Source organism: Rutidosis leptorrhynchoides, chromosome 2, assembly GCF_046630445.1.
Source record: "Rutidosis leptorrhynchoides isolate AG116_Rl617_1_P2 chromosome 2, CSIRO_AGI_Rlap_v1, whole genome shotgun sequence".
Taxonomy (NCBI): Eukaryota; Viridiplantae; Streptophyta; class Magnoliopsida; order Asterales; family Asteraceae; genus Rutidosis; species Rutidosis leptorrhynchoides.
This window is the reverse complement of record NC_092334.1, coordinates 326322630-326394718: the sequence shown is the minus strand read 5'-3', so window position 1 is coordinate 326394718 and position 72089 is coordinate 326322630. Positions and strand designations below refer to the sequence as shown.

General features: G+C 32.3%; 2 protein-coding genes across 10 annotated transcripts; both read left to right on the top strand.

The window, feature by feature from the left end:
- Positions 1-13574: 13574 nt before the first annotated feature.
- LOC139894433 (protein trichome birefringence-like 19) lies at positions 13575-67074 on the top strand. Of its 9 annotated transcripts, none has more exons than XM_071877723.1 (4): positions 17014-19157; positions 19247-19426; positions 19613-19833; positions 19963-20614. In XM_071877723.1, exons 1-4 carry the CDS (start codon positions 18464-18466, stop codon positions 20566-20568), a joined length of 1701 nt encoding a protein of 566 aa, XP_071733824.1. In that variant the 5' UTR covers positions 17014-18463; the 3' UTR covers positions 20569-20614. The 9 variants fall into 9 exon arrangements, 6 of the variants coding, with proteins under 6 accessions (XP_071733825.1, XP_071733828.1, XP_071733827.1 ...); XM_071877725.1 differs by having other exon boundaries at positions 18729-18808; positions 18879-19157; positions 19247-19833; XM_071877726.1 differs by lacking the exon at positions 17014-19157 and adding an exon at positions 14043-14147 and having other exon boundaries at positions 19247-19833.
- Positions 39231-40476, top strand: LOC139894434 (uncharacterized). Its single transcript, XM_071877728.1, has 2 exons — positions 39231-39698; positions 39828-40476. The coding sequence occupies exons 1-2, from the start codon at positions 39630-39632 to the stop codon at positions 40431-40433; spliced, it is 675 nt and encodes a 224-aa protein (XP_071733829.1). The 5' UTR covers positions 39231-39629; the 3' UTR covers positions 40434-40476.
- Positions 67075-72089: the final 5015 nt, after the last annotated feature.

Below are 72089 nucleotides of genomic sequence, written 5' to 3'. Positions count from 1 at the left end.
TTGTAAACTAAACTTTGTAAGTTTTGTACGTTTCAAATGAATGCGACATAATTTTGGTCAAACGTGTCTCATATAGGGACTACGACCACGTAACGGGACCTAAGTTAACGGCGCCGTCAATGACGATTTTGTCGGGTCGTTACAGATGGTATCAGAGCGTTGGTTTTAGGGAACTAGGATATGCATTAGTGTGTCTGACAGAGTCGTTAGGACGCATTAGTGAATCTAGACTACAACCGGATAGTTAATCATTGCATTCTGACTTGCATTTGCTATAGATAGCACTTACTTGACTACTTGTGCATTATACTTGAATCATTCTTAGGTGAACCTCTTAATGGTACCAAGTTTTCATCATACGAATCCGTACTCTGCCACTTTCTAGTAACACACGTAAATTCAAGATTCATACACGTAAGAATGACGACGACTTCATTAGTCACACTTGTTCGGGAACTCTGTCTCCCAGATTGTTATTCACCACTGTTTCAACTTACTATCGGTGTCACACCGGTGTTCCTTACTATCTACCATATCGTGTTACTACCATCACTACTCCAGGTGAGTATCGTCATCAATACTTAACACTACGGTTGTGTACTATTTGATATCATGATTCGTTACACTTCTCGCACTGAAATACATTATCGTTTGACTTAAACCGCATTGACGTGAACCATCATTTATACACTTCCCTCGGGGAACGCTTCTTTAGAGTTGCCAAATTCTTGCGATTAAATACGAGTCACGTTGGTGATGTCGCTATGCTTTGTTCATTTTAAAACTTCACGATTACACGAACCTGAATCTATGGAGTGATGTGGGGATGGAGGTATGAGTTAGCGTAATATAACGACACTCGATCAATGTGGTTATATTATGGTAAGTCATACCAAAGTTCTAATGACACGTGATGGTGGTTGGACTCGATCAACCTAATCACCACCATGTGCCATGTACATGACTTCATCTTTCTTGATAGGTATTCGAAAACTCCGAGAATATTGATAACAACCATACCAAGGACACACCTTCGATTATTGTCGAACCATATTTATGCTTCCGAATGAATGACAAATTCTTTCGACTCCAAACATATGTTACACGTGTGTACTATCTCGTTTTCTTATAGTTTTTATAGACGAACTACAAAATGCTTGGTATGCTCACATCGAGGCGAAAACTTCTCTCGCCTTACACTCGTACTTCCGTTTAAGGAAATATTTTATCTAAATTCTCAATGGAGAGAGAGACTCTTCACGTTATACCAGTATTCGTCACGAGGGTGAATAGTCCTAAGGAACGTTTTTCAGAACCCGATAAGAAACATGCTCTAACGAACGTTTTCGGAAACCGATAAATCTTCCGCGGCGCGAAATTCTTGAGAAACAGAAACTTGTTCCAACAAACATTTTCAAGTCCTAACAAACTTTTTTCAAACATACCTTAATGAAATGTACATCGTTTCGGATCGAGATCCTCGTTTCGCTTCTAAATTTCGGAGTGCCTTACAAAAAGCCTCGGGACCACGTTTAGACATGAGTACAACACACCAATCACAAACCGACGGACCAAACAAACATACGATTCAAACCTTGGAAACCATAATACGAGTTGTGTTATCAACTTCAAATTTACTTTAGAAAAGTTTTTGCCTTTAACTAAATTCTCTTACGACAAGGGTTATCATTCAAGTCTTAACTTCACACCTTTTGAAAACTTATGTGACCGGAAACGTCATTCTCCTTTTGTAGAACCAAGTAAATGATAATCAAGTCATCGGGCCCGAACTCATTCATGAAGTAACCGTTAAGATCGTTTCAATCCGAGAAAGGCTCGAGACGGCCCGTAGTCGCCAAAGGAGCTATGCCAATGTTAGATGTAAAACTTTCGAATTCCATGTGGGAAACCACGTAACGTTAAAAGTCGCACCTTGAAAAGGTGTAGTCCGTTTCAGAAACATAGAAAGCTAAATCTACGATATTTTTAATCCTTTTGAAATCTTGGGGCGTGTTGTGCCCGTTGCTTACCGTTTCAAACTTCCGACTCAAACAAATTCCGTTCATCCTACATTCTGCGTATCAAACTTAAAGGCGTGTCTTGCGAAACAAGAACTTGTTATCCTCTTCGATGAACTTACTATCAACGATAAACGTCGCTCCCTAGGAGGACCGGTTGAAACTATAAATCGTGAAACCAAACTTTAAACCAACGTCAAATCCCGATTGTCAAAGTTCGTTGAAATGCCCAAGGAAGTACCTTCACATATCCGTAGAATTTGCAACGCAAGATCTCGAGGGAGAAACAACAACTACTACTTCCAACTAAATTTCGGGACGAAATTTCTTTTAAGGTGTAGGTAATGTAACATCCCGCCTTTTTCCGTTAAATTTATTTTTAACACCGTATTTTTTTTAAATAATACCTTTCGTTATTTAAATTCGTAGTTTCCGTCGACTAACGTTCATAATAATTCCGTCATTTAATTATAACATCACTAGTTTACTCGAGCGTTTTTAAAATATTCGTTTGGTTAATTCCCGTACCCGCTTTGAAACTTGAGGGACCGAACTTGCCAAGGGATCAAACTAGTTGACTAGGTCAACTAGTCAATCCCACCACCACCACTCATTATCCACCACTTTCTTTTTCCATTTTCTTAACACTTTCACCATTTTCTCTCAAATCCTCTCAACAAAGATCATCATCCAAATCTGAATCAAGAAGCAAACATCAAAACAAATTACATATTCGTGATCCTCTCTTCATCCTCTACATTTTGGTACCAATTTCATCTCGTTTGGGTAACATTTCTAAAACACTAAATTTCTCTAAATTCGTTATATATTCTTGAAATGGTGTTAGTTAGTGTCTATGGCTCGTGTATAACATGAATATATGTTTTGTTTACTCGATTTGTTGTTTTGAGTAACTAGTTTGAACATTTGAAATGGGTTTGCTTAATCTTGCATTTTGGAAGATTAAATGTTGTTTGATTGTTAAAGTTCATGTTTTAATTGTGTTACTAGTATCACTAGCTTCGTTTTGATGCGTAGGTTGATTAAGAAAACTTCAAACACATGATTATTGATTTTTGTGAATTTTGGTTAGGGTTTGATAGACTTTGAAATGAACTTCTGATGCGTTGAATGCTTGTTAATATTGTTAGTAAGTGTTTAGATGCAATGTATGCTTAATTACCTTCGAAACGGCATATCGTATGTGTAAATTGGATTCTCGAATCATAAAATACGTTTTACGAACTTGAAACTTTGAAAATAAACCTTTCTTGATCAATTGATGAGTTTTCGGTTATTGTAATTGATGTTTTTGCTTGGTGAAAGGTAGATAATTTTATTCCTTGTCAAAAGACCTTTCCAATGATATAAGATGCGTATTCTAAGTGTTTACGGTTTGCGTTTTGTGCTAAATTGAATTTTGGATCAAGACTTGAACTTTTGAAACTGACCAGGTGCCAGGCCACGCCTAATGTCGCGGCGCGACACCTCTGGCCGCGGCGCGGCAATAGCCGTGTTTGGGTTCTGACCTACTTTGTCAAATTTCGAAAAATGTTTGCTATGCTACGCACCTCTGATTCACATGTAACTTGTTCTAACATGCTTATATATGAATAAAAACCTCAGAAAAATAGTTCGGGACCCGACCCGACCCCGTTGACTTTTTCGTTGACTTTGACCAAGTTTGACTTTTAGTCAAACTTAACAAAACACTTATACAATCGTTCTAATCTTATTTTATACTTGATTCTTGCATGAAACTTGACAACGTGATTCACATGCTATATAATCGAGTCGTAATGAGCCATAGGACTAATTGAACACATTTCGCCCGACCTTGTGTTGTAATCGGTTAATTGATACAACTTACTTGTTTAGGTCAAGGCTAAGCAACATTCATGCACACGTTTACTTTGTGAAGTACATTTATACTCGTGCACTCGAGGTGAGATCATAGTCCCATCTTTCAAACAACTTTTATGCTTTAAACTATGGGATGAGAAACATATACGTATCATACTTTTACACTTTGAACACAAGTACGAAAACGAACATTCCACGTACGGGTTTGAACAAAAAGCCTCAATTCAATTATCATTAGTTATACTTGCAGGGTGTAAACGTGAACTTATATTATGTGATCACATGGGCTTGACGAGCCTCATTCGGACGGTTCGCTACCGTTAGCGGATGAAATATATTTTCGGGTCTAGTGTATGTTCTAACACTACGCAAAGGGTGCAAAACAGTTAAGTTTGATAATTGGGTGCCCGGGATACAAACAACAACTTTGGAATGCAAATGATTTTGATAATCATCTTATACTAAATCTTGTGGTTCAAATACAACGTTTACTAAAACACCTATGATTTCACCAACGTTTTTCGTTGACAGTTTTCTATATGTTTCTCAGGTTCATACTTGGGTATTTGATACATGCTTCCGCGTACACTCATACTTGCTTGGAGTCAAGCATACATGCATACACTCTGATTTCTTGCTTGGGGTCAAGCATACATACATACATACGCTAGTGATAGCACCTTTGGATTCAAACATATCGTTTACAAACTTACGCTATTTATAGCAACCGTGATTTTAAACTAATTATGTCGCAAGTTATCTCATTTATAATTTATACTTTTGCAAACTTAAAATTGTTGTCGAACGGTTTTGTAAACTAAACTTTGTAAGTTTTGTACGTTTCAAATGAATGCGACATAATTTTGGTCAAACGTGTCTCATATAGGGACTACGACCACGTAACGGGACCTAAGTTAACGGCGCCGTCAATGACGATTTTGTCGGGTCGTTACAGTATCTCTTCCGAACACGAGTCCCGAAAACGGGCGCCAAACGCGCCCGCCGAAAACCGGCGCCGAAAACGCGAGCCGAAATGGGGTACCGAAAATGCGCGCCGGAAATACGCGCCAAAATCGCGCCCCGAAAACGCGCGCCGAAAACGCGCCCCGAAAACACGCCCCGAAATCGCGCGCCGAAACGCGCGCCGAAATCGCGCTCCAAAACCGCGCGCCGAAACTGCGCGCTGAAACGCGCGCCGAAAAGGGGGGCCGGAAAGACCATTCGGATTCCATTCTCGAGAACTACACGAAAACAGAAAATCTAACTCTAACAGAAATACATATTACCCCTAAAAGATTCGAATCTTCCCACACTTAGTTAGATGTGGTGTCGAAATTGTGATTAACTTCATCGAAAACGCGCCCCGAAAATGGGCCCCGAAATCGCGCGACGGAAACGAGCGACTGAAACGCGCGACGAAAACGCGCGCCGAAAACTTTGATCGAAAATGGTGTACGATTTACAAGCTAGAATTGTTTTACCAACAACATCAACAGGACCGTAGCATCATCAACACAGTTAGTGCCGTCAGTATCGTCAGAATCAACAGCACCTGTAACATCACAAACTCTGTCAGTTCAGGAATCATTGCGGACATCATTATGAATCAACAACAAATATATTGTATCAACGAGTTATGAAGTATTAACTCATTTCCAATCGAAAGATTTATATGTATATTTTATATGTATGAATTTTTAAACCATAATAAATCTTCCCGTACTAAGCTATTATGTGTGAATCTTAACTACTCAGTTAATTCATATTACAAATATGCAATGATGTACGTCCTTCGTCCGCAACTTAACCATCGTTAATTACAATCTCTATCTCAATTCAATAAAAATCCAATTCATAATAAATCAAGTGTATTATTCGAATATATGTTTGATTTTACACTTTCATCATCGATGTACTCGAAACTTTTCAAATAACATCATTCGTACCTTGCGAAGTTCACAAGAATTTCACGAAAAGCAACAAATAACAAAGTAATGATTCATAATTTCAATATTATTGAAAAAATACTTATGCAATTTATAAAGTTTTAGGGATTACTCAATTCTAGTTCCAACCATAAAACAAATGAGTTTAATTTAATATTAACTCATTAAATCTATATTACATCTAAAGAAAATATACACATATATTTTCATAAAGACTGTAATAAACTTCTTTTGTACAAAATATTAATTGTGAAAATTTTTTTAACGGGTAGGTAATACCCGAGAGATATATAAATTCACAATTAATATATTACATTTTTCGAAACTGATTCAGCAATCATCAACTATACTCCCTACTTTCACAACAATATCCATTCTTTCATATAAATCAAAACAATCATACTCATTCAAATTCAATTACATATTCTGATTTTGAAATCGCATAATTCAATTCGAAATATAACCAGTATCATCACTCTTAGATTCCTATATCTTTCAAAGCTATACTTTGACTTCAAAACTGTGTTAGAACATCATATGTATTAACGATTACAATATGTGCTCAAACCTTTCGAAATTCCTGAAGACACTTCAACTAAGGAACAATCGAGATGATGATCCAACCACATGTTACCCACAGTTATACACCTGGAAAACTCTCAAAACCCAAGTCATAGTTCAACACGTATCCGTGTTAGACCCTATGGCATTTACTAGCTAAAATAACTTTGTAATTCCGTTTCAAAATAGACAGTTTTCTCACAGCTCCAGCAAGTCAACTTCAACTTCTCAATCAAAACAGTCTTATTATAACCTCGATAGATACGTTGCCCTTTCGTCAACGTTACCGGGGAATCGTCTATATTCACCACATTAGCAATAAACTTACCAACAACTTCACTGATCTTTGACTTTCCAAAAAAAAAAAATCATTATAATTATCGAAACCCTATCATATACTCATTCGTACCTTATAACAAGAATTACCATACCAATTATTGAGAATCAGCAATCAGTATTTTGAAACCTCGCAGCATGTCTACATCAACAATTACATATACACACAACGTCTACCTCCAAGACTTATATTCTTTGAATGAGAAATTTATGAAAAACACCCTAAACTGCGAACCAGTTCTCGAAATTTTGAAAAATGCTGATGAAGAAACAAAACTGTAAACGACCTTAACAGTAAAAAGTTGGATGATAAAGGATAGTATATTGCAAAGCTCAGAAAAAGAGAAGCTGAAAAACGGATTGAGCAAAGTATGAAGGAGGCTGTGGACAAATCACAAAGGCTGAACCTGCCTTCAAAGAATCCAAATGATTCAGTACTTGCTGAAGTCATTAACGAATACCTTGCTCCTGACTCTAAACCCCTGCGGACAATATCCTTCATCATCCTCTGATATTAGACATTCTAAGATATCATCGTATCTTTCATTATAAATATCATCCATACTTCTGAAGATATTTTTATAATTATTCTTATTTGAAATCATTTACCTCTTCGCGCTATCTGTATTATATCATAAAAGAAACTATTTTAGTTTCTAAATTATGAAACATTCGAGTTTAAAATAGGAATATTCTTGAAGAAGTGTTGGGAGCTGAAGCATGAGTTAGTATAATATAATGACACCTGATCAACGTGATTATATTACAGTAATTCATGCTGAGTTTCTAAATGGAACATGATGATTCACAGATCATAACGTCATCATGTGCTATGTTACACGACTCTTGTATTCTCTTTGATCTCTAAATATCAAGAAAATATTTCTTGATGATTCGGTCTTTTCCGAAGTATTCTGGTAATTTGACAAGTCAAGATCGTGCCATAACAATTTCCTTCCTAGAACATTAACAATGTTCATTCCGAAATTTATATCTGCGAATTCTGGACCATTACAAACGGTGCTTAATCGCAAGAAGAAGAAACGAAAGGACAAAGCTTCGAACTAGAAATGGGAGTATAAATCATAGCAAATAGAAGAGAGCATTAACTGTGGATGACAATGATTATAGAAGAAGCAAGGACTTTGAAATATAAGGGAAGATATAAAACCCAACAACAACCCAGAAATCACAAACCGTATATATCAATGCAGATAGCAATATAAAGACATGGGAGAACTAAAAACACTATAAAACCAAGAGTATAGTAGAAGTAAATAGATTCTTCCGGAGGCAGATGAAAAAGAAGAGCGACAGATATGAAAGTGAGGAGTATATCAAGAATCAGCACTGGATGAAGCATATTGACAAATACTTTAAAATATGAGTTGAGAAGGTGTGAGTTGTAAGAAAACAAATGAGGTGGATTTATAGTGAAATATCCGACAGAGAAATCAAAATGGATTATCGCATTAATTCGAAGAGGAGCATAATTTTCTTAATCGCCGAATAATCAAATCCAATATAGATTACAAAGATTTTCTTTTCGGAGATCAATCGTGATGACGTCAAAAGATACGACGAATCACTATTATCTTATTTCATTCATTTACGATAACTTCACTCACACGCTTCGAGTAATCGAATTATTTTATCCATTCTTCTTGAACATGATAAAACTCTATAATCATTATAATAACATTCTCATGACGACCTCTATCAAATTTCGGGGACGAAATTTCTTTAACGGGTAGGTACTGTGACGACCCGGAAATTTCCGACCAAATTTAAACTTTAATCTTTATATTATTCCGACACGATAAGCAAAGTTTGTTAAGTTAAATCTCAAGAATTTTAAACTGTGTTCATACATTCATTATAACCTCGACCAAATTCCGACGATTCACGAACCGTTATATATAAATAGATATGTATATGTATATGTATATATATATATATATATATATATATATATATATATATTATAACTTGAGAATATTAATAAAGTATTCAACGTATAATACTTTACACGAACGTAATTGTTTCAATATGATTTTTCGACGAAATTAAAAAAAATATATTAAATGATTGAATTATCAGAAACATCGAATTATTATTACAAGTCTCTGTTGAGAGGTCCACTATGATTTGAGAAAATCTATTCCTCATAACGATATTCAGAATAATTTGTAAAGCTATTTATAAATAAAAACAAAAAGTGTCATTTACGAAAGTTAGACAAAAGTTAGTGGAGAATTGGTTTCCATATTATTCTATTAATCTATTTTCAAAAGTACAAAGACGTTTTCAGTTTAAAAAGAACTTTATTATTAAAACGTATATAACTTTTATAAATATCTAGAATCACTTTTGACAACTCATTACTTAACCAGTATAATAAATAAAACGATATTTATATTTTATTTCATTAAATATATATAATGATTTAAATTAATATTATATATATTTATACGCGTATTATACATACATAGTTTTTATACTTTTACTATACTTTAACTTTACCTTTTCTTTACTTTTACTTTACTTTAACTTTAATAATTTACTTTAATAATTTATACTTTAATAATTCACTTTAATAATTCATACTTTAATAATTCACTTTAATAATTCATACTTTAATAATTCACTTTAATAATACATACTTTAATAATTCACTTTAATAATTCATACTTTAATAATTCACTTTAATAATTCAAAAATCTATTATAAATAGAATTCAATAGGTTTCATAATTTCATAAAAACTTGAAAATATATTTCTCTAAACTCTCTCAATCGATTTATACTATATATATATATATATATATATATATATATATATATATATATATATATATATATATATATATATGTTTGCTCTGTATTATTTCAAGATATTATTAGTATACATAAAATATTACGACGGAGTACTGTCCGAGTGATTTCAAAATAGTTTTTTTGAATGAGTCGAAGCTAAGGAAATTATGGGTTATAGCTATGGAGGTGATGGGTATGGTTCATGGGTATGCTCGTGAGGTCAATCTAGTGTTTATCATCTCCATTGCGTCTACGTACTTTCCTGCAATATTGAATCTCAATATTGATACGTTCGTGAATCCGAGGCCAACCTTGCACTTGTTAAATGACGTTATATGTATTTTTACTACGAAATACAGTATTGTGAGTTTCATTTTCCCTTTTTACTCTTTACGTTTTTGAGCTGAGAATACATGCAAATGCTTTATTAACTGTTTTACAATATTTATATGCGTGAGTTTCATTTGCTCCCTTTTATATATATTTTTGGGACTGAGAATACATGCGCTGTTTTTATAAATGTTTTACGAAATAGGCACAAGTACTAAAACTAACTCTACGTGGGTTTAAACCAGAAATATACCCTTAGCTTGGTAACATTAAACTACTTGTCTATGTACGGTAGGCGCGAATTCTAAAGATAGATCTATTGGGTCTGACAAACCCCATCCTGACTATGGGATGCTTTAGTACTTCGAGGTTATTTTAAACACACCTGATCTGGTGTACTTCAGAGGGTAAAACATGAACGTTAAGGCTTGTTACCGGGTGCCTACAACTTATAGAATATTTTTATACACTTGCGAGTGTACATATATTTATAAACGGAAATCTTGTGGTCTATTAATATATTAAAATGATAGTTATGATAAACCTATGAACTCACCAACCTTTTGGTTGACACTTTAAAGCATGTTTATTCTCAGGTATTAAAGAAATCTTCCGCTGTGCATTAGCTCATTTTAAGAATATTACTTGGAGTCATTCATGGCATATTTTGAAAGACGTTGCATTCGAGTCATTGAGTTCATCAAGATTATTATTAAGCCAATTATAGTTGGATGTATTATGAAATGGTGTGCATGCCGTCAACTTTCGTTGTAAAGAAAGTTTGTCTTTTAAAAACGAATGCAATGTTTGTAAAATGTATCATATAGAGGTCAAATACCTCGCGATGTAATCAACTATTGTGAATCGTTTATAATGTATATGAACGGGTCCTTTCATGGTACCTTTTAGCCGCTAGACGAAAAATAGTACCAACATCATCTATATAGAATACAAATAAGCAGTGTTGTAAAAAACCCGATTAATCGCCGATTAATCATTTTTAGGAGCAATCCGTTTTGATTTCCAAAAATCCGTTTAATTAAACGGTCAACGTCAATTGATGGATCAAAATCGAATTTGGTATTCAAAATCAGTCAAAGTCAAAAATGGTTAACATTTTAACATTAATTTAAACTATAATTTTATAGTTTTCAAGCAAAATGAACAGTTTTAGACAATTATGTTAAAAATTATCTTTATATTTATGGTTTTTTTATAGTTACACATATAATTCTTAAAATTTAATATTTAAATGTATACAGTACAATCTGATTAATCTCCGACTAATCCCCGAATTACCGATTAATCCTTTCAAAGTCCCGACCGATTAATCTCCGAATAGCGAATTTTGCAACCTTGCAAATAAGTATGCTAAATATTTGTCATTTGTCATCCTATTTATAATATGAATACAAATAAGAACTTATCATCATTATGTTTATTGACAAATATGTGTTTTTTTTGTTTTATCGATCATAAATTACCTAATAATTTAGAATATACCTTTTTTGCTCACAAATAGCAGGATCAGAAGGTCCAGGCTTCATCAATGAATATACCATCCAAAATTCCTAGTGTTGCAATTGTATAATTGTAAGCAGTAAAGCTCAGAAAAAATTAAATTTCATATGAAGCCGTAACATAATTTCGAAAAAAAATTCCAAGCGCCACACCACTCGCCACATAAAATAGAAAAACCTATAGGGTCTCACTTGAAGTCGTAACAAAGGGGAACAATCGTCATAAACAACCTTAAGAGAAGGCGAGAAGAAAGGGAAACCCTAATAACGCGACGACGTAGGAACAATATGGCGGAAACCATGAGCAAATCGATAAGGAATCGTAAAAATCGTCAAGGGATGCAGAGTATCTGGGCCGTGATGGAATAGGAAGGTGAAGGCAGGTTAGGTAATAATATCATATGGAGCGAAAAGGCCAAAATATCCCTGAGTGCCAACGTAAAATGACAAACCTATCCAAAGGAAAAATGAAAAAAGGAAATAAGAACCGCCATTGAGAATCGAACTCTGAATTGCTTGGTTAAGAGTCAAAGCGGTTAAGCATTTGAAGCAACACAACTATACTAATTTAAAGGCCATTGTATCTTATATCTTATATATCCACTAAAACAGAGATTGATTAAACCATTAAAAAATTGGGAAAATGGTACCAAAATGCATTGAACTTTCATCAAAATCCTATTGTATGCATTCAACTTTCAAAAGTCCTATTGTATGCATTCAACTTTATATTTTCTCCTATTGTATGCATTTAACCTGTTATAACAGGTTACCTTCTAGGTCACCTTCTAAATATTTACATCTTTAGTCCCTCATATTTGTAAATTCTAATTTCATTAGTCCTTCTGTTAAACCAAACATTTATATCTTCATACATTCATCATCTTCATCTTTTCTAAATTATATATTAATTATATATCCATAAATAAGTGTGTAATATTGATCATTTTGTTGTAGTGCATCAACTTGTCCAATAAAACATGTATATAAATCCAAATTGACGTTGCTTTGCATCATTTCGGTAACTAGGGCTTCCAGCTTTTCTTGATTTTTTAGGTTCATGTAGAGCGTCATCCTTACGTTATACGGAAGTGCGTGGCTAGCGTAGTCTTTCTTTTTCATTTCAACTAATAAAGACTCTGCCTTTGCAACCATTCTAGCATGAACGTAAGCATATAAGAGGGCCTCGTATACACGTTTGTCCATGTTCGAAGAAAATGGGTCAGATGTGTTGAGTTAAAAGAAAGGTTGCAAAACTCGCCACTCGGAGAATACTTGGACAGGACTTTGGAAGGAGTGATCGGTAACTCGGGATTGGCATGTTCTAAGAAAGGAGTAATCTGGTTAAAATTTTCAACTAAAAAGGAAATCTCCAGTGATGCTCGAATGGGTTGCAAGTCACCTAAAACTAAGAAACTCGTAATTTAATTTCTTTACTTAAAGAAGGTTAAATTATATGGTAATCATATTAGTACATTCTTCATTTACGAGTATAATATATGTAGTCCAAAAAAAGTTAGAGAAAGACCAACCCAGTTTGCCAAACCAAAGTAAGAAGCTGAATCACACATATAATTTGTAACTTATTTGTGCATATGTATGTATATCCATGTATGTATAACTGTATATGTATACAAGTCTTTTAGTATATATATTATGTGTATAACTTTATATGTATATGAGTTATTTTTATAACATAGCCTACTTTTTTCCTTTAAGGGTACAAACCAAAGCCAATATTACACACTTATTTATGGATATATAATTTAGACAAAATGAAGATGATGAATGTATGAAGATATAAATGTTTTGTTTAACAGAAGGACTAATGAAATTATGATTTACAAATATGAGGGACTAAAGATGTAAATATTTAGAAGGTGACCTAGAAGGTAACCTGTTATAACAGGTTGAATGCATACAATAGGAGAAAATATAAAGTTGAATGCATACAATAGGACTTTTAAAAGTTGAATGCATATTTTGATAAAAGTTCAATGTATTTTAGTGTCATTATCCCTAAAAAAAATTTGTGTCAATAGTAAATGTTAGTGTTTAAATAATATAATATAATATATAATATAATATAATTATAATATCATTGTTACAAGAATAATATTAATTGATATGATTATTTTATATAAAAAGCTCAAGCAAGCAAAATAAAGCAAGTCACCACCTTTGTTTTGAGATTTGTACCCATCTTCTCTAACCATCTCTCTTTTTCTCCCAATGAAGGTGACTGAGCTTACAAATGGGAAGAACAACCTCCATCAAGGTAATCAAGGTACAACCCTTAGAAGCACATCCAAAACCATAATACTTGTAACTTTAACACTCATTATTCTCACAGTTGTACCCCTTTATTACCCTTTACGCAAATATCCATCCACAAATGTTGCTGGTTCCACAAGTGACACCACAATGTCACCTGTGTACCACCCTCAAGATGAAGTCATTACTATAAATGATAATCATCATAAATGTGATGTGTTCTCGGGTGAGTGGATCCCTAATCCGGATGCTCCATATTATGATAATATGACATGTTGGGCTATCCATGAACATCAAAACTGTCAAAAATATGGACGACCCGATTCGGATTTCATGAAGTGGAGATGGAAACCCGATGGGTGTGATCTACCCATTTTTAACCCGTATCAGTTTTTGGAAATTGTTAGAGATAAATCTTTAGCTTTTGTGGGAGATTCTGTGGGAAGAAACCAAATGCAATCCTTGATATGCATGCTATCTAGAGTAAGTAATTCTTCTCCTATCATTCATTTTATTTAATAATTTATTATAGTTTATTAACAATTACCATTATTTAATTTAATAATTTGATGACTCCAATTATACTCAAGATTTTGATGATTAGATTAACGTTTGGAAATTAAAGATTTTGTTATATCTTTCAACCTATAGTTTTGATATATATTTTTGTTTGATAAATAGTTTTTAATTTAATGATCAATTGAAAACAAAATAACTAGTAACACATTATTTTTAATTGTTGTAACAAGTTGGATATATTCTAATATTGTTACGCTATCACGTATTTTCTTATTATTCCCCGATTTCTAATTAGTTAGTTTAAAAATCATATTACCAATTTAACATTAATATTTGTGAAAAACATGCAGTATAAAGTCCGAAAGTTTGAGGCATCATTTTATTCCATTGTTTCTTCTTTTAATTGTGTGTATTTGATATTTGAATAATTGTGGTACTATTTAATTCAATTCAATTCAATTATGTTAAAAGTAAATACAAAATAGATAAAATTACAAATAGAAAATGGACAAATCAGAAAACATGAACCATAGATAGTTTAATACTATATAATCATCGAGTTTAGATGCCTAACTTATGAGGAAATTATGGCACATGGTGTGGTCCACTTGCTTAGGTGGATATATATGATCTTCATTTCTTAAGATCTTATCATCAATTGTCATCCCCAAGTTTCCTACTGATCATTTGACATTCAAATAAGAGATAAAGTTTTGTCAAGACTATTTATAACGATCTATATATCACGTTACGGGTTGATTATGTGGCAAGAGCGACGCCCAAAATATTGGGTAGTGGTGATGTGAGTTTGGACGTGGGATGCGCAAACGTGAGAAAGTTACGAAAAATTTTACGAGTGTGACTTTTCTCTGATTGTATAAAATCATTTTATTATTATTATTATTATTATTATTATTATTATTAATTTAACTTTTTTTTCTTCTTTTTACTCTAATCTTAATTATATTTTATCACATTATCACAAAACTTTCAAATAACACTCAAACTCACACAATTACTACTTCACATTTTCATCCACACTGATATATAATAAATAAAAAATCCACACACACCACAATTACAAATGGTCTAATTTATCATTCCTGACATATATTTTCTTTTGGAAAGGCAATATATAAATAACAACCATCAAATGTACAGGACGGGGCATAGATCAAAACCCCAGGATTTGACTCAAATACATGAAGCTTGCGAGAAAAAAAGACTTAATAGGATGCTAAGGTAGTAGCCTAACAAGTCAATACACGAACAATATTTAAAGGAAACTTTGAGGATTATGGAACCAATTGTGCCAATCAATCTTTTTCGATTTGCATCTCTTCGCGATCCAATCGTAAGAAGCAACTTGAATCTCACTTAGAGCAACCGGGGCGCTCCAACATTTATTCTTAAAAGCCTTTTGATTACGATTCCTCCAAATGAGATATGCACTCGACCACTTAACCGCTTACCAGATTTTCTTACCAATATCCGAAGATGGTTTAGGGGATGATAAGTCAAAGATATCCCCAATACATGAGACACTCGACTGATTAAAACCCCACCATCCCAAAACTTTTAACCACACGTCCCAAGCATGAACACAATAAACAAGAGAGTGGTCAACCGATTTGACGTCGTTGTCACAAAGAGGACATCTAACGGTGTGAAGATCCACCCCCCGTTTATCGAGTTCCGTTAGGACGGGAAGTCGTTTCTTTCTAGCTCGCCACGCAAAGACCTCGATCTTTTTTGGAATGAAATTGTTTAGCAAGAAACGATTCGTACCCGTTGTGATGTTTGCTACGTTTAAAGCATCCGCAAGAATTTTTGTCTCGAAAACACCATGATTGCTCGACGCCCATTTCCATGAATCACTGTTTTCCGGCTGTAGGATAACCGAACCTATAAGAGTGTTGATGTAGTCTAAATCGCCAAGTAACCTTCCGGATAATTCTCTCAACCATTGCCATGTTGCAACACAAGATGACCCGCTGACTCTGATCCGATCACCAACAGCAACAACTTGGTTTGAATCAAGTCTAACATATATTACTTCATTTGTCTCAAGTTAATAATCTTCTTTTGATTTCTCGAAAGTTTTATTTCTTAATTTTGACTTTAAATACTTTTTAGTGTTATATAGTATTTGATGAAATTTATATAAATAAATTAAGTTTTATATTTGATTTCATTTGATATAACTTATATTAAATATTACATAACACTACAAGAAAATGAGTTTTAGTGACGAAGGCTGTTGGTCACTAAAAATACTAAATTGGTCACTAAATCAAGTCAATGACCAAAATAGGTTGGTCATTTCTCGTTACTATAGATCCGTCACAAAATATTTTTAGAGATCAAAATACCAAAATTGGTTACTATAGTGACCATTTGTTTGGTTACTAATATCGTTTAGTGACCGAAATTTAGTGACCATTTTTTAATGATAACTAAATAGTATTATTAGTGACCAAATATTGATTCGTCACTAAAAGAACGTCACAAATGAGCTTTTTTCTTATAGTGTGTAAGATAAAAAGTTAAAAAGTCAAAGTTAATAAATTAGGAATTTGAAAAGTAAAAACATTGCTATTAATTTAGGATGGAGTAAGTAATATATTAAGATGCATTTGATAAATTTAAATTTTTCTTAAATATCAGAATTTGTAATTAATGCATTTATATAAATGTTAAATATTAGATTCAATTAATTAATAATTATATTAAATATAAATTCTGTGAATAACATATAATGAAACTCAGAGTTAATTACCTATAGACTACACTATTGGGCATATGTTAGCATAATCATAGTAATAGCTATTCAAGTTACACAAATTCTTTTCTTTTCTTTTATTTTCTATTTTAATTTTATAACTTATGTGATGCCCCGTCCTAATCCATCTGGACGAATACATTACAATTGATTACATCGCGAGGTACTTGACCTCTATATGATACATTTTACAAACATTGCATTCGTTTTTAAAAGATAAACTTTCTTTACATCGAAAGTTGACAGCATGCATACCATTTCATAATATATTCAACTATAATTGACTTAATAATAATCTGGATGAACTCAACGACTCGAATGCAATGTCTTTTGAAATATGTCATGAATGACTCCAAGTAATATCTCTAACATGAGCAAATGCACAGCGGAAGATTTCTTTAATACATAAGAATAAACATGCTTTAAAGTGTCAACCAAAAGGTTGGTGAGTTCATTAGTTTATCATAATCAATCATTTCCATCATTTTAATAGACCACAAGATTTTTGTTAACACCTATTTCCTTATGAGGTAAGGCTTAGTATGTCAACAAGAGACCAGAAGTGATCTAGCTTTTAGGAGGGCGGAGTATTGCCGATTGATTTTTACCCTCGGGAAATAATCCCTGCAGACCCGGTACACAAGTGTAAGAACTTGTGGGGTGGCTTAATCAATCTGTCGTCCGCAGAGCGTATAAGTGCTAGCTGGATGACTTCTAGTGAGAGAAAGTAGAGAGAGAAAGAGAGAAGTGAAGTCTCAGCTCTCAAAGTTGTCAGAATGTCTGAACTGTGTAAAATGACGACCTAAGGGGTCTATTTATAGTGTTAGATCCACCAGATTGCTCAGGGACACGTGTCAGATGATGATAAGTTCTGTTACTCGCGGTCCGAAATTTATGCTGAAAGTGCCGTTCTCCGGCGAGGGCTTACACGCTAGGCGGCCTTCAGGGCTTACGCATGACGGAGCAGCCTGTACAGCGGAGAACGCTGGACGGATAATTCCACAAAACTGTTGTTTCCAGCCTTCCTGATGCAATTTTTATGCAACCATTATGCCTTTTATGTGTGTATACGATAGGATACACCATTAAGTCCCCCCAGTTTAAGGACTTAAGCATTTGAAAAATGATTAAGTTGTTAAACTTTTGATAACGCATGCCAACCAAAATCTTCACATTTCACCTTTTCCTTTCGCATTGGGAATCACACCACAGGCATTAAATGATAGGCGAATTTTACTGAAAACATGATGATTGCTAAAATATCGCACGCGCCTCTTAGCTGTAAAAGGACTCTTCGATGTACTCACCTTTTTATCTTGTCCTTACACGTGTGTGGCTGAAAACAAAACCTCCAATTCACCATTAACTACAGCTGTTATATCTTCTTACTTTTAACCATCATAAACCCTAGCCGATAATTCGCGTTTACAACTTCCTTCTACAGTATTCATCTTCTTCCATTAATACCTTCTTTATTTTCTGTTTCATTAGAACATTAATGGCAGCCATAAAGGATGTTGCAGCTATTCCTAGCAGAGTAAATGAGAGATATTTAAGAGAGCTACTGCAACATTTCCCTAGATTAGCTGGTGTTGAACCAGTGATTCCTGCAATTAATGCCATAGCCTGTTCACCGCCCCCTGACAAAGTTGCCATTTATGGCCATTCAATCTTCAGATTTTGCTTACGTTTACCATTTACACCCTTCTTCTTAGAAGTTTGCAGATTTTTCGGTGTTGCTGTTGGTCAATTCGAACCAGCATCAATTCGAAAGATCTTGATTTTTGAAATGTATTGTCACGCAAGGAAAATTGAGCCATCAATTCGAATATTTTGTCATCTGGTACGCATAGCACGCCATGAAAATGGTTGGTTTACATTCAATAAAGTTCATGGGTTTCTGAAACCTGCAGTTGATCATCCTGGCGATAACTGGTATGCTTCATTTATTTTCATAAATGAAGATGTAATTGATAAACAATACTCAGCTACTCGAGTATGGCGCAAATATTCGCATAACATTTCTGTTACCTTTCCAAAACTCGTCACCAAAGAAAATCTTTTGTTTAAGAAGATTAAAGCTGAACAAATTAATGATATTAAATATGGGGAACACATGCTTTCGCTGACATCCATAAGCCAAGATTGGGATATCTCTCAAGGTTGTGCTTGTATTCTTGCTGGGAAAAAGAGTAAGCATTTACTTTTGCTATATATGCTTAAATAAAATGTTCTTCTGTATCTATCCATTTAATCACTGTGACGTTTTAACTTTTTGCAGAAATTACTCCGCTTACCGCTATGCGATCATCATGTTATTCACAGCTTACTTTTAGCACTGAGAAAATTATTGATGATACCCCCAAAACAGATGAAGTGAGGGAGGAGGAAGATGAAGAAGAAGAAGAAGAAGAAGACATAGGTATGAATCGGATTGCCTCTAGAGAACGTCGTACCTCGGGTAATGAAAATGACAACACTGAATTATGCAAAATTCCATACCAAAACCTGTACTTGTTTTCTTACATACCCAGTACTGGTGGATTTTATAATCCAAACCCTTCCTTATATTTTATGCCACCTTTGAAATGTTGTGAAGCATATTGGAACTCTTTTATAAGTAACAATTTTCCTTTATCTCCAACAGCTAGTGCATCACATCAAGACACTATCTTAGCAACTCTTCCGCCTTCCGCCAAGAGGAGAAGAACTGGTCAAATTCCTTCGTCATCTGCTCAACAGGGAGCTGGCCCTAGTTCTTCTCAACAACAAATTATGCTTCTCAATCTTGACACAAACATGCTCTCTTCTCTTTTAAAAGGACCACCACATTCGTATGAAGATTTCATGACTTTTCTGAATGCCATGGTGTGTCCTTCACTAGCGCAATTTTTTAGCAACTTATCTGATGCAGATGCCAAGAAAGTTAAGGCACAAAGCATTATTCTGAACATTGCTTCTGGTTTGAATGACCTTCAACGCCTATCTGATTTGCAGAACAGTGAAGTCACTACAAATAAGGAGCTATCTGCTGAAAAAGAGAAAGTAACCAAGGCTGAACGAATAGCCACAGAGATGAAGAGGGAATACGAGACAATGAAGAGGCATTATGAAAATTGCAACAGTCAGAGGGCGGAATATAAGGAGCAAGTTAAAGTACTATCTTTCAGAGAAACACGGCATCTGAGCAAAATTGATGAACTAGTGAAGGAGAAAGAAAAATTAGTTGAGGAAAATAACATATTGAAGGAACAGCTTAAAGCCAAAGAGGAGAATGAAAAACGAATGATAACTGGCATTCCTGCACTTGTAGAGCGTGTCTTTAACTGTCAGGCACTATCTCACAAAATCCGTGAGTTTGTCCACCTTGCAAAATCTGCTGAACGGTTAAATTTTTTCAACTTTATGAAGAAAAAACTACCAGAACTTCCAAATCCTCTTCCTGAGGTAATCACATCAAAAATTAATGAAAATGCTATTTTAGAAGCTGATGAAGCCGGTGCCTCAATAGAAAATATAAAGTTTTCTGATCTTGAAAATCTGTGTAAAAGGCCGGATGTAACAATAGATGATGTATTGAATTACACTCCACAGAATGAATAAAACATTATGTTTTTATACATCTGCTTTTACATAACGCTTAATATTGCATTTAGTTATGTATATTAGAAAGATATGATGTAACTTAGTAAGATTATTGCACTGAACAATGTTCAAGATACTGAGATTGTACGTTGCAATCATTATAGTTATGAATATTAAAAACATATCCTCCGCCATACGCCTTCCGTCATGAAATTCATGAGGAAAAGTTATGAATTATTTTCGCCTTTAGATATTTTGCTGGACACTATGATCCGTTTTCTGTTTTGTTTTGTATTTTGTGTATATGTGTCATTACATTTTTTGTAGATTCGTTTCATCGCTTCGATGTTTTAGTGAGTTCTACATGTCTCACTATCGATAAAACCATTTTGAGTATGATTGTACTTCTACCACCGAAAGGCTCTCTTTCTTTCTGCGGGTAGGGATGACACACAGCTATGTGACACCTGGGCTAAAAAATCCTTGGCCGGATAAAATTTGAAAAATATTGCCATAAGAATAATTGCTATTATTCATATTTTTTAAAGAAATTTTTACATTTATGACTATATCTCATGCATTTGACAGTTGATCAAGCTGTCCATGCATATAGTGCTACGCATAAAATTTCTTTAAATTCATTGCATTCCAAGCTCTTTCATATTGCTCGCCGGAAGGCGCAGCAAGCATGTAGGATCCGTTCTGATTTACTTTCGTGACCTTATAAGGTCCTTCCCATTTTGGGGCTAGCTTTCCAAATTTGATTTGCCTGCTTGCTTCATTATCACGTAGTACGAAATCACCTACTTCAAATTGCACATGCTGCACTTTCTTGTTATAATATTTTGCCATTTTATGTTTGTGATCCGCTTGCCGGATGGCGGCCATTAACCTTCTTTCCTCCAATAAATTGAGATTCTCTCGTAACGCCTCAGAATTAACCTCAATATCAAATGCCATAATGCGTTTCATTGGCACACATATCTCAGCCGGTATCACTGCCTCTGTTCCATACACCAGACTGAAAGGTGTTTCCCCCGTGCTCCGCTTTGGCATCGTCCGGTGTGCCCACAATACATTTGGCAATTCATCCACCTATCCAGTTTGACTTAGACCTAATCGTGCCTTAATGCCAGCAACAATTTCCTTGTTGGTAACCTCCACTTGTCCGTTCGCTTGAGGATGAGCAACAGATGTAAAATTTTGTTTGATACCCAGCTCTTCACACCAACTCCGAAATGGATTTTCTGCAAATTGCTTGCCGTTATCGCTAACTATTTCATTTGGCACACCATAACGGCATATAATATCATGCCAAACAAATTTCTTGACATTTTCTCCTGTGATTTTTGCTAAATCCTTTGCTTCAACCCATTTCGTGAAAAAATCGATTGCTACCACCAAGAACTTAGCATTACCAGTGCTCCTATTGAATGGCCCCACAATGTCAATAGCCCATTTACAGAACGGCCAAGCGGATGATACTGGTATCAAGTCATACTTTGGAAGACGCTGAATTGTTCCATGCATCTGACAATTCTCACATGTTTTGATGATTTCTGCAACATCCCGATAAAGTGAAGGCCAAAAATACCCTTGTCGCATGATCCGTGACGCCACAGTACGGAAACCGGAATGTTGCGAACAGACTCCTTCATGCATTTCTTTGACCACCTTTAACGCATCATCATCGGTTAGACACCTTAACAACGGACCATTGTATGATTTTCGATAAAGGACGCCACTAACTATTTCATACATTGGTGCAATCACTCTTATTCTTCTTGCTTCCGCCTTATCAACAGGTAACCATCCGTCATGCAAATATCTCAAATACGGAGTCATCCAAGTTTCCTTAGCTTCTTCAACTATTGCAATAATTGGTTTTCCATGTATTGATTTCTCCTTAAGTTCTTCAACCAACACTCGTTTGTGCAAATGATCAAATGTTAACGTGGCTAACTTGCTCAAAACATCAGCTTTTTTGTTCTTATTTTGAGGGATTTGCACGACTTCAAGGTTATCAAATTTCTTTGAAATTGCTTCCACCAACTTTACATATTGCCTCATGGATGCATCCCTTGCATCGAATGTTCCATTAACCTGCTGGGCAACAATTTAAGAATCAACATACGCTCGTAAATTTGTTATGCCCATTTCAACCGCTATGCGGAGGCCGGAGAGTAACGCCTCATACTCTGCTTCATTGTTTGAAGCATAAAAACAGAATTTCAGTGCATAAGTATATTCTTCACCGTCTGGACTTGTTAAAACTAGCCCTGCACCTGTTCCCTCTTCACTGGATGCCCCATCAGTGTGTAACTCCCACTCATGCTGTGATGGTGCCATTTTGTTGTCATACTCTACTTTTTCATTTGTCTCCAAGAGGAAATCTGCCAAAATTTGCCCTTTAACTGCATTTCGAGGAGCAAAATTGATTTCATACTCCCCCAACTCGATGGCCCATTTCGCTAAACGGCCAAATGATTCTGGGCGCCGGAGCATTTGCTTCAATGGTTGATCTATCAACACTAAGATGGGATGACCTTGAAAATATCTTCGTTGACGTCGTGCAGTATGCACAAGGGCATAAACCATTCGGTGAAGTGGTGGATAATTTGTTTCACTATGCTGCAACACCTTGCTAACAAAATATATGGGCATTTGCACGCCGCTCCGTTCTGCGATTAGAACAGAACTTATTGCTTCCTTTGAGACAGCTAAGTATAAAATTAGGGTTTCCCCCTCTTTTGGTGCTGTTAACATAGGTAATGTTTTTAACAACTGCTTGATCTCTTGGAATGCATTTTCGACTTCCACCGTCCACATAAAATCTTTTTTATTCAAACAGCCCTTTAACACCTTCATGAATGGAAGTGACTTTTCAGCTGCTCTGGACAAGAATCTTGTTAATGCTTGTGATGACCCGGAAATTTCTGACCAAATTTAAACTTAATCTTTGTATGATTAACATTTCCGATACGATAAGCAAAGTCTGTAAAACTGAATCTCAAAATTTTTGAACTATTTTTATATATTTAAATACCCTTCGGTTGTTTTCGACGATTCGCGAACAATTATATGTAAATAGATACATATATACAATAACTTAAAAAGGTAACAATGTATTAATTATTTGATACCGTACATTAAACTTATTGGTTTAAATATCTATTTGAATATATATGATAAGTTGAAATATTTATTATTAAAATTTATTTATAAATAACTTTCAATGTGTATTTAAAAACTGATTTATGTATATTAAAAAGATATATACATATATATAATTTCAAGTTATTTAGTAAACGATAGTAACATTCATTTATTGATTCGATTGATATTTAGATAAGTTAACTAAAGCGTTTAAGATGAACCAGTAAAACACTAATTTGCTGCAGTATTTTCAAATTGCTACAGTACCCAAAATGCTACAGTGTTTTCAAAAATCACTATTTGCTACAGTGAATTGCTACAGTAACTTTGCTACAGTAAAACACTATTTAAAATGAAAATGTATACATGTATATGTATATATAACGAGGCGATAATTTATAGAAGTAAATAACCAAAACACTCGAAAGTTTAAGATATACTTTGAGTGATATAATTTAGGGATAATTTAAGGCTATATTTTGACAAAGGTACGTGTCCCAAAATGTAAATTACAAGTCTTCTCAGCGTATGAAGGGACACTCGAAAAATCGGAACCGGGACATAAGTCGCGTGATGACGTACGACTTATCGGAACAAAATTTACAAATCAACTGTGCACGTGAATTTAATATAATATATAATTAATTATATAAATTAAATATATTATATTAATATAATAATATGTCGACGAACTAGTGTACAAAACATATGTGAGCTGGAAATTGGTCCCATGCGATCGCATGGGAATTACCCATCAAAGTCATGCGATCGCATGGCTATGGGGGACAGGCCACATCTATAAATTCGAGCGTTTCTCTAATTTTTTTTTTTTATTCATTCTTCCTCCGTATTATTAGTTATATTTATATTTATTATTATTATTATTATTATTATTATTATTATTATTATTATTATTATTATTATTATTATTATTATTATTATTATTATTATTATTATTAAGATTAATAATATTATTAATCTTATTATTATTAGTAGTATTATACATAAAATACTACGACGAGATTATGAGCGTGTCACTTTCAAAATGAGTTTTCGAGCGGGATAAAGCTAAGGAAATTATGGGTTATTGCCAAGGAGGTTATGGGTAATGTTTGGGGGTCTATTTGTGAATCAAACCTAGTGTTTATCATCTCCGTTACGTCTACGTACTTTCCTACAATATTGAATCTCAATATTGATACGTTGAGATCTACGGTTATTTGGTAATCCGAGTTTCGGTCACATTTTGGTGAACGACTATATATGCTGCTAAGGTGAGTTTCATAAGATCCCTTTTACTCTCTACATTTTTGGACTGAGAATACATGCAAATGCTTTATTAACCGATATACAATATTTATATGTGTGAGTTTCATTGCTCCCTTTTTAATTGCTTTTGCAATATATATTTTTGGGCTGAGAATACATGCAATTTATTTTAAACGCAATGGATACAAGTACATACTTAATTCTACACTGAGTTTGAACCGAAAATCCCTTAGCTTTGGTAACTAGTAGCTGCCAGTACATAGGATATGGACTGGTGGGCGCGAATAACAGTATATGGATCCATAGGGCTTGACATCCCCGTCCGAGCTAGAGCGCTAGCCTTTTAACGGATGTGTGTTATTTGAGTTTAGGACACGTTGGTTTGCGTGTATTAAAACGAATGGGGTATTTATCATTATAACGTTAAAGCTTAGTTACCAGGGTGCTCTGTTACGTAGAATCTATTGACAAACTTTTGATAAATGTTTCTGGATGAAACAACTGAAATCTTGTGATCCACTTTTATATACAGATTATGCAAAACACGAAAACTATGAACTCACCAACCTTTGTGTTGACACTTGTTAGCATGTTTATTCTCAGGTTTCCTAGAAGTCTTCCGCTGTTTGCTTATATGTTAGACAAGCTATGTGCATGGAGTCGTACATGGCATATTTTTCAAGGAAACGTTGCATTCACCAAATCATCACCATGTATCTTATTTTGACTGCATTGTCAACAGAAGTACTATTGTAAACTATTATTTACAGTGATTGTCTATATGTAGAAATCATCAGATGTCGAAAACCTTTGATTTAAATATTCATTTATGGTATGCCTTTTCAAAAGAATGCAATGTTTACAAAACGTATCATATAGAGGTCAAATACCTCGCAATGAAATCGATGAATGATGTGTTCGTCCATATGGATTTGGAGCGATCGTCACAATGCTGCTAGACATCCATGTAACCGTTGAACATCCTTCTTGCTAGTTGGTGACTTCATATCTTCAATTGCTTGAATTTTCTTAGGATTACCTTTAATTCCACGTTCTGTGACAATATGACCTAAGAATTTTCCCTCTTCCACACCAAACGTGCACTTCTTGGGATTTAATTTCATGTTAATTTTTCGCAGAGATGCAAAAGTTTCCTGTATATCTCGTAACATCTTTTCTTCAGTATGACTTTTGATGACAATGTCATCAACGTAAGCTTCTAAGTTTCGCCCAATTTGATCCTTAAACGCCATATCAATAAGTCATTGATATGTTGTTCCTGCATTCTTCAAACCAAAAGGCATTTTCATATAACAGAATATGCCTTCCGTCGTGTGAAAAGCCGTTTTGTCTTCATCCTTTAAAGCCATCGGGATTTGATGATATCCCTTAGCTGCATCTAGAAAACATTTGAATCGATATCCTGCTAATGATTCAACCTTCCAATCAATTTCAGGTAAAGGATAATTATCCTTTGGACATGCTTTATTGATATCCGTGAAATCCACACACATCCGCCATGAATTATCCGGTTTCCTAACCATAACTGGATTGGCTACCCATGTCTGATATTTGACCTCTCGCAAGATCCCAGCATCTACCAAACTTCGTACCTCATCACGAAGGAACTTGCTTCTTTCTGGCGCCATGCCACGCTTTTTCTGACAAACAGGATGTACATTGGGGTTCACATTTAGCCTATGCTCTGCAATTTCCCTTGGAACACCGGTCATATCAGACGGCTGCCATGCAAAAATGTCTAAATTTGTTGTCAAAATATTGTATAATTTTTCTCTACATTCAGTGGACAACGTATGCCCAATTATGATTTTCTGATCTGAAAATTTAAGATTTGGTGAAATTGACCCATCATCGTGTATGATTGGCTTAATTACTGCCTTTATTACTTGGGCACACTCAATTGACTTCTGCCGTTCTGCATATAACGTTGCCACTCCGCCTGGTGTTGGAAACTTCATCATACCATGTACGGTTGATGTTACAGCTCCAAACGTCATTAAAGCAGTTCTTCCCAAAATTATGTTGTACTGTGAATTTGCTTTAACTACCAAGAACTCAATGTTGGCTGTACGTCTTAGGGGTGGCTTGCCCAAGGTTACTTCAAGCAAAATACTTCCCTCAGACCACGATGGCTCACTTGTAAAATGTAACGACCCGAAAATTTCTGACCAAATTTAAACCTAAATCTTTATATGTTTCCGACACGATAAGCAAAAACCCTAATATTGAGTCTAGAAGGTTTGAAATCTATATTTGGATAATCAGTTACCTTGTTGACCATGCCTGACGATTCACGATCGAATTATAATTTTAAAAAAACCTAAAATTCTTTATAAGTTATATATGATAGTATTTCCTAAAACGTTTTCCAGAATTAGGATATTAAAACATTTTGTAAAAGTAACTTGTTTAGATATATAAACTAGGAGAACTTAATTAACGCTTTATATTAATATCAAATTTTGCAAATATATACATACATATTATTTTAAATGTAAATGTTATGTGTTATAATGTTTTTTTTTTTATAATTAAACAACTACAAATTTATAACTTCTACACATAATTATTTAAATGAATATTGTAAAATAAGTAATAGAAATTTATAATATTCCGTAATTAGGTAATAGTATTAATTCGATGTATCAATACTAATATTATTATTATTATTATTCTTTTTTTTTATAGTATTATTAATATTATTAAGATATTTATTGATAAAGTATTATTAGTATTATTATTAAGATATTAATATTAGTATTGTTATTAATTGTATTATTATTAAAATAAAATAAATAATATATATATAGAAACAGATCTGTCGTAATCAGATTATTTATTTTTTTGTTTTAATCCTTGTGGATCGAATATAGTGTCGGCCAGAATTTCGCTATAAAACAACTGGGCAAATCATCTTTACTCACAATTATCAATTGAATCTGCAAGTTGTTGAGTGAATTAAACAGAGGGATTAGAAACTGATACAGGCGAGCAAGCATATATTTTTATATTTTTATTTCTATCTGTATAATCCTTTTTGGGCCTTAATTCGAAAACGAGTTTTTTTTTTAAAATCTAAAATTGCAGAAGCGACTTAAATCATGTCATGAATGTTTCCTCCAATTTTCAGATTTCAATTCGTAAAATCAGAATCGAATTTAAGGAGTTAAACTTTTAATCTAAAAAGTCAACGAATGTTCTTCAACCAAATTCGAAGTTGCTGTTGTGATTCAAGTGAAATTGAAGGTTCCGAGAGTTTATAGGAAAGATTGTTAACCTTTTTCATTTAGATGTCGTGGTCTAAAACTATATGGAATTAAAAATCAAAATTTGAGTTCGAAGGTGTTCATCGTGTACCAGTTTCGGCCTGTGTTATAATCTGATAATCAAAGACACCAATTACTGATTGTTTTTATTCCACTCTCACATCATAAATCAAACCTTAGATTAGTCATTTACCATTTGTCTGGTATGTTTACGATTATGGTAAGAGAAGAAGAAGGAGATGATAGGAGCTGTGATTTTGAAATAAAACAAATTAAAATGGTTATAGAAACAGAAAGACAGAATAGCTGAATGGTCGAGTGTTGGTTCGAGTTTAAGAGAGGTCGTGGGTTCGAGTCCCGTCTCGAGCAATTCAATTATTTTTAATACTAAAAAGGTATAATTTAGAATCATTATCATTTCTATTATCATTACTATTTTTTTTATTATTTTATTATTATTATTATTATTAACAATATAAATGTTATTATTATCATAATTGTTAAAACTATCATTTTTTTTTTAGTGAAATTATTATTAACATAATTATTATTGTTATTATTATTATTATTATTATTATTGTTATTATTATTATTATTATTATTATTGTTATTATTATTATTATTATTATTATTATTATTATTATTATTTGTATTATGAACTTAGTCATTTTAATACAATAAGTATTATCATTATTATTATTATTATGGTTATGATTAAGATTATTGTTATTATTAACATTGCTATTATCCTATATGCTAATAGCCACTTCAATTTTTGTAGTTTCAATACATTTGAGTTGTAGTTTTTTGTTTGCGTTCAGACTGCATTCGGCCCCTCATCTTTGCCTCAATTTACACAACGACCCCTCAAATTTACATTTCTTCGGGGGTAAAAAGTGTAAATATACAATCTTATTAAAATAAAGAAAAAACTAACTCCACCCATTTTTTTAGCGGGTCCTATCTTTTCGCTCGGTGCGAGTTAAATTTTTCCGAACCCACCGTTCAACTCAAAAAAAACTTACGAACACAACGGGACTAACTATACGTGAAACGGACACTTCAAAAAAAAACGCTCAATATCTCGGACTATATTCAATACACATACACACACCTATAACACACTCCGTTAACTATGAATACGCAACCCAAAGGCCCCGCAGCATCGCGCGGGCTCATTTTCTAGTTATTATTATTACTATTATTTATTTTAAAATAAATAAAAGTATTTTTATTAAAACCTTAGAATTACTAATAGCATTAATATAGATATTACCATTACTACTATGGTTATGAATATTAAAATTTTTATTATTTTCATTAGTATTAATATCATTTTATAATTATTGAAATTATTATTGATATTACAAAAATAAGTATCGTTATAAATATTAATCATTTTAACTACATACATAAACTAAATATATATACATATATATAATATAAAAATTTGTTCAAATTCGAGTACATGTTTTAATATATATACAAATGATATAGGTTCGTGAATCCAAGGTCAACCTTACGTGTTCAGTGATGTTATATGTATTTTTACTACAAAATACATTAGGTGAGTATATTGTCCCACTTTTAAACTCTAAATATTTCGGGATGAGAATACATGCGCTGTTTTAATAAATGATTTACGTTATGGACACAAGTAACAGAAAAATATATTCTACGTTGAGTTGTACCACTGGCATACTTCCCTGTAGCTTGGTAACTAATATTTACAGCGGTATTGTAAACGCGAATCCTGTTGATAGATCTATCGGGCCTGACAACCCCAACCGGACTGGACGACCAGTATTCAACGGTTGCACAGTACTTCGTTTCGTGACTATACTTGGTACAGTGTAGTAAGATTTCATAATAAAGGGAGTATGCGACGTGATTAAATGTTAAGTATGGTTACCAAGTGCTCAACCACTTAGAATATTTTTATTAAAATGTTTACATATGAAATCTTGTGGTCCATAGTTATAACGCTGCTAGCAACAAACCTATATATCTCACCAACTTTATGTTGACCTTTTAAAGCATATTATTCTCAGGTACGAATTAGGTCTTCCGCTGTGCATTAGCTCATGTTAAGGATATTACTTGGAGTCGATCATCGCAATGGAACCAAATGTTGAAGACTTCGTCCGGGAGGATAAGGTCGAGGTCCTCACAGGTGGTATCAGAGCGTTGGTCTTAGTGAACCAGGCCTTGCGTTAGTGTGTCTAACTGGTAGTTGTTAGGATACATTAGTGAGTCTGGACTTTGACCGTGTCTTCCTGTCAAAAGTTTGCTTATCATTTCTAGTTGGAAACCATCTGCTTATCATCCTTAGGAAATTACCTGCTCATCAATCTTAAGTCTAGACACGTCTTATTGCATTTAGTGCATTGATAGTGTATAGACTAGAATTCACATCTTAGCATATCTGATAATTCACATCTTAGCGCATCGGTAGACTTGCCTGATATATGCCGTAGGTTCCTTGGTTGTCTACGAAATCTTTGGTGTTATGGATATTCTATATAGCTAGAATATCATCTGATATCCGAAAATCATTTCACATCGACGATCCCTTCCATTTACCAAACTGCTCGTTTGGCGATGAACCTGAAAGCACTTACCGGCGAACTTGTTCGAGGAACCATTTACCCTCTTATTTCTAGGATATCCCGTCACGATTATATAATATCATATATTTCGAATCTTACTCACTCGCTCGTCCCAACCGCCAATCAACCCGGCATAATGGAAGTTAACAAACTACGCGCTCGTGTGACGGCTTTGGAGAACATGGTGCGAAGGTTGCAAACACCGGCAGCAGCACCAGCAGCATAATCCATACCACCATCATCAACGCCGATAGTACCCTTATCACCCCTATACCACAACCGCGCCGTAACTCTCAACATCACAATCTGTACCTCGAATATCAACATCACACGCCTCAATATTACCATCTGTATTTCGAGCATGGTCTTCGTTCTACATATTGTTCTACATCGATTAATTTCGTTCTACGTATTGTTCTACCTCATTTTACCTTAGTCCGACATGGCAATTATGTAATCTCTAAAGTTTTAGAGATCATGTAATCAAGTGCTAACAATAAATCAAATGAGTATAAAATCTTATTGACTCATTAAATCCATAATTACATCTGAAGAAAATATATATGCAAGTATATTTTCATAAAGATCGTAATTAAAAAAAAAATTCTTTCGTACAAACTGTTAATGATGAAAATATTTTAACGGGTGGGTAGTACCCAAGGAATATTTAAAATTCAAATTAACAAGTTACACTGTACTTTCTTCGAATCTGAATCAACGGTCATTTATTATCCTACTTACAACCACCGATATTCATATCCGCTCACCCCGAAATAACCATTTTCATTCAAATTTCATATTCGAATTTTGACCTATCGGAATCCAACAAGTGGCATAAAGAAGAAAACATTGGACAAAATAAAATTTGTTAGAAACAGACGAATTAACTAAATTGAAATATTGTTAGGAATCCACGCTAACTGTTCCTAGCTAACTGTTCCCGGCTAACATTTAATTTATCGTAATTTACATTCTCGCAATTTTAATTTCTGCACTGTACATACTGTCGGGACACGTATGCAAGGTTTTGACTTATCATATCGACCCATCTATATATATATTTCGGAACAACCGCAGACACTCTATATGTGAAGGTGGGAGTTGGCTATACAGGGTTGGAGTTGATTCCAAAATATATATATGGTTTGAGTTGTGATCGACACTGAGACCGGTACACGGGTCACGATACGTATTAATTAATTCGAATATTATATATATTTAATTTATATATGAATTCATTGGAGTATTGGACAATCGGACTATTGGATTGCTAACTTTGGACAATTAAAATGAATTAAAATATCGATTATAACATATGAAACTAAACAATTCTTCAAGTTTGCCACTTGATTCTATCTTAAACCTCATTCGTATCTTGACGATTACAATTCGTATTCAAATCTTTCATGATTCTTGAAAACACCTCGATCGGAAGGATGAACCGCCGCACCTCGTCTACGGAAGAAAGATTTATGCAAACAGTTATGCACCTGAAAATTTTCGAACTCGAAGTTATAGTTAAAACGTATCCGCATCGAATTCCTTATCATTCATTAGCAAAAACAATCACGCGATTCCTTTTCAATTAACTAATTTTGTCACAGCTCCACTTCGATATCTCAGCAAGACTACTCTCATTACAATCTCGATATATATATACGTTGTTCTTTCGCCATCGTTACCGGAGAACCTTTTATATCCCACCATATTACCATCAGCGTTTAATCATCTAAAAATACAATTCTCCTTAAACCATCTTGGTTTGATAACCAATGACCCAGATCCGATAACTTTGAAAATACTGACGAAGCAGCACGTTGTAGATGGTCTTAATGACCAAAAGTTGATGATAAAAGAAGGAAGTGATAGGAACGCTCGATAGAAAATTTGGTACTGAAAACCGGATTGATCAAACCGTGAAGGAGACTCTGAACAAGTTACAAGGACTAAACTTGTACATAAAGAATTATGACGATTCTGTAGCAAACACCTTGCTTCTGAATCTAAACCCTTACGGGTCAATCTTCATCATCATCCTTCGACATTAGAAATTCCAAGATATTATCATATCTTTCATTATAAATATCCTCAATATTTCTAAAGATATTTTTGCCACTATCCTTATCTGAAATCATTTATCTCTCTGTAATATCTGCGTTACAATATAAAGGAGACTGTGTTAGTTTCTAAAATTCTGAAACCTTCGAGATTAAAATATGAATGTTTTGAAGTAGTGTTGGGAACTGATGCATGAATTAGTATAATATAATGAAACTTGATCAACTTCATTATATTACAGTAAGTCATGTTAAGTTTCTAATGGAATGTGATGATTCACAGTACCGTCATCATGTGCCATGTTACACGGCTCTTACATTCTATCCAATCTCCAAACATATCAAGAACATATCATCTTGATAGTTCTATCTTTCTGGATGTTCTGGTAATTTGACAAATCAAAATCGTTCCATCACCATTTCCTTCTAAAAGCATTAGCTATGTTCATTCTGAATTTCATACCTACGAATTCCGGACCATTGCTCTCTCGACTCGAAGTCGGGAAGAGAAAAACGGAAGCATGAAGCTTTGAAAAATAATGAAGAATATAAAGCCCGATAATAACCACGAAACTACAAATCGTGTATATCGATGCATATGGCAAGATAAAGACACGGGAGAGTTAGAAACACTATAAACACAAGAGTATAGTAGAAGTAAATAGATTCTTCTGGTGGTAGATGAAAAAGAAGAATGACAGATGTGAAAATTTAAAAGTATATCAAGGGCCAGAATGGGATGGAGCATATTGACGAATGTTTAAAAGTATGGAGTGAGGGGGAAATAATAGAAGGTGTGAGCTGTGGAAATAAAGAAACAAAGGGAGTGGATTTATAGTGAAATATCCGACAGAGAAATCAAAACAGATTGGCATATTAAATCAAAGAAGATCATAATTTCAATATTCACCGAAGAATCAAATCTTTTAGATATCCAAGATTTTCTTTAAATCCCTTAAATTCCGGAAATCAATAGTAGCTATGCCATCAGTTAAAACAATTTCATATTTACCCATTTCACTCTTTTGTGATAGCTTCACTCGTACGCTTCACATGATCGAATCGTTTTATCCATATCTTCCAATAATGATAAAACTCTATTATTACCTCATATTCGTCATGAAGACATTCCTATTGTTATTTATGACAACCTCTACCAAATTTCGGGGACGAAATTTCTTTAACGGGTTGGTACTGTAATGACCCGGAAATTTCTGACCAAATTTAAACCTAAATCTTTATATGTTTCCGACACGATAAGCAAAAACCCTAATATTGAGTCTAGAAGGTTTGAAATCTATATTTGGATAATCAGTTACCTTGTTGACCATGCCTGACGATTCACGATCGAATTATAATTTTAAAAAAACCTAAAATTCTTTATAAGTTATATATGATAGTATTTCCTAAAACGTTTTCCAGAATTAGGATATTAAAACATTTTGTAAAAGTAACTTGTTTAGATATATAAACTAGGAGAACTTAATTAACGCTTTATATTAATATCAAATTTTGCAAATATATACATACATATTATTTTAAATGTAAATGTTATGTGTTATAATGTTTTTTTTTTATAATTAAACAACTACAAATTTATAACTTCTACACATAATTATTTAAATGAATATTGTAAAATAAGTAATAGAAATTTATAATATTCCGTAATTAGGTAATAGTATTAATTCGATGTATCAATACTAATATTATTATTATTATTATTATTCTTTTTTATAGTATTATTAATATTATTAAGATATTTATTGATAAAGTATTATTAGTATTATTATTAAGATATTAATATTAGTATTGTTATTAATTGTATTATTATTAAAATAAAATAAATAATATATATATAGAAACAGATCTGTCGTAATCAGATTATTTATTTTTTTGTTTTAATCCTTGTGGATCGAATATAGTGTCGGCCAGAATTTTGCTATAAAACAACTGGGCAAATCATCTTTACTCACAATTATCAATTGAATCTGCAAGTTGTTGAGTGAATTAAACAGAGGGATTAGAAACTGATACAGGCGAGCAAGCATATATTTTTATATTTTTATTTCTATCTGTATAATCCTTTTTGGGCCTTAATTCGAAAACGAGTTTTTTTTTTTAAAATCTAAAATTGCAGAAGCGACTTAAATCATGTCATGAATGTTTCCTCCAATTTTCAGATTTCAATTCGTAAAATCAGAATCGAATTTAAGGAGTTAAACTTTTAATCTAAAAAGTCAACGAATGTTCTTCAACCAAATTCGAAGTTGCTGTTGTGATTCAAGTGAAATTGAAGGTTCCGAGAGTTTATAGGAAAGATTGTTAACCTTTTTCATTTAGATGTCGTGGTCTAAAACTATATGGAATTAAAAATCAAAATTTGAGTTCGAAGGTGTTCATCGTGTACCAGTTTCGGCCTGTGTTATAATCTGATAATCAAAGACACCAATTACTGATTGTTTTTATTCCACTCTCACATCATAAATCAAACCTTAGATTAGTCGTTTACCATTTGTCTGGTATGTTTACGATTATGGTAAGAGAAGAAGAAGGAGATGATAGGAGCTGTGATTTTGAAATAAAACAAATTAAAATGGTTATAGAAACAGAAAGACAGAATAGCTGAATGGTCGAGTGTTGGTTCGAGTTTAAGAGAGGTCGTGGGTTCGAGTCCCGTCTCGAGCAATTCAATTATTTTTAATACTAAAAAGGTATAATTTAGAATCATTATCATTTCTATTATCATTACTATTTTTTTTATTATTTTATTATTATTATTATTAACAATATAAATGTTATTATTATCATAATTGTTAAAACTATCAATTTTTTTTTTTTTTAGTGAAATTATTATTAACATAATTATTATTGTTATTATTATTATTCTTATTATTGTTATTATTATTATTATTATTATTATTATTATTATTGTTATTATTATTATTATTATTATTATGATTATTATTATTATTTGTATTATGAACTTAGTCATTTTAATACAATAAGTATTATCATTATTATTATTATTATGGTTATGATTAAGATTATTGTTATTATTAACATTGCTATTATTATTATTACTATTATTTATTTTAAAATAAATAAAAGTATTTTTATTAAAACCTTAGAATTACTAATAGCATTAATATAGATATTACCATTACTACTATGGTTATGAATATTAAAATTTTTATTATTTTCATTAGTATTAATATCATTTTATAATTATTGAAATTATTATTGATATTACAAAAATAAGTATCGTTATAAATATTAATCATTTTAACTACATACATAAACTAAATATATATATATATATATATATATAATATAAAAATTTGTTCAAATACGAGTACATGTTTTAATATATATACAAATGATATAGGTTCGTGAATCCAAGGTCAACCTTACGTGTTCAGTGATGTTATATGTATTTTTACTACAAAATACATTAGGTGAGTATATAGTCCCACTTTTAAACTCTAAATATTTCGGGATGAGAATACATGCGCTGTTTTAATAAATGATTTACGTTATGGACACAAGTAACTAAAAAATATATTCTACGTTGAGTTGTACCACTGGCATACTTCCCTGTAGCTTGGTAACTAATATTTACAGCGGTATTGTAAACGCGAATCCTGTTGATAGATCTATCGGGCCTGACAACCCCAACCGGACTGGACGACCAGTATTCAACGGTTGCACAGTACTTCGTTTCGTGACTATACTTGGTACAGTGTAGTAAGATTTCATAATAAAGGGAGTATGCGACGTGATTAAATGTTAAGTATGGTTACCAAGTGCTCAACCACTTAGAATATTTTTATTAAAATGTTTACATATGAAATCTTGTGGTCTATAGTTATAACGCTGCTAGCAACAAACCTATATATCTCACCAACTTTATGTTGACCTTTTAAAGCATATTATTCTCAGGTACGAATTAGGTCTTCCGCTGTGCATTAGCTCATGTTAAGGATATTACTTGGAGTCGATCATCGCAATGGAACCAAATGTTGAAGACTTCGTCCGGGAGGATAAGGTCGAGGTCCTCACATAAAACTTGCCAACGGCACATATGTTTCCATCATTCCTTCTTGCACATCTTTGGGTAGCTGTATGAAACAATGTTCATACATAATGTCTGTTCCAGCTCCTGTGTCAGTGTAAATGTTGCGTATTAAGCAATTTGCAACTCGCGCTTCTATAACTACTGGACCATCAGATGGGTTTGTGTTACACATAGAAGGAAATGATATTAATTGTTCTTCCCAATCTTCTAATACTTCTGCCTTCCTTCGTTGTCCAGCTTTCCATGGATGTATCATGCCCACTTCTATGGGTATGAATTCATTATCCTCGCCGTTTTTATCAGTATTGGTGAGATGATTCGTCTTAATAATGGATGGCGCCACTGTTAACACCTATTTCCTTATGAGGTAAGGCTTAGTATGTCAACAAGAGACCAGAAGTGATCTAGCTTTTAGGAGGGCGGAGTATTGCCGATTGATTTTTACCTTCGGGAAATAATCCCTGCAGAACCTGTACACAAGTGTAAGAACTTGTGGGGTGGCTTAATAAATCTGTCATCCGCAGAGCGTATAAGTGCTAGCCGGATGACTTCTAGTGAGAGAAAGTAGAGAGAGAAAGAGAGAAGTGAAGTCTCAGCTCTCAAAGTTGTCAGAATGTCTGAACTGTGTAAAATGACGACCCAAGGGGTCTATTTATAGTGTTAGATCCACCAGATTGCTCAGGGACACGTGTCAGATGATGATACGTTCTGTTACTCGCGGTCCGAAATTTATGCTGAAAGTGCCGTTCTCCGGCGAGGGCTTACACACTAGGCGGCCTTCAGGGCTTACGCATGACGGAGCAGCCTGTACAGCGGAGAACGCTGGACGGATAATTCCACAAAACTGTTGTTTCCAGCCTTCCTGATGCAATTTTTATGCAACCATTATGCCTTTTATGTGTGTATACGATAGGATACACCATTAAGTCCCCCAGTTTAAGGACTTAAGCATTTGAAAAATGATTAAGTTGTTAAACTTTTGATAACGCATGCCAACCAAAATCTTCACATTTCACCTTTTCCTTTCGCATTGGGAATCACACCACAGGCATTAAATGATAGGCGAATTTTACTGACAACATGATGATTGCTAAAATATCGCACGCGCCTCTTAGCTGTAAAAGGACTCTTCGATGTACTCACCTTTTTATCTTGTCCTTACACGTGTGTGGCTAAAAACAAAACCTCCAATTCACCATTAACTACAGCTGTTATATCTTCTTACTTTTAACCATCATAAACCCTAGCTGATAATTCGCGTTTACAACTTCCTTCTACAGTATTCATCTTCTTCCATTAATACCTTCTTTATTTTCTGTTTCATTAGAACATTAATGGCAGCCATAAAGGATGTTGCAGCTATTCCTAGCAAAGTAAATGAGAGATATTTAAGCGAGCTACTGTAACATTTCCTTAGATTAGCTGGTGTTGAACCAGTAATTCCTGCAATTAATGCCAGAGCCTGTTCACCGCCCCCTGGCAAAGTTGCCATTTATGGCCATTCAATCTTCAGATTTTGCTTACGTTTACCATTTACACCCTTCTTCTTAGAAGTTTGCAGATTTTTCGGTGTTGCTGTTGGTCAATTCGAACCAGCATCAATTCGAAAGATCTTGATTTTTGAAATGTATTATCACGCAAGGAAAATTGAGCCATCAATTCGAATATTTTGTCATCTGGTACGCATAGCACGCCATGAAAATGGTTGGTTTACATTCAATAAAGTTCATGGGTTTCTGAAACCTGCAGTTGATCATCCTGGCGATAACTGGTATGCTTCATTTATTTTCATAAATGAAGATGTAATTGATAAACAATACTCAGCTACTCGAGTATGGCGCAAATATTCGCATAACATTTCTGTTACCTTTCCAAAACTCGTCACCAAAGAAAATCTTTTATTTAAGAAGATTAAAGCTGAACAAATTAATGATATTAAATATGGGGAATACATGCTTTCGCTGACATCCATAAGCCAAGATTGGGATATCTCTCAAGGTTATGCTTGTATTCTTGCTGGGAAAAAGAGTAAGCATTTACTTTTGCTATATATGCTTAAATAAAATGTTCTTCTGTATCTATCCATTTAATCACTGTGACGTTTTAACTTTTTGCAGAAATTACTCCGCTTACCGCTATGCGATCATCATGTTATTCACAGCTTACTTTTAGCACTGAGAAAATTATTGATGATACCCCCAAAACAGATGAAGTGAGGGAGGAGGAGGAAGAAGAAGAAGAAGACATAGGTATGAATCGGATTGCCTCTAGAGAACGTCGTACCTCGGGTAATGAAAATGACAACACTGAATTATGCAAAATTTCATACCAAAACCTGTACTTGTTTTCTTACATGCCCAGTACTGGTGGATTTTATAATCCAAACCCTTCCTTATATTTTATGCCACCTTTGAAATGTTGTGAAGCATATTGGAACTCTTTTATAAGTAACAATTTTCCTTTATCTCCAACAGCTAGTGCATCACATCAAGACACTATCTTAGCAACTCTTCCGCCTTCCGCCAAGAGGAGAAGAACTGGTCAAATTCCTTAGTCATCTGCTCAACAGGGAGCTGGCCCTAGTTCTTCTCAACAACAAATTACGCTTCTCAATCTTGACACAAACATGCTCTCTTCTCTTTTAAAAGGACCACCACATTCGTATGAAGATTTCATGACTTTTCTGAATGCCATGGTGTGTCCTTCACTAGCGCAATTTTTTAGCAACTTATCTGATGCAGATGCCAAGAAAGTTAAGGCACAAAGCATTATTCTGAACATTGCTTCTGGTTTGAATGACCTTCAACGCCTATCTGATTTGCAGAACAGTGAAGTCACTACAAATAAGGAGCTATCTGCTGAAAAAGAGAAAGTAACCAAGGCTGAACGAATAGCCACAGAGATGAAGAGGGAATACGAGACAATGAAGAGGTATTATGAAAATTGCAACAGTCAGAGGGCGGAATATAAGGAGCAAGTTAAAGTACTATCTTTCAGAGAAACACGGCATCTGAGCAAAATTGATGAACTAGTGAAGGAGAAAGAAAAATTAGTTGAGGAAAATAACATATTGAAGGAACAGCTTAAAGCCAAAGAGGAGAATGAAAAACGAATGATAACTGGCATTCCTGAACTTGTAGAGCGTGTCTTTAACTGTCAGACACTATCTCACAGAATCCGTGAGTTTATCCGCCTTGCAAAATCTGCTGAACGGTTAGATTTTTTCAACTTTATGAAGAAAAAACTACCAGAACTTCCAAATCCTCTTCCTGAGGTAATCACATCAAAAATTAATGAAAATGCTATTTTAGAAGCTGATGAAGCCGGTGCCTCAATAGAAAATATAAAGTTTTCTGATCTTGAAAATCTGTGTAAAAGGCCGGATGTAACAATAGATGATGTATTGAATTACACTCCACAGAATGAATAAAACATTATGTTTTTATACATCTGCTTTTACATAACGCTTAATATTGCATTTAGTTATGTATATTAGAAAGATATGATGTAACTTAGTAAGATTATTGTACTGAACAATGTTCAAGATACTGAGATTGTACGTTGCAATCATTATAGTTATGAATATTAAAAACATATTCTCCGCCATACGCCTTCCGTCATGAAATTCATGAGGAAAAGTTATGAATTATTTTCGCCTTTAGATATTTTGCTGGACACTATGATCCGTTTTCTGTTTTGTTTTGTATTTTGAGTATATGTGTCATGACATTTTTTGTAGATTCGTTTCATCGCTTCGATGTTTTAGACGGCCTTCAGGGCTTACGCATGACGGAGCAGCCTGTACAGCGAAGAACGCTGGACGGATAATTCCACAAAACTGTTGTTTCCAACCTTTCTGATGCTATTTTTATGCAACCATTATGCCTTTTATGTGTGTATACGATAGGATACACCATTAATTTTCATTTTCAGTTCTCATAAATATACGTCCCATGCACAGAGACAAAAATAATCATTCATATGGATTGAACACCTGGTAACCGACATTAACAAGATGCATATAAGAATATCCCATATCATTCTGGGAAATCCATCGGACATGATAAAACAACATCGAAGTACTAAAGCATCTGCTCCAACAGATGGGGTTCGTTAGGCCCAATAGATCTATCTTTAGGATTCGCGTCAATTAGTAGACTGATTTACTAATTCTTAGGTTTCCAAGCAAAAAGGGGCATAATCGGCTTCGATCATTCAACCATATAATGTAGTTTCGATTACTTTTGTCTATTTCGTAAAACATTTATAAAAGCATCGCATGTATTCTCAGTCCCAAAAATATATATTGCAAAAACATTTAAAAAGGGAGCAAATGAAACTCACCTAATGTATTTTGTAGTAAAAATACATATGACTATATTGAACAATGCAGGGTTGGCCTCAGATTCACGAACCTATATCATTTATATATATATTAACACATATAATTGAAATTGAACAACTTCATATATATTTATTAGTTATATCATCTTTATATTAATAACTTATATGTTTCATAAATATATTCATTTTATGTATAAAAATATAGTTATGTTTTATGTGTTTAGTATAGTTTCATATAACTAATGGTTATTTGATAAAATAATATTAATAATTAGTAAGTAAGAAGTTGTATCTTTTTATGATAATAATAATACTAATAATAATAATTATGATAATAATAACAAAAATAATAATTTTAAAAATAATAATATTGTTAATAAAAATGAAAATACTTATGATACTAATAATAATGATAATACTAATAAATAAAATGTTATATATTAATACCTATTTTAATAATAATAATAATAATAATAATAATAATAATAATAATAATAATAATAATAATAATAATAATAATAATAATAATAATAATAATAATAATAATAATAATAATGATAATACTAATAATGATAAATAAAAATGATAATTTTAAAAATAATGCTAATTTTAAAAATAATGATAACTTTAATAATAAATGATAATTTTAATCATAAAAATGATACTTTTAATATTTATGATAATTTTAATAAAGATGATAATTTTTATAATAAAAATCATAATAATGATAACAATAATAATAATAATACTTATATTAGTGATCATAATGTTAATAATAATTATAATAATCCTTACATTTAAAACAATAATAATAATAATAATAATAATATAAAAATAATAAATAATAATAATAATAATAATAATAATAATAATAATAATAATAATAATAATAATAATAATAATAATAATAATAATAAACATTTTATACCATAATCATGGTATTATCATCCCATAGATTATCATCATCGTCGAATCATATTCATCGTCATCCTAACATTTATCATCACCATCCTCTTAACTATCGTTATAAACGTACCATCATCATCGTGATCATACAAACATAATCATCATTATCATGTATGTGAATCGTCATCATCTTCATACATCTCCTTTATCATCATCACTAAATATCATGATCATGATTATTGAGCTTCATAACCATCATCATATGTTTATCCTCATCATCACCATATATCATCATCATTATATCATATATATCATAATCATAATCATAGCATCATATTATTCATCATCGTAATCAACCCATCATCGTTATTGTTTATGTATCATTATTTTTATTGTCGTGATTACCTCATCAACATCACTCACCTACGATCGTCACCATCTATAACATCAATCTCGTTCATCACCGACACTTAATTAATATGCGTGAGTTTGTGTTATCGTCTAACAACAAAAGAAAAAGAACCCGCTGAGTTGAAATTCGGCTCAAGTTGGCTCAAGAACCCAAGAACAAGTAATAGCCCAACAATTTAATATTCGGCCCAATATGAAAATAGCAACAAGTAGCCCAACAGTAACCCGTTAACAAGCCCAATGAGTAGTTCATTTGTTATCGGCCCACTTGATGGGTTTTAATCTGAGCAGCGAGAAAAAAAAATCTTACTAACAGATAATGCTATACCATTATTATCAAGTGGGGTTATCCTTTTGTTGTTTGTCGACCATAAAGGAAAACAAAACACATTACAGCAGTGACTTTAATCTCATAACGCAGTCCCCAAATTATTCGATATTGGTGGTTAAGTTGGTGAAGGTTTTCGTTGATTCCAACAATATAATGGTAGTGGGTATTACTTGCAAGATCAAAATGGGTGTGGTGTTGGTTTCGAGGGGAAGAGGCTGCTGTTCTTGATCGTAACAGGAAAAATAATAGCTGCAGATAGGTGGTGGTTGCGTTAGTTTTAAAACTAAAACAACAAAATAGGAAATGAAATAGTTGCAAGTTTTGATGGTTCTTCAATGGTGGTGTTGATGGGTTTTCGTTGTATTATCACCACTGTTCATCTGGGTTTTGGTTAAAACCGAAAAACAGTTGAGCAAAAAGGTTTCAGGTGGTGGTGACCTCTTCGAACAGCAGGTTTGGGTAATAACATGACACGATGGTGGTGGTGATAGAAGGTGGCTCGCGGTAGAGGTTGGTTGCATTATGGAGAACCCAAAGTGGTTTTATGATCTTGTGTGTTTGTTTTAGTTGTGGTAGTGATCGTGGGTGTAGGGTGGTCCTGCAATGGGTAACGATGGCGTAGAGTAGTGCTGTGTGGCGGATGTTTAAGTTGACAGAGAAAGAGAGAAGATGGTTCATTGATATCTCTATGTGTGTGAATATATAGAATATATATGTATATAAATATAATATACTACCATAATTAAAAAAATATGGTGATTGATTGTAGTTGCAAGAAAAAGAAACGAGATAGATAGTGGGTTATGGATATGACACAGATTGGAAATAGAAAACATACATAAAGATAAAAAAAAATGTGGGGATCATGCTAGTAACATAGATTCATATAATATAAGATTAGGATATAATAATAATAATAATAAAGTAATAATATTATAATATAACTTAATAAAACGTGTAAGATTAATCAGCCGCCTCAATTAAGTTGCCGTCAATTTTCGTGGAGTACTAAATCGTGCTCCGTTGATAAATAGTGACGGATAAAAGTCTTCGAAAAAATCCCATATTTTTAAATTAAGACCATTTATTTATTTTGGTCATTATGGTATAAAATTCGATCATAAATTATTAAATAAAAATTACATTAATTATTCACTCCCACTCCCAAGTAAAATATAAAAAGTTTTAAAATTAACTAAATAGCTCCTAAATACATTTTTACTAAGCCTATAATTTATCAAACCCATTTTCGAGTCACCGTTTATTTTAAAATCACATAAGTTCCTTTTTAATTCATTTAATATCAATTGAATGACAAATGAGCATTTCCGTCGTTTACTAAATAACTTCAAAATTTCTTTATATATATATATATATATATATATATATATATATATATATATATATATATATATATATATATATATATATATATATAACATACTTTATATATTCACTTTTATAATAAATTTTAATATATCTTATATTAATTTACATATTTATTTATAACAAATTGTATATTGTATATAATAGTTTATTAATATTCTTATGCATAATTATTTATATTTACTTATTTATATATATTTATCTATTTACAAATAATGGTTCGTGAATCATCAGAAATGGTCGAAGTCAAATGATATCATAAAACAAATTCAAAATTTTGAGACTCAATATTACAGACTTTGCTTATCGTGTCAAAATTAAATAAGAATTAAGTTTAAATTTGATCGGAAATTTCCGGTTCACTACAGTACCTACCCGTTAAAGAAATTTCGTCCTAAAATTTAAGTGAGGTCGTCATATCTAACAATAAGAATGTTTTCATGAAGAATTTTAGTTGATAAAATAGAGTTTTATCATTATTGAGTAATATAGATAAAACGATTTGATTACTCGAAGTGTACGAATGAAACTATCACTAAATAGTGAAATGCGTAAATGTAGGTTCGTCTTAACCGGTGACGTAGTCACGGCTGATTTCTGGAATTCAAGGAATTTGAAGAAAATCTTTGAAATCTGAATAAGATTTGATTTCCTCGGGATTAAGAAAATTAGGATCTCTCTAATTAAATGCAGAAATCCGTCTTGATTTCTTTATCGGTTATTTCACTATAAATTAACTTCTTCCGTTCAATTATTTTTACCACTCCTATACTAAATTCCCAAATTCAAAAGACTGTGAAAATGCTTAATCTAATTCTGATTCTTGTCCTTATCCTTACTATCTCAACAATCATTCTCCTTTTTCAACTACCACCGGAGGAATCTGTTTTCTTCCACTTCGCCCTTGGGGTTATAATGTTTTTAATTCTTCCGTGTCTTTATGTTGCAATAAACATTGATATACACAGTTTGTAATTTATGTGTTGTTATCGGGCTTTATGTTCTCCCTTATATTTCAAAGCCCCTTGCTTTTTTTTTCTTCTCCCGACCTTAAGTAAAGCGATCAAGACGTCTCAGTTTATAGGTATGAAATTTGAAAGAACATAACTATGATTATAAGCAGAAAGGAAAAGTAATAGCACGATTTGATTTGTTAAATTACCAGAATTACTGAGGATAGAACTATCAAGAATGTATTCTTGATATGTCTTGAGGTTATATAGAATGAAAGAATCATGTAACATGGCACATGATGACGTTATGGTCTGTGAATCATCATGTTTCATTAGAAACTCAGCATGACTTACTGTAATATAATCATGTTGATCAAGTATCATTATATTATACTAACTCATGCATCAATTTCCAACGCTACTTCAAAATCATTCATAATTCAAACTAGAATTTTAAAGAAATTTAGAAACTAAAGTAGTTTCCTTTATGATGTAATATAGATAGCACGAAGAGATAAATAATTTCGGACGAGAATATTTATGAAAATATCTTCAGAAATATCGAAGATATTTATGATGATATTTTGGAGTTTCTAAGTTTGAAAGTTGATAAGGAAAAATTTTCCGTAAGATTTTAACATGACTTCGGAGCAAGATATTCTCTAAAGATTTCAACGGATCCAGAATTACCTGGATTCTTTGAACATAGGGTATGGTCCTTGTATTTGTCCTTGGTCTCCTTCGTGGTTAGCTTAATCCATTTTCCAGTTCCAACTTTTCTGAGTTTTTCCAACATACTATTCTTTATCATCAATCTTCCGACGATTAAGGTCGTTTACGGTTGCCTACAGTTTCTGCTGCTTCATTCAGCTTATTTTTTTCTTTTTTTTTTCTTCAAAATTTGGAGTATTAATTCGTAGACTGAATGCTTTTCAGAATTTCAGAATGGAAGATCATAATCCTAAGAGATAAATGTTATATGTATACATATAACTGTTGATGTAGATATGCTGTAAGTTTTCAAAGTACTGATTGCTGATTCCCGGTAATTGATAAGGTAGTTCTCGTTACAAGATGCGAATGAGTATATGATAGGGTTTCAATGAATAAATATAATGATTTATCAGAGAGATTTAAGCGAAGAAGCAACGAGGTTGCTGGTACGTCTGCTGGTAATTTGGTGAAATATAAAAGGTTCCCTGATAACGATGACGAAAAACAGACTTATATATCAAGGTTATAATAAGGCTAATTCGAATGAAAGTCGAAGTTGATTTTTTGGAGCTGTGACAAAATTGGCTACTTTGGAAAGGAACTGTAAAGTTATTTTCGGTAATAACAACGCCAAAGGAGTTAGCACAAATACGTGTTAAATGTTTACTCAGGTTCTGAGTGTTTTCAGGTGCATAACTATATGCATCAATCTTTTCTTCCGTAGGTGAAGTGCGGTTGGTTCATCCTCTCGATTGAGGTGTTTTCAAGAATTATGAAAGGTTTGAACGCAGATTGTAGCCGTCAAAATACCAATGAGGTTTAAGATGAAATCAAGTGGCAAACTTGAAGAATTGTTTAGTTTCATATGTTATAACCAATATTTTAATTCATTTTAATTGTCCAATGTTGGTAGTCCATAGTTAGCAGTCCACAGTTACTAATTCAATAATTCATATATAGTTTATAATATTCGAATTAATTAATACGTATCGTGACCCGTATACATGTCTCAGACTCGATCACAACTCAAAGTATATATATTATTTAAGAATCAACCTCAACCCTGTATAGGGAACTCGAACACTACAACATATAGAGTGTCTATGGTTATTCCAAATAATATATATAGATGCGTCGATATGATATGTCAAAACATTGTATACGTGTCCCGACATTTAAAGTGCGTAAAATAAATAACAGTAATTAAATGATGATAAATAAAATTGCGAGAATTTAAATTGCGATAAATAAATTGTGATAATTAAATGTAATAAGTTAGCTAGGAACAGTTAGCTAGGAACAGTTAGCGTGGATTCTTAACAAAATTTCTCATAGTTAATTTGTTTGTTTCTAACAAATTTTATTTTTGTCCAATATTTTCTTCATTATGCCACTTGTTGGATTCTGATAGGTTAAAATCCAAATATAAAATTGAATGAAAATGGTTATTCTACGGTGAATGGTTACGTATATCGGTGGTTGTAAGTAGGATAGTAAATGAATGTGGAATCAGATTCGAAGAATGTACAGTGTACTTATTAATGTGAAATCTAAATATTCATCGGGTATTACCTACCCGTTAAAATATTTTCACCATTAACAGTTTGTACAAAAGAATTTTTAATTACAATCTTTATGAAAACATATATACATATATTTTCTTCAGATGTAATCATGGATTTAATGAGTGAATATGATATTCAACTCATTTGGTTTACGGTTAGAACTAGAGTACGTAATCTCTGAACATTAGAGGTTACATAACCATCATGTCATACGAAGATAAATGATATAGAACGATACATAGAATGATGATTATACTCGAGGTACAGAATGAGATGTTGAGACATGGATTGTTGATGGTACTGGTGCTGTTATTGATGATACTGTTGGTGCCGGTGATGTTGCTGAAGCTGTAAATTTTGCACCATATTCTCCAAATTGATTAGTTGAGCGTGAAGTTCGTTGACTTCTTCTATTAGTCCAGAATGATTTGTCGGTTGAAACGAGTGGATGAATAACGTTTAGAATTGTGGATAGAATATGATCGTGTCGAGCTACTCTGGAAATGAGGGTGAAAATGGTGTTTCGGACTGATTCACCGGTAAGTGCTTCAGGTTCTTCGCCCAGAAGACAATATGGTGGATGAAAGGGATCGCTTCTTCTTGTCTCCAATGATTAAGTTGACTACGAACCCATTCTCAATTTATCCAGAATTGAAGATGACTAGTTGGTTGATCCATTTCTGTGACGACCCGGAAATTTCCGACCAAATTTAAACTTAACCTTTATATGTTTCCGACACGATAAGCAGAATTTGTAATGTTGAATCTCAAAAAGTTTGGAACTACATTCATGTAATCAATTATCCTTTGACCGTGTTCAACGATTCACGAACAATTATGTGTATATAGATATGTATATATAATATATAATATTAACTAAAAATATTAACAAAGTATTAGATATATGATACTTTACATGAACGTAATTGTTTCGATATATTTATCGACAGGATTAAGAGATAATATCAAATGATTGAATTATCAGATACATTATGATATGATTACGGGCCTATGTTATGAGGTCCACTGTGATTTAAGAAATCTATTCTTTTTGACAATATTCAGAAAATGGTAAAGTGATTTATAAGTAAGAACAAATGTGTCAATTAACGGGAACTGGACAAGGGTTAGTGGAAATTCCTGTTTAATTTTCAAGGCATGTTTTATAATATTTTCCTAGTGACCTTGATAAGATAACTATGTTAACTTTCATTTTATTTAATATGAAAGTAAGAACGTGGAGTGTAAATAACTTAGATGTTGGATATCGACAAGTTAAGTAACTCGATATTTTTCATTAAGATGATTTCATACGTTTATTTAACCTTTGGACTTTATCCCATGCTTCACCAACAGACTGTAATTTAAAAACTTGAAACCTATTATGAATATATATAATTCTACTTTTCTAAAATGTTTTATGATATAACGATTTAAATTAATATTAAATATATTTATACGCGTATTATACGTACATAGTTTTATACTTTTACTATACTTTAACTTTATCTTTACTTTACTTTTACTTTACTTTAACTTTAATAATTCATACTTTAATAATTCACTTTAATAATTCACTTTAATAATTCATACTTTAATAATTCACTTTAATAATTCACTTTAATAATTCATACTTTAATAATTCACTTTAATAATTTACTTTAATAATTCAAAAATCTATTATAAATAGAATTCAATAGGTTTCATTATTTTATAGAAAACTTAAAAATATATTTCTCTAAACTCTCTCAATCGAATTACATATATATATTTACTTAGTATTACTTCAAGATATTATTAGTATACATAAAATACTACGACGGAGTTATATTCAGACGATTTCAAAATAAGTTTTCAAATGGAATAGAGCTAAGGAAATTATGGGTTATAGCTATGGAGGTTATGGGTATTGATCGAGGGTATTGCTCGTGAGGTCAACCTAACGTTTATCATTTTCGTTGCGTCTATGTACTTTCCTGCAAAATTGAATCACAATATTGATACGTTCGTGAATGCGAGACAAACCATGCACTTGTTCAGTGTCGTCATATACATAATTGCTACGAAATACAGTATTGTGAGTTTCATTTGCTCCCTTTTTAATTGCTTTTGCAATATATATTTTTGGGCTGAGAATAAATGCGCTGTTTTTATAAATGTTTACAGGATAGACACAAGTACTTAAAATATATTCTACGTTGAGTTGTACCACCCTGCATATTTTTCCTAATAGCTTGGTAACTACTATTTACATGTGGTATTGTAAACGCGAATCCTGTTGATAGATCTATCGGGCCTGACAACCCCAACCGGACTGGACGACCAGTATTCAACGGTTGCACAGTATTTCGTTCCAGTGACTACACTTGGTACAGTGTAGTGAGATTTCATAATAAAGGGAATATGCGACATTGATTAAATGTTAAGTATGGTTACCAAGTGCTCAACCACTTAGAATATTTTTATTAAAACGTTTATGTATATGAAATCTTGTGGTCTATTACTATTACGAAAATGATTGGTTATGATAAACTAATAAACTCACCAACCTTTTGGTTGACACTTTAAAGCATGTTTATTCTCAGGTATTAAAGAAATCTTCCGCTGTGCATTAGCTTATTTTAAGGATATTACTTGGCGTCATTCATGACATACTTTGAAAGACGTTGCATTCGAGTCGTTGAGTTCATCAAGATTAATATTAAGTCAATAATAATTGGATGTAATATGAAATGGTATGCATGCCGTCAATTTTTGATGTAAAGAAAGTTTGTCTTTTAAAAACGAATGCAATGTTTGTAAAATGTATCATATAGAGGTCAAATACCTCGCGATGTAATCAACTATTGTGAATCGTTTATAATGTATATGAACGGATCCTTTCAGTTGGTATCAGAGCAGTGGTCTTAGCGAACCAGGTCTTGCATTAGTGTGTCAAACTGATAGTTGTTAAGATGCATTAGTGAGTCTGGACTTCGAACGTGTCTGCATGTGAAAAAGTTTGCTTATCAATTATAGTCGGAAATCATCTACTTATCATCTTTAGGAAATTACCTGCTTATCATCTTAAGTCTAGACGAGTTTTCCTGTATTTATTGCATAATAGTGTATAGACGAATTCTTATCTTAGCACATCTATTACTGTGAACTTTGACTGACATCTTTTCAAAGATTCACCGTAATTTACGGGATTTTGGTATTGTATATACATATACAAATTATGTAATTGAAGAATACCAAATCTAAATTCTACAATCTATTTCATACCAAAAATTCTTTCCCTGATCCTACGATATGGATCCCTCAACCAGTTCAAATTCCTCAGATTCCAACAGCTATTCTGATATGGATATCTACCTGAGCTCCGAAAGTAGCGTCACCAGAATGGATCAACCAATTTCCCATCATCTATTTTGGATGAATTAGGGATGGGTCCGTAGTCTACTCAACCATTGGAGACAAAAAGAAGGTGATCCCTTCCATCTACCACATTGCCCTCTCGGCGATGAACCTGAAGCACTTACCGGCGAACCTGTTCGAGACACCATTTTCTCACTCATTGCTAGAGTATCTCGTCATGATTATATACTATCCCATATTGCGAAACTTATTCATCCGCTCGTTCCAACCGTCAATCATCCCGGTGTACTAGCAGAAATTAACGAACTTCGCGCCCGAGTAGTGGCTTTGGAACACATGGTGCAAGGATTACAAACACCATCAGCAGCACCAGCAGCATAACCAATACCGCCAGTAACATCCACATCGCAAGCCTCAATACCACAAGCTTCAGCAGCATCACCGGCATCAACAGCACCACCACCATCAACATCAACAAGATCAGTACCACCACCAACAATCACATCCGCATCACACGCCTCAACATCACAATTTGTATCTCGAATATCAACATCACACGCACCATAGATACCAAGGAATACCAACAACAACAAACGATGAGGTATTGATTCATAACTTCATCGGAGAAACATCCTGCGGTGATAATGTAATCTCTAAAGTCTTAGGGATTATCTATTTCAGCCTTATCCATAAATCAGATGAGTAGAATAGATAGAGATGATAGGGAGAAGAATCGAAACCCTGACAAGAATGGTGAGCGATTTACAAGCTAGACTTGCTATACAAGCATCACCAGCACTTACCGGCAGTATCATCAGCATCAACAATATCGTCAGCACCACCATCACCGTCAGTACTGTCAGCATCATCAGCACTAGCAGCACCTATAACATCACAAGTTCCGTCAGTTCAAGAATCGCCGTGGACGTCATCATTGATCAACAACGAGTATTTTGTATCAACGAGTTATGAAGTATTAACTCATTCTTCTGAAGAAATTATATATATATATATATTTTATATATATGAATGCTGAAACTATAAAAATCTTTCGTACTAAGCTATCGAATATGAATTAAAAAAGGGTAGATACTACTCAGTTAAATTCATATTACTAATATGCTATGATGTACATCCTTCGTTAACAACCTAACCATCGTAACTACAATCTTTGATTCAATTAAATGAATTCGGTTTCATAATAAACCAAGTGTATCATTCAATAACATGTTTGATTTTACACTTTCATCTTCAATGTACTCGAAACTTACTGGAAAACAACATTCGTATCTTGTGAAGTTAGCAAGAGTTCTATGAGCATCAGCATAATTCACTAAGGAAATATCTATAAGAATAAATATTGAAATATTGATTACATTAGCGAAATACTCCGCGAAGATTATGTAATCTCTAATGTTTTAGAGATTATTCTTTACTAATCCAAGCCGAAAATCAAATGAGCTTAATATGATATTAACTCATTAAATCTGTATTACATCTGAAGAAAATATACATACATATATTTTCATAAAGACTGTAATGAAAAATTCTTGTTCAAAATATTATTTGTGACATTTTTTTAACGGGTAGGTAATACTCGAGAGATATATAAATGAACAATTAATATATTACATTCTTCGATTGTAATTCAGTAAATCATCAACTATACTCCCTATTTTCACAACAGTATACCTTCTTTTATAAGAAATCAAAACAACCATACTCATTCAAATTCAATCACCTATTCTGATTTTTGAAATCTCAGAATGCAACTCGAGATATAAGCAAAACCATCACTCTTAGATCCTTACATTTTTTCAAAGATATACTTTGACTTCAAAACTGTGATAGAACATCACTTTTAATTGTAACACTCAAAAGGATACGAGAATCAATCGAGATTCATGACGAATTTATCCTTTGGATATTGACAATGACAAGCTGCATTTAAAACGCTTTGAAATTTAGGAAGACACTTCAAATAAGGAACAATCGAGATGATGATCCAATCACACATTACCCAAAGTCTTGTACCTGAAAAACTCTCGAACCCAAAGTCATAGTTTAACACATACCCGCGTTGAATTCTTTAGCATTTATTAGCAAAAACAACCTTACGATTCTTTTCAAAGTAGCCAGTTTTGTCACAGCTCCAACAAGTCAACTTCGACTTTTCAGTAAAACTAATTTTATTATAACTTCGATAGATACGCTGCCCTTTCACCATCGTTACTGGGGAACCTTTCATATCTCACCACATTAGCAGTAAACTTATCAACAACTTCATTAACCTTCGACTTAAACCTCTCCAAAAAGTCACTATACTTATTCATTGAAACTCCATCTTTTACTCATCCGCATCTTGCAACAAGAATTGCCATACCAATTACTGAAAATTAGCAATCAGTATTTTGAAATCTCGCAGCGTTTCTACTTCAATAGTTATATATACATATAACATCTATCTCCTAAACTTACACACTTCGAATGTGAAGTTTCTGAAAAACATCTCAAACTGTGAATTAGTTCTCGAAATGCTAATGAAGCAGCAGAAACTGTAAACGACTTTTACAGTCAAAAGTTTGATGACAAAGAATAATGTGTTGGTAAAGCCCAGAAAAAGAGAAGAGTTGGTACTGAACAATGGATTGAGCAGACCGTGAAGGAGACCAAGGACAAAAACAAGGACCAAAGTCTGTATTTAAAGAATCTTGATGATTCAGTTTCTAACGAAGTCATTAACGAATACCTTGTTCCTGACTCTAAACCTTTGCGGACCTTATTCTCATCATCATCTTATCTTAAATATTATAAGATATCTTCGTATCTCTCATTATACATATTCTCCATATTTCTGGAGATATTTTCACAACTATTCTTATCTGAGATCATTTATCTCTCCGTAATATCTGCAACATAAAAGAAACTGTGTTAGTTTCTAAATTCTGAAAAATTCAAATTTGAATATTTTGAAGTAGTGTTGGGAACTGAAGCACGAGTTAGTATAATATAATGACACTTGATCAACGTGATTATATTACAGTAATTCATGCTGAGTTTCTAATGGAACGTGATGATTCACAGAACATACCGTCATCATGTGCCATTTACACGACTCTTACATTTTACCAAATCTCCAAACATATTAAGAACATATCTTCTTGATAGTTCTATCTTTTCGGATATTCTGGTAATTTGCCAAATCAAGATCGTACTATTACGATTTCCTTCTTAGAACATTAACTATGTTCATCCAAAACTTCATACCTACTAATTCTGGACCATTATTCGCTTGACTTAAAGCCGAGAAGAGACAACAAAAGTATGAAACTCCGAAATGTAAGGGAGAATATAAAGTCCAATAACTACACATAAATTACAAACCGTGTATATCAATGTTTATCGCAACATAAAGACACGGGAGAATTAAAAACACTATAACCCCAAGGGCGAAGTGAAAGAAAACAGATTCCTCCGGTGGAAGTTGGAAAAGGAGAATGATTGTTGCGATAGTAAGGATAAGGACAAGGATTAGAACTGGATTAAGCATTTTCGCAATCTTTTGAAATTGGAATTGAGTATAGAAGTGGTAAAAACTAATGGAATGGAAAAGGTAAATATATAAGGGAAATAACAGACGTAGTAATCGGGACAGATCATCGCATTTAATTAAAGAGATCCTAATTTCCTTAAATCTCGAAGAAACAGATCTTATAGATTTCCAAGATTTTTTTTTTGAATCCCTTGAATTCCGGAATTCAACCATGACTACGTCAAAAATTATGACGAAACTTATTTTTCTCATTCCACTATTTTGTGATAGCTTCACTCATACGCTTCGAGTAATCGGATCATTTTATTCATATTACTCTATGGTAATAAAATACTATCTATCAACACATATCCGTCATGAAAACATTTTTATGGTTAGCCATGACGACCTCGATCAAATTTCGGGACGAAATTTCTTTAACGGGTAGGTACTGTGACGACCCGGAAATTTTCGACCAAATTTAAACTTAACCTTTATATGTTTCCGACACGATAAGCAGAATTTGTAATGTTGAATCTCAAAAAGTTTGGAACTACATTCATGTAATCAATTACCCTTTGACCGTGTTCGACGATTCACGAACAATTATGTGTATATAGATATGTATATATAATATATAATATTAACTGAAAACATTAACAAAGTATTAGGTATATGATACTTTACATGAACGTAATTGTTTCGATATATTTATCGACAAATTAAGAGATAATATCAAATGATTGAATTATCAGATACATTATGATATGATTGCGGGCCTATGTTATGAGGTCCACTGTGATTTAAGAAATCTATTCTTTTTGACAATATTCGGAAAATGGTAAAGTGATTTATAAGTAAGAACAAATGTGTCAATTAACGGGAACTAGACAAGGGTTAGTAGAAATTCCTGTTTAATTTTCAAGGCATGTTTTATAATATTTTCCTAGTGACCTTGATAAGATAACTATGTTAACTTTCATTTTATTTAATATGAAAGTAAGAACGTGGAGTGTAAATAACTTAGATGTCGGATATCGACAAGTTAAGTAACTCGACATTTTTCATTAAGATGATTTGATACGTTTATTTAACCTTTGGACTTTATCCCATGCTTCACCAATAGACTGTAATTTAAAAACTTGAAACCTATTATGAATATATATAATTCTACTTTTCTAAAATGTTTTATGATATAACGATTTAAATTAATATTAAATATATTTATACGCGTATTATACGTACATAGTTTTATACTTTTACTATACTTTAACTTTATCTTTACTTTACTTTTACTTTACTTTAACTTTAATAATTCATACTTTAATAATTCACTTTAATAATTCACTTTAATAATTCATACTTTAATAATTCACTTTAATAATTCACTTTAATAATTCATACTTTAATAATTCACTTTAATAATTCATACTTTAATAATTCACTTTAATAATTCAAAAATCTATTATAAATAGAATTCAATAGGTTTCATTATTTAATAGAAAACTTGAAAATATATTTCTCTAAACTCTCTCAATCGAATTACATATATATATTTACTTAGTATTACTTCAAGATATTATTAGTATACATAAAATACTACGACGGAGTTATATTCAGACGATTTCAAAATAAGTTTTCAAACGGAATAGAGCTAAGGAAATTATGGGTTATAGCTATGGAGGTTATGGGTATTGATCGAGGGTATTGCTCGTGAGGTCAACCTAACGTTTATCGTTTTAGTTGCGTCTACGTACTTTCCTGCGATATTGAATCACAATATTGATACGTTCGTGAATGCGAGACAAACCCTGCACTTGTTCAGTGTCGTTATATACATAATTGCTACGAAATACAGTATTGTGAGTTTCATTTGCTCCCTTTTTAATTGCTTTTGCAATATATATTTTTGGGCTGAGAATACATGCGCTGTTTTTATAAATGTTTACGGGATAGACACAAGTACTTAAAATATATTCTACGTTGAGTTGTACCACCCTGCATATTTTTCCTAATAGCTTGGTAACTACTATTTACATGTGGTATTGTAAACGCGAATCATGTTGATAGATCTATCGGGCCTGACAACCCCAACCGGACTGGACGACCAGTATTCAACGGTTGCACAGTACTTCGTTCCAGTGACTACACTTGGTACAGTGTAGTGAGATTTCATAATAAAGGGAATATGCGACGTTGATTAAATGTTAAGTATGGTTACCAAGTGCTCAACCACTTAGAATATTTTTATTAAAACGTTTATGTATATGAAATCTTGTGGTCTATTACTATTACGGAAATGATTGATTATGATAAACTAATGAACTCACCAACCTTTTGGTTGACACTATAAAGCATGTTTATTCTCAGGTATTAAAGAAATCTTCCACTGTGCATTAGCTTATTTTAAGGATATTACTTGGAGTCATTCATGACATACTTTGAAAGACGTTGCATTCGAGTCGTTGAGTTCATCAAGATTAATATTAAGTCAATAATAGTTGGATGTAATATGAAATGGTATGCATGCCGTCAATTTTTGATGTAAAGAAAGTTTGTCTTTTAAAAACGAATGCAATGTTTGTAAAATGTATCATATAGAGGTCAAATACCTCGCGATGTAATCAACTATTGTGAATCGTTTATAATGTATATGAACGGGTCCTTTCAATTTCGTTTACACTGCTTTCGGAGCTTAGGTGAATATCCATGTCGGAATAGTTGTCGGAATAACTATCGGAATAGTTATCGGAATCTGAGGGACTCGAACTGGTTGAGGGATTTATCTCGTACGATCAGATGAAAGATTTTCGATAAGAAATAGATTATAGGATGTAGATCAGTACCCTGCAATACATAATTTACATATGCATATATAATACTAAAATCCCATAAGTTACGGAGGAATCTACGAAAGCTGTCAGGCAAAGGTAACAATAACAGATACGCTAAGATATGAATTTATCTATACACTGTCTATGCAATAGAGGCAGTAAGACGTGTCTAGACTTTAAGGATGATGAGCAAATAATTTTCGACACTAAATGATAAGGAAAACCTTTGACATGCAGACACGGTCGAAGTCCAGACTCACTAATGCATCCTAACAACTAATCAGTTAGACACACTAATGCATACCTGGTTCGCTAAGACCACTGCTCTGATAACTTATACTACGTATAATATAATAAAAAAAAGAAATAAAATATGCATTTGCAACGTAGTCGATTTTTTCTTACATTAGATAGATATATAGATTGAAAGATTGATTTTGCAATCTTCGATAGATATAGATATAGATATATGTTGTTGTAGTGGCTGAGTGTTGGGTGAGGAAAGCAAGTAGAATAAAGTGAGCATAGTTTTGGTAAAGAAAAGAGTCGTGAAATAGAATTATCTAATAACTTTGTCTTTTCGTTATTGTTCTCTTTCAATTATTTTATTACTATAGTCTAATTAAAATTAAATTGTTATTCAAATATTAATTAATCAATATTAATTATTATTAAATTATTAATATTTAAGCTAAATAAATACTAGGATTAATTTAATCGTGATTTGTGGTAGTCAGTCTTTGTCAACTATTATATTCATCATTTCAACCTCATAAAATTGTATAGTAGAATAATATCGTTATCGGTTTTTAACAAGATCAATAAATGAATCGTATTTTAATAAAATATATATTGAACGTATGTATATTATTTTATTTATTATTTTATGATTAGTTGAACGTTGTAGATTTTCAAAGAATACAATATAGTTTAATGTCAAATAATTGGAGACAATTTTCAAAGAATATAATCTTGCTGGCAACGTGTAGTCATGTATTCAACTATTTTTAATGTTTAACGTATAGTGAATTGTTTATTTGTTTATCGAATAATAGTACAGTGATATATATATATATATATATATATATATATATATATGAGGGTACCAACTAGTAGACCATCTCACCACTGAACAAGATTCATTCATTGTTTCAAAAAAAAAAAAAAAAAAAAATGTGTATCGACAGGGACATGTTAGTCCTGAGTTGACTTTGTCAACTCATCCAGCGGTCCCCGTTAGCCCACTGGAGCCTGGCGAAACACCATCACCCATTTCCCCACAGCATGTCAGGCCCGATAAACGAACCTGCATTGTCATTGTTTCAATCTTCGCATGCGTGGGACCAAGGGATCATTTGGGCCCGGTAAGAATGGTTTTTGATCCAATTATTTGAAAAATCCTCACCTAGTGGGAATCGAACCCTCACATCCCCTAAGGAAGAGTAAGTCATTCGCCACTTGGCTATTGGCCCATTCTAACAAGATTCATTCATGCATCATAATAATAGTACATTTATTTTGTAAATTTGACTATATCATTACTTTTGTAAATTTCAAGCCTTAATTTTTAGTAATCTATGAATCAAATTCATTACTTCATAATAGTATTACATTTATTATTGTAAATTTGACTATATCATAACTTCTTGTATATCGCGTGTAGTGAAATATATCCTGAAATTGTGTTCCAAGTGAATATGTTATTGTCACATTCACTCTTCATGTCTTTACTTGTGAAGAGGCTATCAGTAATTGTAGTCCAATTGAATGGATTATTGTTGTCGTCAAAGGCTAGACGGGAATTTTTTGCCCTGAAGAGAAAAATTAGAATCTCTAAAGGAATTAATATACTTTGGCGTTGACATTTTCTCCATTTCTTGATGACATTGTCGTCACCATATGCTAGGGGGATTTTTTTTACCCAATAGGTTGGCTAAAGAAAATTAAAATAAAATTTGAAATGTCTAGATGACGACATTTATAAGAATATTTGTAGTGGTTGGGGACGTGGGTTAAAAACGTGAGTTGTTTTTTTGTATCTTTTTGATGATTAGAATGTGTGGGTTGTTTTTGTGGAGTAATGGTGGTGTGGGTTAAGAGTGTTGTGATAATGTGGTAAAATATTATTGATATAGGAGATAAAAATTGAATTAAAATAATATATTAAAAATATTAGCAAAAAAACAACCAATCATATTGCTTGCCTTGCGTTGCTTAGGCCGTGACTATTCAAAGAACGCTCGATAAAATCAAAAATCAATGCCTTGATACAGGACATGGGGGGCGGCACTTGGAGCCGCCTCATCCTCCACACGCCGTTGCATGCTGTCGCTACAAGAGGTCTAACGACTGTGTCGTGGCCAAAGTGAATTTGACAAAAGAGTAAAAATTTGAATATTTTTTGTTGTTTAATGGGCCTATAGCAATGACAACTTGTGGCCACTAAAGGCCAAGCCTATATTTCTTGTAGCGGGTGTCTATAATCCATGAGGGAAGTCAAATTACTTTAATTTAAAAGAAAAAATGACAGAAAAAAATAAATAAAAAAGTACTATCTCCATTTTGTTATAAAAGTTAAATTGGATGTTAATTTTATTATTATTATAGATATTGTATAGTAGATTTTTTGAGTATAAATATGTGTGTTATGAGTTTATAAAACACACACTAAATATATTCTCTCATATTCTCTCATATTCTCTCTATATACTTATTAGTCTACAGTCAAGAACTAGACCACTAAAGGTAGTTATAAGCCTACTGAATTATAACACGTTATCAGCACGAAGTGCTCCGTATAATCAAGGTTTATCTAAGCAAACACACGTCACTAATCAAGGTAAGAAATTATCTAACTTTTATTAACTTCACTAACATTTATATTTATGTTATTTAAGTTATATATAGTCGGTTATACCGCCTGAATTATATTTTCTGTAATCTAACTCTTATTAACTTCACTAACATTTATATTTATGTTAATAAGACCTCATGATTGTACGCAACACGTCATTTGACAACACGGTACTTTATGTACGCAACACGTCATTTGACAACACGGTACCATGGGTCGAGATTAATTCCGATCAATACGAATACGATGGGGTCTTTATATGTTATCTAACATTTATGATTACTTATGCAATTAATCATTATTTATTTCATGCATACTAATGTTTATTCTTAAAAGTAAATCTTAAAGGTTAAAATACAAAAAGTAGTTTGTATTTTTATTAAAAGTAAATCTTAAAAGTTAAAATAAAAAAGTAGTTTGTATTTTTATTAAAAGTAAATCTTAAAAGTTAAAAAAAGAGATACAAAACACACATACACAAAATGCTATTTTTCTTTCTCATTTTCAAGTAACCAAAATACTTGAAATCTATAATTGGGTTCGGTTTTGGTGGAAATAAGGAAGAAGAAAAGATCCGTTAAGTAGAAGGTATAGATCGAAGCAAGGTTGGAACTTTGGGTGTCTACCGTTTAGAGGAACTCTTCTTTGAGTTTTCAAATTCGATTTTCAAAAGGCTACAAAGGTTGTATTCTAATCTTCTCTCGTTCGATTTCGTTAATTTGTTTTGTTTACTAAAGTTTTGTACAATGATCCGTGAAAGAGTATGATTTTATAAAGTTTTTAAAAAATGCTTCCGCTCGCTTTGAATTAGTATCATACTCCAATAGGTATTTGGTTCAATATCTAAACAAATTTGATTTACATAATCCATTTTCTTAAAAGAATTCACACTATTTATTTTATGATGAGAGATTATATGTGTTAATTAAGATGAAAGAGAAGTATAAAGAAAAGAAACACTGCATATATACTTATAAACAAACCAAATAAAAAGGGTACACAAATAAAGCATAGTAATGTAAAACTATTTTCTAATGCCTAATTGTCTAATAATAAAAGGGACACTAACTTGTCTAATAAAAGGGACTCTGATTTGGCGGTACAGAGCCAAACCTTCTAACTTTGAAGATAATGTTCAAATCTTAGAAATGAGACGAAGATTGTTTCAAAGAATGAGAAAGATTGCTCGGTGTAATTGTCTTTCAAAAATAGAAAAAATAAGTAAGGAAATGAAAATGGACATAAATTATTTATGTGTATACAAAGAGCCATAAGCATTATATTAGACTGTTTCTAACCGTGACGGTGACATCAAAGGCAAGTGATGTACTTTTTAGTGATGTGGCAAGGTCAAGAGACGAAGTTAAATAAATGGGGAGTTAAAAAAAATAGTCAAATTGTTTCAACGAACAAGGGTTCAATTGGATGTCTCTTAAAAAAAAAAAAATCCAAATTTCCAGTTATTTGATTTAAAAAAAAAAATCCACGGGTAAGGGTGATGGATCCAATGGATCCGCATCCACGACCCGCGGGTGCTATCCCTAATTGTGACAAGTACGAATCAACTAAAAGTCTAAAAGATAAATGCTCTTATAGGGACCAAATGTTCACAATAATTGCCTAAGCTAGATATGAAACAAATAGTTCATCAAGAAAAAAAAAAAATATGCATCTAAAGCTTCTACTGAAAATTAATGTGCAAGGTACAACATATAACTATATGGTCAAATTCATTTGAGCCTTCGGAGTCACAAGTATATGATGTATATATATTACTCAATTAACAAAATAGTAAATCGAAATTAATTCATATGAATAGTAAAACGAAATTAATTAATTTACTATTCACATAAAAAGCGCATATTATAAAAGCGCATATGATGAAAAACGCATATGATGAAAAGCGCAGCGCATATGATAAAAAGCGAATATGATGAAAAGCACATCGCATATGATGAAAAGCGCATATGATTAAAAGCGCATATGGTGAAAAACACAGCGCATATGATTAAAAGCGCATATGGTGAAAAACACAGTGCATATGATTAAAAGCGTATATGGTGAAAAGGATATATGATGAAAAAACACATATGGTGATTTATAAAAAAAAAAAAAAAAAAAAAAACACATATGGTGATTAATGGAAAACACATATGGTGATTAATGAAAAGTATATTGTGAAAAAGAATCACAAATATTTCTTGAAAGAATTTAAGGTAAGATATATGAACCAATTCATCCATCATGTGAACCATTTTGATATTTCATGGTTCTAATAGACGCATCTAGCGGATGGTCTCATATTTGTATGTTATCAAGCCGTAATATGGCATTTGCAAAGTTTCTTGCACAAATTATTAAATTGAGAACACATTATTCTGATTACACCATTAAAAGGATGAGACTTTGATAATGCTGGTGAGTTAACATCTCAAGCATTTAATGATCATTATATATCTACAGGGATTGTTGTTGAACATCCAGTTACTCATATGCATACACAAAATTGGTTTAGCTGAATCAATAGATAAACGCTTACAGCTAATAACTAGACAATTAGAAATGAGTACAAAACTCTCAATATTTATATGGGGACATGTAAATTTACATGCTGCGATATTAATTCGCATTATACCATGTGGAAGTCATAAATATTTTCACTTACTATTTGATTTTGGCCAAGAGCCAAATATTTTCCACCGTAGAACATTGGTTGTGCAGTGTATGTTCCAATTGTATCACCACAACACAATAAAATGTTTTTTCAAAGAAAGATGGTAATATATTTTGAATATAAAACATCTTCAATCATAAGATATACTGAACCCATGATGGGTGATATTTTTACAGCACGTTTTGCTGATTGTCATTTTAATAAAACATTGTTCCCTAGATTAGGGGGGTGAAGTAAAAAAAATAATAATAAAATGATGCTTCATGATGTGAACATCAATTAAGGTATATTGAACTAGCACAAAAGAATGTGAAACGAAAGTTCAAAAAATAATGCATATGCAAGAACTTGCAAATTAATTACTTTATGCATTTACAGATATAAAAAAAAAAGGTGACTAAATCATATATACCAGCGATAAATGCTTCAGCTCGAACTGAAATTCCAAAAGCTGGCAATAATGTCACTGTTGAGTCTTTGCCATGCATCAAAAGTGGAAGATCAATTGGTTCCGAAGATAAAAATCCTCGAAAAAGAAAATCAGCTGATAATGAGGTAAAAGAAAGTGTTCAAGAAGAACCACAAATCAATATTCCTTCTGCAGAGGATATTGATAAATGTAAATACTAAAATTGCGATAAATTATGCAATATTATGGAACCGAAATGAAATTAAAATTTCTATGAGATATTTTCATATAATGTTACAATGACATCATGAATAAAGATGATGATCTGGAACTAAAATCAGTCATTGAATATACAAAATGGACATGATTGAGCTCAATGGAAAGGAACAATACGAGCTGAATTAGAATCGCTCGATAAAAGAAAAGTTTTCGGATCAATCGTTATCACTTTTAAAGATGTAAAACGTATGGGATACAAATGAATTTTTATCCGAAAAGAAATGTGAAAATGAAGTTACAAGGCAAAACTAGACTTGTAACTCAAGATTTCCCACAAAGACCATAAATGAATTAGGAGGAAAACTTATCCTCCTGTAATGGATACAATTACTTATTAGATACTTAATCAACCTGGTAGTTATTTAAATGCATCTCATGAATGTTGTTACTACTTATCTGTATGGATCACTTAATAATGATATATATGAATATACCTAAAGAGTTAAGGTATCATAAGCATCTAATGTAAAACCCAAGGGAATATATTCCATTAAATCACAAAGATTTCTAAATGGGTTTATACAAACGGGACGTATGTGGTATAACCGATTAGATGACTACTTAATAAAAAAAAGGGTATAAATATAAACTTATTTTGCACGTATGTTTTATAAAAACAATGTTCGGATATGAGATCGTAGTTGTTTATGTCAATGTTCTTAACATCATATGAACAAATAAAGAGATCTATGAAATCATTCAACTTCTAAAGAATTATTTTGAAATGAAAGATCTTGAAAAAACCAAGTATTACCTTGGATTGCAAATTGAGCATATGCCTAATGGTTTACTTGTACATCAAACAACTTATACCGAAAAGATTTTAAAACATTTTTTTTAAAGACAAACTCATTGTTGTTAGATCACTCAATATTGACACTGATCTATTTCATCCCTGCGAAGATCATGAAAATCTTAACAGATCGGAAGTTCCATATTTTAGTGCAATTGAGGTTCTTATGTATCTTATAGATTGTACAAGACCTGACATTTCTCTTGCAGTTAATTTGTTGGCAAGATTCAGCTCAAATGACAATGGAGCGGGATCAAACACATATTTTGATACCCTTGAGAAACTGCTGATTTAAAATTATTTTATTCTAACGTTTCAAAACAAGATTTGGTTGATTATGTATATACAGGTCATTCATCAAATCCTCATAAAGATAAATCTCAAACTCGATATGTATTCCTAAATGGAGGTACCACAAAATCATGGCGTTCTTAAAACAAACACTTGTTGCAACATCATCAAATCATGACGAAGTGATTGCATTATATGAAACTACTCAAAAATGTGTTTGGTTGAGATCAATGACACAAATCATTATTGATTCTTGTGGACTAGAACGCTATAAAAGACTAACAACTATCTTCACCAACAACTATATATGAAGATAATGCAGCTTGCATAATACAAATGAAAGAAGAGTATCAAAAGTGACTGAACAAAATATAAATACTGACGAGGCGCCAAAGCCATAGACGGTCTTAACGGTCATAAGTTTGATGGAAAAGAATGGTATATTGGTAAGGCTCAGAAAAGACTACAAGGGAATAGGAATTGAAACAAGGGTTTGAGCAAACCATGAAGGAGACTGTATACAAATCACAGGGGCTAAACTTGTACATAAAAGATTTAGATGATACAGTTTCAGATGAAAACCTCAGATTCTTCTCATATACTCAAGATCTCGCAAAAGACAACCAGATTAAAATGAGATACGTTCAATCAACAACTCTGCTGATCTTTATACCAAAGCATTTCCAACTGCTATTTTCAGAACACACATTCATAATATTGGCATGAGGCATGTTCAGAAGATGTAACAATTCAGACATTGCCTACTTGAGGGGGAGTCAACTCTATGCTGCACTCTTTTTCCCTTAGCTAAAGTTTTATCCCAATGGGTTTTCTTTAGCAAGGTTTTTAACGAGGCAGTACTAGTTATTCTCTAATAAAATTGTCATCCAAGGGGGAGTGTTATAAAAGTTAAATTGGATGTTAATTTTATTATTATTATAGATATTGTATAGTAGATTTTTTGAGTATAAATATGTGTGTTATGAGTTTATAAAACACACACTAAATATATTCTCTCATATTCTCTCATATTCTCTCTATATACTTATTAGTCTACAGTCAAGAACTAGACCACTAAAGGTAGTTATAAGCCTACTGAATTATAACACATTTCAATTTAATTGTCTTGTTTTGACTTTAAAGGTCTTTTGTCTCCAACGTTAACTTCAAATTATTTTTTGTGTGTTATATAATAGTTGTTGAACAGTATACCGATAAAATATATTCAAATTCCAGTCCACTAGTATAAATTTTATTAAATAATATATAATACAAACAAAAATATTTAGGGTCAAATTCGAAAAGAAAAGACTGCTCTAAGCAAAACAAGACAATTGAATTGGGATGAAGGGAGTAGCATTTTTCCCATGAAAGGGGTAGGATAAAAGTATTATAAAGACTATAAGTTTCTCTCATTTTTACATTTTGGTAATATATTAAGATTTAAGATACAATAAGATATATATAAGAATACATATAACAATGTTGTCCTTTTTTGTATTTTCAGGTCGAGTATCCTATAGATAAATCAAAGACAAAAGACGAGAACTTCAAACATTGGTATTATGTCTCTTACAACTTTACTCTTGCTACATTTTGGTCACCATTTTTGGTAAAAGCCGAAGAAGCTAGTTCGGATGGGCCAACCCACAGTGGCTTGTTCAACATATACCTAGACGAGTTCACTGAGAAATGGACCACCCAAATCGACGATTTCAATTATTTGATCATCAACACAGGACATTGGTTTTGGCGGCCCGCATTGTACTATGTTAACGGTAAGGTGATTGGTTGCAGATTTTGTCAGTTGGAGAACGTCACAGATTATCCAATGACGTTTGGATATAGAAAGGCAATAAGAACCGCGTTCAAGGCAATCAACAGTAGAGAAAACTTCAAAGGCATAACCATTTTACGAACGTTTGCTCCAATGCATTTTGAGGGTGGAGAGTGGAATAATGGTGGAAATTGTGTGAGAAAGAAACCATTTAAGAACAACGAAATAACATTAGAGGGTCTAAATTTGGAGTTATACATGACTCAAATTGAAGAATTTAGAAAGGGAGAAAAAATGGGGAAAAATAGGGGTTTAAAGTATAGGCTATTGGATACAACACAAGCCATGTTACTAAGGCCTGATGGGCATCCAAGTAGATATGGACATTGGCCCAATGAGAATGTGACTTTGTATAATGACTGTGTGCATTGGTGTTTACCTGGGCCCATTGACACGTGGAGTGATTTCTTGCTTCATACGTTAAAGATGGAAGGTTTAAGATCGGCTGAGGAGAAGTCACATATAAAAGGTTAAAAACCAAATAGAGGCTCAAATTGTTGTTGAATGTAGTGGTTCATCCTATACTCATATTTATTCATTTGTTAATGATTTTGGTTACTTTGATAGCTTTTGTAATTTGTAATGCCTTTAATATTCATTATGAGTCTGAAAATTTTGAGTCTTAAAATATGTATCTAAACTAATCATTTATTTAACCTATATATGGTATAAACATGACGAATCGAACCATAATATATTATTTAAAAACTTCACTTATCTTAAACTGATGTCAAGTACGCTTAACTATCGTTCACACGATTTGATAATAGGAGAAGATTTGTGCATCACCTAAAATTAACCATAAACCACTGATCATGTTTAATGTATTGTACATTACAATTATGTAATTCATGATTAGTTTTGTACATTTAAGTTTGATGGTGTACAAATCAATATCATTTGATAATCCCCAAAGGTCTTTAACTAGTTCATATGTAGTTCCAACACACGCCTACACAAGTATATATAGTAGATGCATGCAACAAATAACTAATAAACAATTTGGTTACCAGTCAATATATTTGTTTGCTACTCCTCTGCATTCATAATAAGCATTATTGGGTATTTGTTTGCGTTATCTGTCATGATTGGCTGCTCCATGTATATAAAAGAATAAAGATTTTTTTTTCTCCGTTGGTCTTTCATTTATACACAAAATTGCAATCCGAGTTCCTCAAATTTTTAATTGAATTTTCGAGTCCTTTTAATTGCATAATTTGGCAATCCGCGTCCCACCGTCTAAATTCCGTTAAAAATGTCCGTTAAGTGTTTACATGTGCATTGCTTGTGAGGGTAAAATCGTTTTGTTTTTACCATTTTCTCTGGATCTTCAACTTCATCACTCATCAATTGTCTTCTTCACCCTAATATGATTTATTCCCCAAATTTACAAACACTAAACTAAAATACAAAAGCTAAAACTAAATCAACACAAAAGAGTTCCTAAATCTTTGTATACACACATAACGCATCAACATTTTATCAATCTTACATACACAAACACGTATACAATACAAATTACGTGATATAATCAAAACATACCTCAATTTTGTTTATTCCATATCAACCCATCACCACCAAATCTTTTCGGATCAAAAAACTAAAATGACACCTACTTTTATTAAGATCAAAACAAACCAATGCTGCTGCTATTTTTCAAAAATTGGTAAGAAACATGAAATATATAAAGTAATAATCACTAGATAACTCAAAATATTAATCTTTTTTGTTGGGTTTTACTTGGATTTGCAAAAAAGGGTCACTTTCTACATCACCTCAATTATCTCACGTAGCAACTCAAACATCACCTCAACGTAAATGGCATTATCTTCAATACAAATCTTCAATTATAACCTGAAAATAGCACAAATGGAACCCGATATTGCGAACAGTTGCGCAACATCCTTTGCAATTTGTCCCAAGCATCATGTAATGATTCAACAAAATTTTGAGCAAAGGAATTAATTTCAAGTTTCAGTCTTGTAGCTTTAAACGGCGGAAAATACTTAGTAATAAACTTATCTCGAAGTTGGGCATATGATGTATTCAGGGGCGGAAGATTGTGGTGGTAGGGAGGGGAGCCCGTCCCGTGTTAAATTCTACCTTTTACAACAATTATTCATGTGTTTGTAAAAGAGATGGTTAGAAGCTTGTTATGCCACCCCTGAAGTGTGGTTTCGAGCATTGTTTTTGTCACTTTTACTTTCTTTCCTAGCTTATCTATTATTATCAAACTATCACTACTACATTCTGGCACAATTAGACGTGTGGAAAATTCTTTTTAGACGTGTTGAACAACACTTCTACATGTGACGGCTTCAATTGAGTGATGACATATAGTGCGGTTCAAGGAACACCTCTAAATACTCTCAAGTAGACGTGTTTTCAAATCGTTAGATTAGGCTGTTCCATTATGTCTTTTAGACGTGTTCCGTTATTTACAATTAGACGTGTTCCGTTAGTTGCAATTAGACGTGTTCCGTTAGTTGCAATTAGACGTGTTCCGTTAGTTGCAATTAGTCGTGTTCTAGTAAATGTTAACCATGGTTAAACTCAAATATTTTAAATAATACCTGCCAAATACCGCCAAATAATTTCTAGCGCCAAATAAATTAAAAAAATCTCAAATATTTCAAATAACACCCTCCAAATACAAAATGCATCAAATATACCAAATTATATATAAACTAAAAAACAATGGATGAATTCTAAATTAAAAAACACTAATAAAACACTAAACTAATATTTGTAGCTATAGTTGGTTCTTTGCCATCCTTCTGCCAGTCTTGTCTCCATTTCCCTCTGCCAACAACATTATAAAATAATTTCACATGTTTAGTTATGTAATACTTTGTACTTAGAAAGGATATTTAAGATACCTTGAACGAGAAATTATTAACTAGAGATCTTTTTTGTGTTAGGTTCTCCTACTGCAACTGTCAAGTTCAGCTGCTATACAATTGAATCACGTCTACATGGAAACATGTCAAATTCAGCTGCAATACAGAGCACGCTTAAAACAAATCAGTATACAGATTACATTAAAGTACATTAAAAAAAATCATTGGACAGCCAACTCTTAAGAACCTCATTATGAGTGGACAAACTTATGACGACCCAAAATTTTCCGACCAAATTTAAACTTAATCTTACCCTGACTTTCAATCTTGGCCCTTCTTAAAAAATTTTAAACTGTGTTCATACATTCATTTAACCTCGACAAAATTCCGACGATTCACGAACCATTATATAAATGAATATGATTATGTATGTATATATATATATATATATATATATATATATATATATATATATATATATATATATATATATATATATATATATATTATAACTTGAAAATGTTAACAAAGTATTAAATGTATAATACTTTACATGAATGTTTCTGTTTCAATATGTTTATCGATGGAATTAGAAGATAATATCAAATGATTGATTTATCAGATACATTATGATATAATTACGGGTCTCTGTTGAGAGGTCTACTTTGATTTAGGAAACCTTTCCTTTTTAACGGTATTCGGAATAATTGCTAAAGTAATTTACAAGTAAGAACAAAAATGTCAATTAACGGGAACTAGACAAGGGTTAGTGGAGATTCCTGTTTGATTTTCAATTCATACTTTACAATATTTTCCTCGTGATTTTAATAAGATAACTATTTTAACTTTCATTTGTTTAAAGGTGAAAGTTAATTTATGGAGTGTAGATAATTAAGAAAATGGATATCGACGTTTTACACAAAAATAATTTCATACGTTTATTTAACCATTGGACTTTATCTTATGTTCCATTATTTTAACTTTTTAACAAAATGATTCTTAAATATATTTAGTTGGGAGAACAAAATTTTCATATTCTTTTTAGTTTTAAACGTACTAAAACGTTTTCAGTTAAAAAAGAACTTTATTATTAAAACGTTTTATAAGATAATATGTTTATGAATATAAAATTTGAAGAACTTAATTAAATCCTTGTATTATAAATTTTGCAAATATATTTTTATTGTTTCAAAAAGATAAAAGTATTACTAAATAATAATTTCGAAACAATTTTAAACTATATAAAGAACTTTGAAATATATTTAGTTTTGCAAAATTATATATTATATTATTAAATAAATATTTCAAATTTATATTTCGAAATGAAAGTATATATATATATATATATATATATATATATATATATATATATATATATATATATATATATATATATATATTACAATGTAATAAGATTTAATATTAATTTAGTTATAAAATGATTTATTTAAATAATACTATTATATATATATATATATATATATATATATATATATATATATATATATATATATATATATATATATATATATATATAACGAGACGTCAATTTTTAGAACCAAATGACCAAAACGCTCGAACGTTCAAGTTACAGATCACGAAATGTAAAGTGCTAGTTTTCTAAGCGTACGAAACGTCGTTCGAAAAACCGAAACTGGGACGTTAGTCGAGTGACAACGTACAAGTCATAGGAACTAAAATTACAAGTCAACTATACACGTGAATATAATATAATATATAATTAATTATATAAATTATATATATATATATATATATATATATATATATATATATATATATATATATATATTATATGATAAATCGTCGGCAGGAAACGATCAAAACAAAGGGTGAGCTGGATATGGCTGTTCTGCGATGGCGGCCTCATTGCACACACATCGTCCGCGATCACGGAGGTGTGGGATCCAGGTCGGGGCTATAAAACCCAAGCTTTCGGCATAATTCAGTTCAAACTATCTCTCTATCTTATTACATACTCCGTATATAATTATAATTATACTTATATTATTATTATTATTATTATTAAGATTAATATTATTAATCCTAATATTATTATTAGTAGTATTAGTATTAGTATTAGTATACATAAAATATTACGAAGAGGTTACGAACGAGTAATTTCAAACGGGTTTTTCGAGCGGGATAGAGCTAACGAAATTATGGGTTATAGCTATGGAGGTTATGGGTATTGCTCGGGGGTTTTGATCGTGAATCTAGTGTTTATCATTTCCGTGCGTCTACGTACTTTCCTGCAATATTGAATCACAATATTGATACGTGAGCATTCATATCTTATCTTTTATATATTAATAGTGTATCCCTGACTAGTGCTCGAGTATATATGATTATGCATGCTTGTATGCTTAATTTCGTCGTTAAATAGTTTATGATAAATCACGAATTTGATACATATGCTACTGAGATAAGATATATGATATGTATGTCATTGGAAAGCTGGCGAAAAATTAATAACTTTTCATTTAGATATCGTATGGTTTCGATGAACGGATTAAAAGATATGGTCAACTGAAATATCATTAATTCTAATATTATTATTATTATTATTATTATTATTATTATTATTATTATTATTATTATTATTATTATTATTATTATTATTATTATTATTATTATTATTATTATTATTATTTTTATTATTATTATTATTATTATTATTATTATTATCATCATCATCACTATCGTCGTTATTGTTATCGTCATTATTACTATTATCTAATAATAATTATTATTA

Excerpts from the sequence above, each read along its gene's own strand:
- LOC139894433 (XM_071877722.1), top strand. The coding sequence starts at position 18,464 with ATGGCAGCCATAAAGGATGTTGCAGCTATTCCTAGCAGAGTAAATGAG. Across the intron at positions 19,158-19,246 it reads TATTCTTGCTGGGAAAAAGA|AAATTACTCCGCTTACCGCT; the intron begins GTAAGCATTTAC and ends AACTTTTTGCAG. Across the intron at positions 19,834-19,962 it reads TGACTTTTCTGAATGCCATG|AACAGTGAAGTCACTACAAA; the intron begins GTGTGTCCTTCA and ends TCTGATTTGCAG.
- LOC139894434 (XM_071877728.1), top strand. The coding sequence starts at position 39,630 with ATGCTCTCTTCTCTTTTAAAAGGACCACCACATTCGTATGAAGATTTC. Across the intron at positions 39,699-39,827 it reads TGACTTTTCTGAATGCCATG|AACAGTGAAGTCACTACAAA; the intron begins GTGTGTCCTTCA and ends TCTGATTTGCAG.